Consider the following 72,089-nt stretch of genomic DNA (forward strand, 5'->3'; position numbering starts at 1 on the left):
CGTCCGATTGGACTTTTTCACTCGGAAGACAATCTTTCACTCGGATGACTATATTTCCACTTGGATGACTATATTTCCACTCGGATGACTATATTTCCACTCGGAAGGCACTATCTTATTCAATCGGCAAGTTTTCGTCCCAATGGTAATCTTTTCACTCGGAATATTTTCACCTGGACGACAATTTCACTCGGATGATCATATTTCCACTCGGACGACTATATTTCCACTTGGATAATAATAAGTTCATCCGGTCAGCAAACTTTAACTCGACCGGTAAATTTTCACTCGACCGTAAACTTTCACTCGGATGGTAAACTTTCACTCGGATTTCCGACTGAAAACATAGCCCGATCTTGATTTGTCTCTCCAGGCCTCATACGATCCCGGATTGAGACGAGTTATATATGAACATCGATCGGCTCGATGATATGAAACTTTTCTGTGTTGAAGGTTTTTCAATTCAAGGCCGTATTGATGGCCGAATTACTCGCGCAACCTATCAGACAAGTGTCTGGCACCTCGCGCCATATTTCCGTTGAGGTTCGGTCTGCAGTGTATTGCCTCTAACTTTTGCATATGAACTCGGATTGAGATGATTTATGTATCGAAATCGATTGCCTCGACGAGACGAAGGCAATTCGTTAAGAGTGCTCCTTCATCTGAGGTCATCTTGAAGACGTGATTGGCGAAAAACCACTTGGAACATTGAATTATGCCACTCGGAGTATAGTTTCGGTCCGTAAGATAAAGTCTAATAAATATAACTGAAACATCAAAGTGGTTCCACTCGGCGACGTGAATCTTTCCATGCTAAAAACCCGTTCACTCGAGACCATCTTCATTGCAATCTGTATCTTGCCAAAATCAGGTGTCAATAGGACCAAGGGTTGAACTTTGGGGCGACTGGCTCCAACGCATATATGTCCCTGAGCGCACGCTTCCGCTCCCTCTTGGGGATGTGGGTTGCGTATATCATGTTCACCGTTCGCACTTGCGGGGGAAACCTCTTCTGTCCTCCAAGTGTGCGGCTGCCGGGGTTCCTCCTCGTCATGGCTATGCAGCCCCTTGTCCTTGTTTTCGGCAATTAACTTGTCAGCCTGCTTGAACACCCAACAATCCTTGTTGGTGTGATTGGCTAGCTTGTCTAGGGTGCCGTGTATTTGACACGAGCGATCAAGTATACGGTCCAAGCTGGACGGACCCGGCGTACTTTGTTTGAATGGCTTTTTCCGCTGACCGGGTTTAGAGCCTTTGAATCCGGCATTGACTGCCGTATCCTCAGTATTTTCACTGTTAATGCGGCGCTTATGCTTATTGCGATGTGACCTACTATTGTCGTCCTTGGTATCTAAGGTACCATGGTTTTTTGAGGGGTTATTACTGCGAGCCAGCTAGCTGTCTTCTCCCGCACAAAAGCGGGTCATGAGCGTCGTGAGAGCTGCCATAGATTTCGGCTTTTCCTGACCAAGGTGCCGGGCTTGCCACTCGTCTCAGATGTTGTGCTTGAAAGCCGCTAAGGCCTGCTCATTCGGACAGTCGACGATTTGATTTTTCTTTGTAAGGAACCGAGTCCAGAATTGCCTGGCCGACTCTTCTGGCTGCTGAATTATGTGGCTCAAATCATCGGCGTCTGGTGGTCGCACATAAGTGCCCTGAAAGTTGTCGAGGAATGCGGCTTCCAGATCTTCCCAACAGCTAATGGAGTCCGCTGGCAAGCTGTTAAGCCAATGCCGCGCTGGTCCTTTGAGCTTTAGTGGGAGGTATTTGATGGAGTGTAAGTCATCACCGCGGGCCATGTGGATGTGGAGGAGGAAGTCCTCAATCCATACTACGGGATCTGTTGTGCCGTCGTATGATTCAATGTTTACAGGTTTGAAACCTTCTGGGAATTGATGTTCCATTACATCGTCTGTGAAGCATAAGGGGTGTGCGGTGCCTCTGTATTGGGCTATATCTCGACGCAGCTCGAATGGGTCTTGCCCGCTGTGTTCGGCCCGGCCGGGTTTGCTTTTACTGTATCCGGTGTGACGTTTGTCGTCTCGCAGAGTGGTGCGCCCTCGTGATCCGTAGATCGATCTTGAATGCTTTGCCTTGTCCTCCAACATGTCTCGCGGGTCTAGCGTATCTCCCCATGTCTTTTTATTTGAATGGCGTTGGGGTGGAGACTGAGTATTTGGCTGGAATGCCTCTCTATCGCGGCCACGAGGTGGCCGATCAGCCGTGTCATACGCTTCTTCCCCTAGTCGGGGTAGTAACCTGTGCCTTGGGTAACTCTTGGAGGGGCGCTCGAGTTTATATTTCTCAGCCGCGAGGACTTCAGTCCATTTGTCAGCTAGCAGATCTTGATCAGCTTGAAGCTGCTGCTGCTTTTTTTCAGGCTATTTGCCGTTGCCATAAGCCGGCGCTTGAAGCGCTCTTGTTCGACAGGATCCTCTGGGATGGTGAATTCATCGTCGCCGAGGCTTGCCTTGTCTTCGGAGGGGGGGATGTAATTGTCATCCTCCTCCTCTCCATCTGCCGATCTCTCAGGAGAGCTGGCTCCTTCATTCTCCTGCTCTAAGTCTTGCTGGAGGGGATTGTTGTTGTCTTCGGCACTGTCTGGAGTATTATTATCTCCTGTGCCGGTATCACCACTTTTGCTTTGGCGAGACTTAGAGTGGCACCGCTGACTTCGGTGCTTGGGTTGCTTCTTGGAGGGGTCATCCTCCGCTATCTCGTCGCCATTGCCATCATTGGGTGTATCCACCATGTATATGTCATATGACGAGGTGGCTTTCCAGTGCCCTATAGGTGCTGGTTCATGTTCGTCTCCTACATCATCGTCCATACCGTCGATGTCTTCGGAGTCGAAGTCGAGCATGTCGGTTAAATCATCGACAGTGGCTACATAGTGGGTGGTGGGTGGGCGTCGAATTTCTTCGTCGTCCGCATCCCAATCCTGTTGGCCATAATCCGGCCAGGGCTCTCCTGACAAAGAGAGAGACCTTAGTGAATTCAGAATGTCGCCAAAGGGCGAGTGCTGAAAGATATCTGCGGCGGTCAATTCCATAATCGGCGCCCAATCGGATTCGATTGGCAGGGGCGCGGGTGGTTCGGAGTCAGAAAAATGGTCTGGCACCTTGGTGTCACGGGCTGCGCAGAGGATTATGCTGGTGTTTGGCTCGATCGCCGTTGAGACTGCAGCCCCTGAGGCGGTATCTAACCACCCGTCCTCGATTGGCGCAGTTAGCTCCGAGCTAAGAGTCGGAGCTGATGCGGGCGCAGCCTCTGGGGTACTGTTCGGCGGCAGAGCTAGGTCATACCCATCGCGACAGTGCGGCGTGCCCGGCTGTGGCTCAAATCCGTCGAAGATCAAGTCTCCGCGGATGTCGGCCATGTAGTTCAAACTTCCAAATCTGACCTAAATGTAAAAGGAACTCTTCTTTCGAAGAACATCATTGATAACTTTTAGAAACTCATGTTGTTGCTCTAAATTTAGCTTCTGGAAGCGTAGCTTCTCATGAGTTCTTAGGATCTCTCAATGATCTTCTTGATGCAGAGCATCCTTCGGACATTTCCATGTACACATCATTATCACCCAAGGCACCAAGTGGACCGATAACTAGGGCTCGTGCTAGAGCTATCAAAACCGAGGCGAACTCCCCCCTCGCTCAACTCCCTTTCGAATCACACGGGACATGGCTACTACCTCAAACAAAGACACTTTGCATACTCAGGTACCAAGGAACCAACCATGGAGAAGCTAAGGAGCAAGGCCAAAGGATGGAGGAAGGAGAATGTGAAGACGGAGAACAAATGGAGCAAGTCGGTGCTCACCAGGATGATCCGGATCAAGCCCGGACGATCCGGACCTCCTCCCAGACAATCCGGCTAATGTGCCAAAAGACAACAGCATGATCCTTGATGAAGCCGGATCATCCGGACGAAGTCGGATGCTCGGACCAGGTCTCGAACATCCGGGCCAGCCAAGTCCACCGCGACCCATCCGTATCATCCGGGTGACCACTCGGATCATCCGTGCCGCCACCCAGATCATTCGGCCTTTTCCTACGTGCACGCCTCGGGCTGAGGCCCATGTAACCCTTACCTCACCTAGACTATTATACTCATCCCTACCTCCGTTTTAGGGTTAGCAAAGTATATGATATTATCTAGAGAGAGATTTCCTCATCTACCCCTCCTCTTGGATATTAAGACCTCTTAGGAGAAGATCCCCAAGTGGATATCAGGACCTCTCTTGGATAAGACTATCATTAAGACCTCCTCTCCTTTGGATTTGGTAAGAACCTTACCTTTGTGCTTTTTTCCCTTGATTGTTCATGTTATACTTGTGGATCTCATGTATGCTATTCTACTGGATGTGTGATTTGGGTGTTGTTTGAGTGATTCATCTTGTTGTTCTTCACCTTTTCCCTCTCCATGTGTGAAAAGATCATCAATTAGGGTTCCACCCTACATCATTTTGGATTAGAGCAAGGTTGATTCACATCTTGGAGTCCCTGCGCCCCTTTCTAGCCTAACTTTGTTTGTTTTTGCCTAGTTTCAAAATCCCCCACAAAAAGAGCCATACCAATTTTTTTGTCATTTGTTGGTTCTAATGATGTTTTGTCAATTTTTGATCCATGGATCCGAAGTGTTGCACGTGGATCTAGCTTCCCCACACCATCTCCCACTATCTCCAACATGAAATCTCCCCCAAAATCATCCAAAATTTTCTTTCTCCCCAAATTTCTGTGTTCATCCCGAGCAAATTTTTTCCACGATTAACCTGCACGGACAATCCGGACATTGCCCGGATGATCGGGAACTTCATACGTCCATTTTGCATCATGTTTTCCTACTATTATTTATAATGTTATTTATCATTATAACACTTTTTTGGTGCAATTCCAATGCCTTTCCTCTTAATTTGCAAGATTTACATGAAGAGGGACATTGCCGACAGCTCGAGTTCTGGACCTGAAAAAGCTATATCAGAGATACCTACTCTGCACAACTACAAATGAGCTAAAATTTTACAAAGAATTTTTAGGAATATACAAAAAAATACTGGAGCCAAGAAGTTCCAGAGGGGGCCCACCAGTTTCCCATAAGGCACTAGGGCATGACAACCCCTCCTGGGCACGCCCTAGTACCTTGTGGGGCCCCTAGCCGGCCTCTGAGGCCCATCTTCTGCTGTATGAAGGGTTTTGACCTATAAAATATCAAGAAAGGACATTTGGGATGAAGCGCCGCCGTCTCGAGGTGGAACCTAGGCAGGAGCACTTTTACTCTCCAGCAAAGCGATTCCACTAGGGACACTTCCCTCCGGGAGGGGGAATTCGAAGCCATCGACATCACCAACAACCCTCTCATCGTGGGAGGACCAATATTCATCAACATATTCACTAGCACCATCTCATCTCAAACCCTAGTTCATATCTTGTATCCAATCTCTATCGTCAAACCTCAGATTGGTACCTATGGGTTGCTAGTAGTGTTGATTACATCTGGTAGTTGATGCTAGTTGGTTTATTTGGTGGAAGACCATATGTTCATATCCTTGATGATATTCAATACCCCTCTAATCTAGAACATGAATATGATTTGGGAGTAGTTACTTTTGTTCTTAAGGACATGGGATAAGTCTTGTCATTGGTAATCATGTCAATTTCGTATTCGTTCGATATTTTGATGATATGTATGTCACTACTAGAATCAGGGAAATTTGCCATCAGCCAGTTCTTTGTCGTCTACTAGTGGACAACAAAGAAGGTCTTTGCCTTCATCTTACAAAAAATAGACGACAAAAAACTGGCGGGCGACAAAGATACTATTTGCCATCAGCCAGTTCTTTGTTGTCTGCTAGAGGGCGTCATAGAGGTTAGTACCTAACATTCAACTAGCGCCCCCCCACGCCTCCTCTCTCTTCCCCCGTGCCATCTCTCTCTCCTCCCCCGAACCCACCGCAGCCGCCGACCACCCCCGCCGCCTTGGCCCATCGCCTCGCCGCCCTACCCAGGTCGCCTGCCTGCCTGCTGCCACGGCCACCCTGCCCCAGGCCGCCTCACCCCCTGATCCCCCACCGCAGCCGCCGGCCACCCCACCGCCCCTAACCGCCCGCCGCCCCGGCCCGTCGCCTCGCCGCCCTGCCCAGGCCGTCCTCCGGCTGCCGCGGCCACCCTGTCCCAGGCTGCCCCACCCCTTCCCCTGCGGAGGCCTCCGAAGCCCCGCCCTGAGGCAGGCCGCGGCGCCGCCCCCCTCCACTTCATCAGGCTCCTCCTCCACCGGCCCCCTCCTCCACCAGGCCCCCTCCCAAGGTGTGCTTGAGGCGTTCTCTTTTTCTATTTTTTTCTTCTGTTTTTTAGAATTAGTTTAGGATTAATTTAGGTTTAGTTTAGTTTAGATTTACTTTAGTTTAGGTTTAGTTTAAGTTTTTTTAAGGTTTACGTTTAGATTTAGTTTACGTTTACATTTAGTTTACTTTAGATTAATAAGAAAGAAGAAAGTTGAAAGTTGAAAATAATAATAATAATAGTAATAATAATAGTAATAATAATAATAATAATAATAATAATAAGAATAATAATAATAATAAGAAGAAGAAGAAGAAGAAGAAGAAGAAGAACAAGAACAAGAAGAACAAGAAGAACAAGAAGAACAAGAAGAAGAATAAGAAGAAGAAGAAGAAGAAGAAGAAGAGGAGGAGGAGGAGGAGGAGGAGGAAGAATGTGATGACCAAAGACCGACGCTCTAGAAGCCTTCGAGTTATTTCGCTGTTGTCATGTGTTCTATTTGCTCGTTGCATTTCATCATGTCATCATGCGCATTACATCTGCATGTTTTCATGAAGCTTGCATCCGTTCGTAGTTGTCGCGTCCCCCCCCTTGCCTTCGTTTGCCGTTCCGAGACCAACCGGGTTTGCTTCCCTCTTGTCTGGCCGCATAATCTCTCTGCATAGTGCACATACCTCCCCTCGCGCTGGTCTGAAAACTTCCCCGAACCCGAATTGCACGGTCATTTCTACCTCTTGAGCACTGCGTTGGATTTCCCCAAAGAGGAGAGTATGATGCAGCAAAGTAGCGTAAGTATTTCCCTCATTTTTTGAGAACCAAGGTATCAATCCAGTAGGAGGCTACGCGCGAGTCCCTCGTACCTACACAAAAACAATAGCTCAACGCAACCAATGCGCTTAGGGGTTTTCAATCCCTTCACGGTCAGTTACGAAGGTGAGATCTGATAGAGATGATAAATAATATTTTTGGTATTTTTGGTATAGAGATGCAAAGTAATAAGTAAAAGCAAAGCAATAATAAAGTAATGGAGATTGATATGATGAGAAAGAGACCCGGGGGCCATAGGTTTCACTAGTGGCTTCTCTCAAGACCATAAGTATTCTACGGTGGGTGAACAAATTACTGTTGAGCAATTGACAGAATTGAGCATAGTTATGAGAATATCTAGGTATGATCATGTATATAGGCATCACGTCCGAGACAAGTAGACCGAAACGATTCTGCATCTACAACTATTACTCCACTCATCGACCGCTATCCAGCATGCATCTAGATTATTAAGTTAATAACAGAGTAACGCCTTAAGCAAGATGACATGATGTAGAGGGATAGTTTCATGCAATATGATAAAAAACCCATCCTATTATCCTCGATGGCAATGATACAATATGTGCCTTGCTGCCCCTTCTTTCACTGGGAAAGGACACCGCAAGATCGAACCCAAAGCTAAGCACTTGTCCCATGGCAAGAACAACCAATCTCGTAGGCCATACCAAACTGATAATTCGAAGAGACTTGCAAAGATAACCAATCATACATAAAAGGATTCAGAGAAGATTCAAATATTATTCATAGATAGTCTTTATCATAAACCCACAATTCATCGATCTCAACAAACACACCGCAAAAAGAAGGTTACATTAAATAGATCTCCACATAGAGGGGGATAACATTGTATTGAGATCCGAAAAGAGAGAAGAAGCCATCTAGCTACTAACTATGGACCCGTAGGTCTGGAGTAAACTACTCACACTTCATCAGAGGGGCTTGGATGATGATGTAGAAGCCCTCCGTGATCGATGCCCCCTCCGGCGGAGCTCCGGAACAGGCCCCAAGATGGGATCTCGTGGATACAGAAAGCTGCGGCGGTGGAATTAGGTTTTTGGCTCCGTCCCCGATCGTTTGAGGGTACGTGGATATATATGGGAGGAAGAAGTACATCGGTGGAACTTCGAGGGGCCCACGAGGCAGGGGGCCGCGCCCTAGGGGGGGCGCCATCCACCCTCGTGGCCGCCTCGTGGCTTTCTTGAGGAGGGTCCAAGTCTCCTAGGTCTTATCTGATGAAAAAATCACGTTTCCGAAGGTTTCATTCCGTTTGGACTCCGTTTGATATTCTGTTTCTCCAAAACACTGAAATAGGCAAAAAAACATCAATTCTGGGCTGGGCCTCCGGTTAATAGGTTAGTCCCAAAAATAATATAAAAGTGGAAAATAAAGCCCAATATAGTCCAAAATAGTAGATAATATAGCATGGAGCAATCAAGAATTATAGATGCGTTGGAGACATATCAAGCATCCCCAAGCTTAATTCCTGCTCGTCCTCGAGTAGGTAAATGATAAAAACAGAATTTTTTGATGCGGAGTGCTACTTGGCATAATTTCAATGTAATTCTTCTTAATTGTGGTATGAATATTCAGATCCGAAAGATTCAAGACAAAAGTTCATATTGACATAAAATGATAATACGTCAAGCATACTAACTTAGCAATTATGTCTTCTCAAAATAACATGGCCAAAGAAAGTTCATCCCTACAAAATCATATAGTTTAGTCATGTTTCATTTTTGTCACACAAGAATGCTATCATCATGCACAACCCCGATGACAAGCCAAGCAATTGTTTCATACTTTAGTAATCTCAAACCTATAAACTTTCACGCAATATATGAGCGCGAGCCATGGACATAGCACTATGGGTGGAATAGAATATAATGAGGGGGGTTATGTGGAGAAGAAAAAAGGATAAAGTCTCACATCAATGAGACTAATCAATGGGCTATGGAGATGCCCACCGATTGATGTTAATGTAAGGAGTAGGGATTGCCATGCAACGGATGCACTAGATCTATAAATGTATGAAAACTCAACAAAAGAAACTAGTGGGTGTGCATCCAACTTGCTTGCTCACGAAGACCTAGGGCACTTGAGGAGGCCCATTGTTGGAATATACAAGCGAAGTTCTATAATGAAAAATTCCCACTAGTATAAGAAAGTGATAACATGAGAGACTCTCTACTATGAAGATCATGGTGCTACTTTGAAGCACAAGTGTGGTAAAAGGATAGTAACATTGTCCCTTCTCTCTTTTTCTCTCATTTTTTTGGGCCTTTTTCTTTTTTTATGGCCTTTCTCTTTTTTGGGGACTTCTCTTTTTTTATGGCCTTTCTTTTTTTGGGGCCTTCTCTTTTTCTTTTTCTATATTCCTCACTTGGGACAATGTTCTAATAATGATGATCATCACACTTCTATTTATTTACAACTCGATGATTACAACTCGATACTAGAACAAAAGATGACTCTATATGAATTCCTCCGGCGGTGTACCGGGATATGCAATGAACCAAGAGTGACATGTATGAAAGAATTATGAACGGTGGCTTTGCCACAAATACTATGTCAACTACATGATCATGCTAAGCAATATGACAACGATGAATGTGTCATGATGAACGGAATGATGGAAAGTTGCATGGCAATATATCTCGGAATGGCTATGGAAATGCCATAATAGGTAGGTATGGTGGCTGTTTTGAGTAAGATATAAGGAGGTTTATGTGTGAAAGAGCGTATCATATCACGGGGTTTGGATGCACCGGCAAAGTTTTCGCCAACTCTCAATGTGAGAAAGGGCAATGCACGGTACTGAAGAGGCTAGCAAGGATGGAAGGGTGAGAGTGAGTATAATCCATGGACTCAACATTAGTCTTAAAGAACTCACATACTTACTGCAAAAATCTACAAGTCATAAAAAACCTCGGCACTACGCACATGCTCCTAGGGGGATATATTGGTAGGAAAAGACCATCGCTCGTCCCCGGCCGCCACTCATAAGGAAGACAATCAAATAACACCTCATGTTTCAAATTTGTTGCATAACGTTTACCATACGTGCATGCTACGGGACTTGCAAACCTCAACACAAGTATTTCTCAATTTCACAACTACTCAACTAGCATGACTTTGATATTATTACCTCCATATCTCAAAACAATCATCGAGCATCAAACTTTTCTTAGTATTCAACACACTCATAAGAAAGTTTTATTATTAATCTTGCATACCCAGCATATTAGGATTTTAAGCAAATTACCATGCTATTAAGACTCTCAAAATCATCTAAGTGAAGCATGAGAGATCAATAGTTTCTATAAAACAAATCCACCACCGTGCTCTAAAAGATATAAGTGAAGCACTAGAGCAAAAACTATAAAGCTCAAAAGATATAAGTGAAGCACATAGAGTATTCTATCAAATTCCAAATCATGTATGGCTCTCTCAAAAGGTGTGTACAGCAAGGATGATTGTGGTAAACTAACAAGCAAAGACTCAAAACATAAAAGGCACTCCAAGCAAAACACATATCATGTGGTGAATAAAAATATAGCTCCAAGTAAAGTTACCGATAGAAGTAGACGAAAGAGGGGATGCCTTCTGGAGCATCCCCAAGCTTTGGATTTTAGGTGTCCTTAGATTATCTTGGGGGTGCCATGGGCATACACAAGCTTAGGCTCTTGCCACTCCTTGATCAATAATCCATCAAATCTTTACCCAAAACTTGAAAACTTCACAACACAAAACTTAAAGTAGAAAACTCGTGAGCTCCGTTAGCGAAAGAAAACAAAAGACCACTTCAAGTTACTGTAATGAACTCATTATTTATTTATATTGGTTTTAAACCTACTGTATTAAAACTTCTCTATGGATTATAAACTATTTTACTAGCCATAGATTCATCAAAATAAGCAAACAACACACGAAAAACAGAATCTGTGAAAAACAGAACAGTCTGTAGTAATCCGTAGCTAGAGCACGATCTGGAACTCCAAAAATTCTAAAATAAATTTTGTACGTGAGGAATTTATCTATTAATCATCTGCAAAAAGAATTAACTAAATATCATTTTCCAAATAAAAATGACAGTAGTTCTCGTGAGCGCTAAAGTTTCTGTTTTTCATAGCAAGTTCAACAAGACTTTCCCCAAGTCTTCCCAACGGTTCTACTTGGCACAAACACTAATTAAACACAAAAAACACAACCAAAACAGAGGCTAAATAATTTATTTATTAAATAACTGTAAGGATAAATATTGGTTTGTCTCCCAACAAGCGCTTTTCTTTAAATCCTTAAAGCTAGGCATTGATAATTTTAATGATGCTCACATGAAAGACAAGAATTGAAGCACAAAGAGAGAATCATAAAGGATGTGACAAACACATCTAAGTCTAACATACTTCCTATGCATAGGCATATTATAGGAAAACAAATTATCAAGGCAAGCAAAAACTAGCATATGCAAGGAAGCGGAAAGAAACAATAGCAATCTCAACATAACGAGAGGTAATTTAGTAACATGAAAATTTCGACAACCATATTTTCCTCTCTCATAGTAATTATATGTAGGATCATAAGAAAATTCAACAATAAGCTATCACATAAAATATTCTCAACATGATCCACATGCATGCAAAATTGGCACTTTTCCGAAATAGTGGGATTAACATTAACTAAAGTCATGACCTTTCCAAACGGGCTTTTATCAAAAACTTCATAAGATTGAACATTCTCCAAATATGTGGGATCTAAAGTTGACATTCTTCCAAATCCACTTTCAATATTATTGCAAACATTATAATCAATCTCATATTTATCATGGGGCTTAAATAAATTTTCAATATCATAAGAAGAATCACCCCAATCATGATCATTACAACAAGTAGTAGACATAGCAAAACTAGCATCCCCAAGCTTAGGGTTTTGCATATTATTAGCACAATTGACATCAAAAGAATTTATAGTAAAATAATTGCAATCATGCTTTTTATTCAAACATCTATCGTGAATCGCTTCATAAAGTAATTCATCACACTTTTCAGATTCACGAATTTCAAGCAAAACTTCATAAAGATAATCTAGTGCACAAAACTCACTAGCAATTGGTTCATCATAATTGGATCTCTTAAAAAGATTAGAAAGTGGATGAGGATCCATAGATCTTAGGTTCTCTGTTTAGTAATAAATAAACAACTAATCCAACCATACGAGCAAACAAGAAATGGGCAAAAGAGGCAAATAGAGATTAAGGATAGAGAGAGAGGGCGAATAAAACGGCAAGGGTGAAGTGGGGGAGAGGAAAACGAGAGGCAAATGGCAAATAATGTAATGCGGGAGATAGGGATTGTGATGGGTACTTGGTATGTTGACTTTTGCGTAGACTCCCCGGCAACGGCGCCAGAAATTCTTCTTGCTACCTCTTGAACACTGCGTTGGATTTCCCCAAAGAGGAGAGGATGATGCGGCAAAGTAGCGTAAGTATTTCCCTCAGTTTTTGAGAACCAAGGTATCAATCCAGTAGGAGGCTACGCTCGAGTCCCTCGTACCTACACAAAATCAATAACTCAACGCAACCAACGCGCTTAGGGGTTGTCAATCCCTTCACGGACTTCCAAAAGTGAGATCTGATAGAGATGATAAATAATATTTTTTGGTATTTTTGGTATAGAGATGCAAAGTAAAAAGTAAAAGCAAAGCAATAATAAAGTAATGGAGGTTGATATGATGAGAAAGAGACCCGGGGGCCAAAGGTTTCACTAGTGGCTTCTCTCAAGAGCATAAGTATTCTACGGTGGGTGAACAAATTACCGTTGAGCAATTGACAGAATTGAGCATAGTTATGAGAATATCTAGGTATGATCATGTATATAGGCATCACGTCTGAGACAAGTAGACCAAAACGATTCTGCATCTACTACTATTACTCCACTCATCGACCGCTATCTAGCACGCATCTAGAGTATTAAGTTAAAAATAGAGTAACGCCTTAAGCAAGATGACATGATGTAGAGGGATAGTTTCATGCAATATGATAAAAAAACCATCTTGTTATCCTCGATGGCAATGATACAATGCGTGCCTTGCTGCCCCTTCTGTCACTGGGAAAGGACACCGCAAGATCGAACCCAAAGCTAAGCACTTCTCCCATGGCAAGAACAACCAATCTAGTAGGGCAAACCAAAATGATAATTCGAAGAGACTTGCAAAGATAACCAATCATACATAAAAGAATTCAGAGAAGATTCAAATATTATTCATAGATAGACTTGATCATAAACCCACAATTCATCGGTCTCAACAAACACACCGCAAAAAGAAGGTTACATCGAATAGATCTCCACGAGAGAGGGGGAGAACATTGTATTTGAGATCCAAAAAGAGAGAAGAAGCCATCTAGCTACTAACTATGGACCCGTAGGTCTAAAGTAAACTACTCAAACTTCATCGGAGGGGCTTGGATGATGATGTAGAAGCCCTCCGTGATCGATGCCCCCTCCAGCGGAGCTCCAAAACAGGCCCCAAGATGGGATCTCGTGGATACGGAAATTTGTGGAGGTCGAATTAGGTTTTCGGCTCCGTCCCCGATCGTTTGGGGGTACGTGGACATATATGGGAGGAAGAAGTACGTCGGTGGAGCTTCGAGGGGCCCACAAGGCAGGGGCGCGCCCTCCACCCTCGTGGCCGCCACGTGGCTTTCTTGACGGAGGGACCAAGTCTCCTAGGTCTTATCTGATGAGAAAATCACGTTTCCAAAGGTTTCATTCCGTTTAGACTCTGTTTGATATTCTGTTTCTCCGAAACACTGAAATAGGCAAAAAAACAGCAATTCTGGGCTGGGCCTCCGGTTAATAGGTTAGTCCCAAAAATAATATAAAAGTGGAAAATAAAGCCCAATATAGTCCAAAACAGTAGATAATATAGCATGGAGCAATCAAAAATTATAGATACGTTGGAGACGTATCAGTCATGACCGATGGGTCCGGGTCATCCCCAAACATCCCTAAAATATCTTCGGTTTCTTATTTGGACTCCCAAGCCTATTTTATCTCGGCCGTCTAATTTCGATCGGATGCTAAAAACTTCCCTCTTTTCCATATATATAGTCCACCCTAGTCCATTTTGGACAAACCCTAAAATCTACTCCCACCGTTCCTAATTATTTGTCTTTTAGAGATTTCAAATGGATTATCACATACGGATGTACATAGACATATTTTAGAGTATAGACTCACTCATTTTGCTCCGTATGTAGTCACTTGTTGAAATCTCTAGAAAGACAAATATTTAGGAACAGAGGGAGTCGGACATTTGTCCCGCCGCCGCCGCCACCTTGTCTCATCACCCATCTTCTTCCTCGGGATCCTCCCAGATCCCCTTCTCACCCAACCAGCACTCGAGGCCTCCCCTCGATCAACCTGAGCCAGCCACTGATCCAACCCATCCACCACCTCCCGTGTCTTCCCGGGCTCGACCCCGCCGCCTCACGATGCTCGCCGGAGCAACCAGCGACGACCCTCACCTCCAGGACCTCCTCCTCGCCGCCCCATCTCATCTCCAAAACCGGTCACTAGCCCCCCACCCCTCGTTGCTTCTCCTTCTCCCGTTCCCTCTGGTTCCCTCTCTCACTTGCTCTTTGTCCTCTCCAGGAAACTGTAGGAAGCAAGCACCATGCCATGGCCTCCCCTGCTTGACGACCACATCATTGTCGTCGCCTTCGTGCCCTTGTAGTCCCGGCCTTCTCCGCCGCCTCGTCTACCTCCCCTAGATCACCACCCGTTGCCGAGAGCTTGTGCTAGGTCCGCCGTCGTCCTCTGATTCCCCTGCTTCGAGCACAGTGCCTCAAGAACGAGCGCAACTGGCACATCTGCCTCATTGACCAGCACCTCGCTGGACCTCCACCTCTTCTCCCGTGCACCTTCCGGTGTAGTCGAGACTGCCACGGCACCGCTGCCCTCATCGTTCACCGGGGTGTGTCTCGATCTGGATCGATCCGGTGATCTGCTGACGGGCCCAACCGCCGCCACCCCAAGCTTCTGCAGTCACGCCGCCACCGTCCTGGACCTCCCTGCTTTGCCAAGCCCACAGCCGCGGCCTCTATTGCCTTTGCATCGAGCTCCAGCCAGGGGACGAGCAGCTCGGTCGTTCATTGTTACCCTGCTTCGCGTTGATCGCGCCTCCAGTGCACCAGGCCCGACCCAGCGCACTTCCTCACCCAGCCGGCCTGCCCACCTCCACCGACTAGACTTGGCCCGTGGTGAGCACCCCAGCGCCCAGCCAGTTTCAGCCCTCTTGTGTATTTTCCAGTTATGCGAATTTAGCTATTATCCAGAGAATTTCAGTATTGCAGAAAAAACCCTCATACTTCATGCATATAATAACTCCACAACCGTGCATCGGATTAAAATGATTTAAATATGTAAAATGCTTAGAATTTCATCTAGTTTAATAATTTGCAACTTTCATCCATGTTAAAAATGTTTAAATTGATGTTTGCATTTAATTTGCTAAATGCCATGTTAAAATGATTTATTTCATAACTAATTAACCATAGCTCTGAATTAAATAAACTTTATATCTAACTTGTCTAGAAAAATGCATAGATTAACTTGCTACACTTACTTTGCATGTTTAACAACAATAAATTTGTGTTTAGATCAGAACAGTACCAAATCCAAAATATACACATGGGGATTTTCCGGAACTGTTGTTTGTTGTTCCGGCCTCATTTAAACTTGCCTAGATAGGTAGTTTTTATTATGCTTCACCTCTTGCCATGTTTAACAACATTTAATATTGTTGGGTACATAAACGAGAGCGAACTAAATAATTAGATGTGGTGTTTTGTCAATATGCAACTCGTTGCATATTGAGCTCCACTTAACTTGTAGTATTGTTTGTTGCACTTTGCCATGCCATGACTCATTAAACCGGACATGCATCATACCTGTTTGTGCATCATGCCATGTTTATGTGATGGTTGTTTACCATGTTGTTTGCTTCTTTCTGGTGTTGCTTCTTCTTGCTAGTTCCCGGTTTCGTTGCGATTGTGACGATCCGTTCAACTATGCCCGTTTATCTTCTTCATGGATTTGTTCTTCTTCCTAGCGGGATTTCAGGCAAGATGACCGTCACCTTGGATACCATTACTATATTTTCTACGCTAGTTGTCTCGATGCTATCGCTATGTCGTGCTACCTACCACTTGTTTATCAAGCCTCCCAAATTGCCATGAAACAGTTTCTAACCTTTGCACCCTTCCTAGCAAACCGTTGTTTGACTATGTTATCGCTTTTCTCAGCCCCTCTTATAGCATTGCTAGTTGCAGGTGAAGTTGCAGGTTGTTCCATGTTGGGACATGGATATCTTGGGATATCACAATATATCTTATTTAATTAATGCATCTATATACTTGGTAAAGGGTGGAAGGCTCGGCCTTTTGCCTGGTGTTTTGTTCCACTCTTGCCGCCTTAGCTTCCGTCATACCGGTGCTATGTTCCTTGATTTTGTGTCCCTAACACGATGAGGGTTTATGGGCCCCTCTTGATAGCTTGCTTTGAATAAAACTCTTCCAGCAAGGCCCAACCTTGATTTTACCATTTGCCTAATAACAACTAAAACTTGCATAGGGACTGGCTAGCACCCGAGGATATTTAATCAACCACCCGGGCTAGTGCTACTCTGAGGGTTGGTCCAAACTAGAGCACCGTGCGGGACCGCCCTGCTACCTCTTGAGCACGGCATTGGTTTTCCCCGAAGAGGAAGGGATGATGCAACAAAGTAGCATAAGTATTTGCCTCAGTTTTTGAGACCAAGGTATCAATCCAGTAGGAGGCTAGGCGCAAGTCCCTTGTACCTGCACAAAACAAATAAATCCTCGCAAGCAACGCAAATAGGGGTGGTCAATCCCTATGAGGCCACTTACGAGAGTGAGATCTAATGGATATGATAAAGATAATTTTTTTGGTATTTTTATGATAAATATGCAAAGTAAAATAAAGGCAAAGTAAATAGCAAAGTAGTAGGAGAACAATATGATAAAGATAGACCCGGGGGCCATAGGTTTCACTAGTGGCTTCTCTCGAGAGCATAAGTATTCTACGGTGGGTGAACAAATTACTGTTGAGCAATTGACAGAATTGAGCATAATTATGAGAATATCTAGGCATGATCATGTATATAGGCATCACGCCCGAGACAAGTAGACCGACTCCTGCCTGCATCCATTACTATTACTCCACTCATCGACCGCTATCCAGCATGCATCTAGAGTATTAAGTTAAAAACAGAGTAATGCCTTAAGCAAGATGACATGATGGAGAGGGATAGACTCATGCAATATGAAGAAAACCCCATCTTGTTATCCTCGATGGCAACAATACAATACGTGCCTTGCTACCCTTACTGTCACCGGGAAAGGACACCGCAAGATTGAACCCAAAGCTAAGCACTTCTCCCATTGCAAGAAAATCAATCTAGTAGGCCAAACCAAACTGATAATTCGAAGAGTCTTGCAAAGATAACCAATCATACATAAAAGAATTCAGAGAATATTCAAATATTATTCATAGATAGACTTGATCATAAACCCACAATTCATCGGTCTCAACAAACACACCGCAAAAAGAAGATTACATCGAATAGTTCTCCAGAAGAGAGGGGGAGAACATTGTATTGAGATCCAAAAAGAGAGAAGAAGCCATCTAGCTACTAACTATGGACCCGTAGGTCTGAGATAAACTACTCACACTTCATCGGAGGGGCTATGGTGTTGATGTAGGAGCCCTCCGTGATCAATGCCCCCTCCGGTGGAGCTGCGAAACAGGCCCCAAGATGGGATCTCGTGGATACAGAAAGTTACGGCGGTGGAATTAGGGTTTTTGTTCCTATTCTGAACGTTTGGGGGTACATGGGTATATATAGGAGGAAGAAGTACGTCGGTGGAGCAACAGGGGGCTCACGAGGGTGGGGGCGCGCCTCGTAGGGTAGGGCGCGCCCCCTACCTCGTGGCCTCCTGTTACGTGCCTTGGCATAGGGTCCAAGTCTCCCGGGTCTTATCTGTTGAGAAAATCACGTTCCCGAAGGTTTCATTCCGTTTGGACTTTGTTTGACATTCCTTTTCTTCGAAACCCTAAAACTGGCAAAAAACAGCAATTCTTGGTTGGGCCTCCGGTTAATAGGTTAGTCCCAAAAATAATATAAAAGTGGATAATAAAGCCCAATAATGTTTAAAACGGTATATAATATAGCATGGAGCAATCAAAAATTATAGATACGTTGGAAACGTATCAAGCATCCCCAAGCTTAATTCTTGCTCGTCCTCGAGTAGGTAAATGATAAAAACAAAATTTTTGATGCGGAGTGCTACTTGGCATAATTTTAATGTAATTCTTCTTAATTGTGGTATGAATATTCAGATCCAAAAGATTCAAGATAAAAGTTCATATTGACATAAAAAACTACTTCAAGCATACTAACTAAGCAATTATGTCTTCTCAAAATAACATGGCCAAAGAAAGTTATCCCTACAAAATCATATAGTCTGGCTATGCTCCATCTTCACCACACAAATTATTTAAATCATGCACAACCCCGATGACAAGCCAAGCAATTGTTTCATACTTTTCACATTCTCAAAACTTTTTCAATTTTCACGCAATACATGAGCGTGAGCCATGGATATAGCACTATAGGTGGAATAGAGTGGTGGTTGTGGAGAAGACAAAAAGGGAGAAGATAGTCTCACATCAACTAGGCCTATCAATGGGCTATGGAGATGCCCATCAATAGATATCAATGTGAGTGAGTAGGGATTGCCATGCAACGGATGCACTAGAGCTATAAGTATATGAAAGCTCAAAAAGAAACTAAGTGGGTGTGCATCCAACTTGCTTGCTCATGAAGACCTAGGGCATTTTGAGGAAGCCCATCATTGGAATATACGAGCCAAGTTCTATAATGAAAAATTCCCACTAGTATATGAAAGAGATAACATGAGAGACTCTCTACTATGAAGATCATGGTGCTACTTTGAAGCACAAGTGTGGTAAAAGGATAGTAGCATTGCCCCTTCTCTCTTTTTCTCTCATTTTTTGGGCCTTTTCTCTTTTTTATGGCCTCTTTTTTTCGTCTGGAGTCTCATCCCGACTTGTGGGGGAATCATAGTCTCCATCATCCTTTCCTCACTAGGACAATGCTCTAATAATGATGATCATCACACTTTTATTTTTCTTACAACTCGAGAATTACAACTCGATTCTTAGAACAAAATATGACTCTATATGAATGCCTCCGGTGGTGTACTGGGATATGCAATGATGCATGAGTGACATGTATGAAAGAATTATGAACGGTGGCTTTGCCACAAATACGATGTCAACTACATGATCATGCTAAGCAATATGACAATGATGGAGTGTGTCATAATAAACAGAACGGTGGAAAGTTGCATGGCAATATATCTCGGAATGGGTATGGAATTGTCATAATAGGTAGGTATGGTGGCTGTTTTGAGGAAGGTATATGGTGGGTGTATGACACCGGCGAAAGGTGTGCGGTATTAGAGAGGCTAGCAAAGGTCGAAGGGTGAGAGTGTGTACGATCCATGGACTCAACATTAGTCATAAAGAACTCATATACTTATTGCAAAAATCTACAAGTTATCAAAGCAATGTATTACGCGCATGCTCCTAGGGGGATAGATTGGTAGGAAAAGACCATCGCTCGTCCCCGACCGCCACACATAAGGAAGACAATCAAAAAAATAAATCATGCTCCGACTTCATCACATAACGGTTCACCATACGTGCATGCTACGGGAATCACAAACCTCAACACAAGTATTTCTCAAATTCACAACTACTCAACTAGCACAACTTTAATATCACCATCTTCATATCTCAAAACAATTATCAAGCATCAAACTTATCATAGTATTCAGCACACTCATAAGAAAGTTTTATTATTAATCTTGTATACCAAGAATATTAGGATTTTAAGCAAATTACCATGCTATTAAGACTCTTAAAATAATCTAAGTGAAGCATGAGAGATCAATAGTTTCTATAAAACAAATCCACCACCGTGCTCTAAAAGATATAAGTGAAGCACTAGAGCAAAATTATATGACTGAAAAGATATAAGCGAAGTACATAGAGTATTCTAACATATTCCAAATTATGTATGGCTCTCTCAAAAGGTGTGTACAGCAAGAATGATTGTGGTAAATTAAAAAATAAAGACTCAAATAATACAAGACGCTCCAAGCAAAACACATATCATATGGCGAATAAAAATATAGCTCCAAGTAAAGTTACCAATAGAAGTAGAGGAAAGAGGGGATGCCTTCCGGGGCATCCCCAAGCTTTGTCTTTTAGGTGTCCTTAGATTATTTTGGGGGTGCCATGGGCATCCCCATGCTTAGGCTCTTAGCAGTCCTTGTTCCATAATCCATCAAATCTTTACCCAAAACTTGAAAACTTCACAACACAAAACTTAAAGTAGAAAATCTCGTGAGCTCCGTTAGCGAAAGGAAACAAAAGACCACTTCAAGGTACTATAATGAACTCATTCTTTATTTATATTGGTGTTATATATAATGTATTCCATCTTCTCTATGGTTTATAAACTATTTTACTAGCCATAGATTCATCAAAATAAGCAAACAACACACGAAAAACAGAATCTGTCAAAGACAGAACAGTCTGTGGTAATCTGTAGCTAGCGCAAGATCTGGACCCCAAAAATTCTAAAATAAATTTATGGACGTGAGGAATTTATCTATTAATCATCTTAAAAAAGAATTAACTAAATAGAACTTCCCAAATAAAAATGGCAGCAGTTCTCGTGAGCGCTAATGTTTCTGTTTTTTACATTAAGTTCAACAAGACTTTCCCCAAGTCTTCCCAACGGTTCTACTTGGCACAAACACTAATTAAACACAAAAAAACACAAAAAAACAGAGTCTATATAATTTATTTATTACTAACCAGGAGCAAAAAGCAAGGAATAAAAAGAAAATTGGGTTGCCTCCCAACAAGCGCTATCGTTTAATGCCCCTAGCTAGGCATAACAAGCAAGTATAGATCTAGGTATTGCCATCTTTGGTAGGCAATCCATAAGTGACTCTCATAATAGATTCATAAGGTAATTTAATCTTTTTCTGTTACATGCCTTTCCTTAATGGAAATTGGAATCTAATATTTCCTTCCTTCATATCTATAATTGCACCAATCGTTCTAAGGAAAGGTCTACCAAGAATAATAGGACATGAAGGATTGCAATCTATGTCAAGGACAATAAAATCTACAGGCACATAATTCCTATTTGAAACAATAAGAACATCATTAATTCTTCCCATAGGTTTCTTAATACTGGAATGCGCAAGGTGCAAGTTTAGAGAGCAATCATCAAAATCATGGAAACCTAACAAATCACACAAAGTCTTTGGAATCGTGGAAACACTGGCGCCCAAATCACATAAAGCATAGAATTCATGATCTTTAATGTTAATTTTAATAGTTGGTTCCCACTCATCATAAATTTTTCTAGGGATAGAAACTTCCAATTCAAGTTTTTCTTCATAAGATTGCATCAAGGCATCAACGATATGTTTAGTAAACGCTTTATTTTGACTATAAGCATGAGGAGAATTTAGCACAGATTGCAACAAGGAAATACAATCAATCAAGGAGAAATTTTCATAGTTAAATTCCTTGAAATCCATAATAGTGAGTTAAGCAACATCTAGGTTTTTAATTTCTTCGATCCCACTTTTATCAAATTTAGCATGAATATCAACAAATTCCGAATTCTTAGAACGCCTTCTAGGTAAAGGTGGATCATATTCAGTCCCATCATTATCAAGATTCATATTGCAAAACAAAGATTTAATACGAGACACATCAATAACTTTTAGATCTTCATCATTATTTTCATAGGAACTAGAAGAACACGCTCTTATAAAGGCATCTTTCTTAGCACGCATCCTAGCGGTTCTTTCTTTGCACTTGTCAATGGAAACTCTCATGGCTTTGAGAGACTCATTGATATCATGCTTAGGTGGAATAGATCTAAGTTTCAAAGAATCAACATCAAGTGCAATTCTATCAACGTTCCTAGCCAAATCATAAATCTTAAGCAATTTTTCTTCAATCATAGCATTAAAATTCTTTTGCGAAGTAATAAATTCTTTAATATTAGATTCAAAATCAGAGGGCATCTTATTATAATTTCCATAAGAATTGTTGTAGGAATTACCATAATTATTAGAGGGATTACTAGGATAAGGCCTAGGATTAAAATTTCCTCTATACGCGTTGTTACCAAAATTGTTCCTACCAACAAAATTCACATCCATATATTCATTATTATTCTCAATCAAAGTAGACAAGGGCATATCATTAGGATCAGAAGAAACACTATTATTAGCAAATAATTTCATAAGTTCATCCATCTTTCCACTCAAAACATTAATTTCTTCTATCGCATGCACCTTTTTATTAGTAGATCTTTCAGTGTGCCATTGAGAATAATTAACCATAATATTATCTAGGAGTTTAGTAGCTTCTCCTAAAGTGATTTCCATAAAAGTTTCCTCCCCTGGCCGAATCTAAAATATTTCTAGAAGCAAAATTCAATCCGGCATAAAAATTTTGAACAATCATCCACAAATTTAAACCATGAGTAGGGCAATTATGTATCATTAATTTATTATCTCCCAAGCTTGTGCAACATGTTCATGTGAAAGTTGCTTAAAGTTCATAATATTGTTTCTAAGAGAGATGATCTTAGCGGGAGGAAAATACATAGAGATAAAAGCATCTTTGCACTTGTTCCATGAATCAATACTATTTTTAGGCAAAGACGAAAATCAAGCTTTAGCACGATCTCTAAGCGAAAAAGGAAATAGATTCAATTTAACAATATCATTATCCACATCTTTGTTCTTTTGCATGTCACACTAATCAACGAAGCTATTAAGATGGGTAGCGGCATCTTCACTAGGAAGGCCGGAAAACGGATCTTTCATGACAAGATTCAACAAAGCAGTATTAATTTCACAAGATTCAGCATCGGTAAGAGGAGCAATCGGAGTGCTAATAAAATCATTGTTGTTGGTATTGGTGAAGTCACACAATTTAGTATTATCTTGAGCCATCGTGACAAGCAAACAAACTAACACACAAGCAAACAAAGAGGCAAACGGGGAAAAAGAGGCAAATAGAGAAAGAGAGGGAGGATAGAGAGAGAGGGCGAATAAAACGGCAAGGGTGAAGTGGGGGAGAGGAAAAAGAGAGGCAAATGGCAAATAATGTAATGTGGGACATAAGGGTATGTGATGGATACTTGGTATGTTGACTTTTGCAAGACCTCCCCGGCAACGGCGCCAGAAATCCTTCTTGCTACCTCTTGAGCACTGCGTTGGTTTTCCTCGAAGAGGAAGGGATGATGCAGCAAAGTAGCGTAAGTATTTCCCTCAATTTTTGAGAACTAAGGTATCAATCCAGTAGGAGGCTACGCGCAAGTCCCTCATACCTGCACAAAACAAATAAATCCTCGCAACCAACGCAAATAGGGGTTGTCAATCCCTATGAGGCCACTTACGAGAGTGAGATCTGATAGATATGATAAAGATAATATTTTTGGTATTTAATGATAAAGATGTAAAGTAAAATAAAGGCAAAGTAAATAGCAAAGTAGTAGGAGAACAATATGATAAAGATAGACCCGTGGGCCATAGGTTTCACTAGTGGCTTCTCTCGAGAGCATAAGTATTCTATGGTGGGTGAACAAATTACTGTTGAGCAATTGACAGAATTGAGCATAATTATGAGAATGTCTAGGCATGATCATGTATATAGGCATCACGTCCGAGACAAGTAGGCCGACTCCTGCCTGCATCTACTACTATTACTCCAATCATCGACCGCTATCCAGCATGCATCTAGAGTATTAAGTTAAAAACAGAGTAACGCCTTAAGCAAGATGACATGATGTAGAGGGATAGACTCATGCAATATGAAGAAAACCCCATCTTGTTATCCTCGATGGCAACAATATAATACATGCCTTACTGCCCTTACTGTCACCGGGAAAGGACACCGCAAGATTGAACCCAAAGCTAAGCACTTCTCCCATTGCAAGAAAGATCAATCTAGTAGGGCAAACCAAACTGATAATTTGAAGAGACTTGCAAAGATAACCAATCATACATAAAAGAATTCAGAGAAGATTCAAATATTATTCATAGATAGACTTGATCACAAACCCACAATTCATCAGTCTCAACAAACACACCGCAAAAAGAAGATTACATTGAATAGTTATCCACAAGAGAGGGGGAGAACATTGTATTGAGATCCAAAAAGAGAGAAGAAGCCATCTAGCTACTAACTATGGACCCGTAGGTCTGAGATAAACTACTCACACTTCATCGGAGGGGCTATGGTGTTGATGTAGAAGCCCTCCGTGATCGATGCCCCCTCCGGCGGAGCTCTGGAACAGGCCCCAAGATGGGATCTCGTGGATACAGAAAGTTACGGCGGTGGAATTAGGGTTTTGGCTCCTGTTCTGATTGTTTGGGGGTACGTGGATATATATAGGAGGAAGAAGTACGTCGGTGGAGCAACAGGGGGCCCACGAGGGTGGGGGCGCGCCTGGTAGGGTAGGGTGCGCGCCCCTACCTCGTGGCCTCCTGTTACGTGCCTTGGAGTAGGGTCCAAGTCTCCCGGGTCTTATCTGTTGAGAAAATCACGTTCCCGAAGGTTTCATTCCGTTTGGACTCCGTTTGACATTCCTTTTCTTCGAAACCCTAAAACAGGAAAAAAACAGCAATTCTGGGCTGGGCCTCCGGTTAATAGGTTAGTCCCAAAAATAATATAAAAGTGGATAATAAAGCCCAATAATGTTTAAAATAGTAGATAATATAGCATGGAGCAATCAAAAATTATGGATACGTTGGAGAGGTATCATGCCCGTAGGCAACTTGGGGTATTTGGTTCCTATACGGTTCGCTCATCCAGTGTGCCCTGAGAACTAGATACATGCGGCTCCTATCGGGATTTGTCGGCACATCGGGCAGTCTTGCTAGTTTTGTTTTACCATTGTCGAAATGTCTTGTGCACCGGTATCCCGAGTCTGATTGGATGTGCCGCGATGGAGGATTGTCTCTGCGTATCGTGAGCTTGTCATGGGCTAACTTGGGACATCCCTGCAGTGTTTAAACTTTTGAGAGCGTGCCCGCGGTTATGTGGCAGATGGAAGTTCTTTAATATCCAGTTGTAGAGAACTTGACACCAGATCCAAATTAAAATGCACCAACCGCGTGTGTAACTGTGATCGTCTCTTTTCGACGAAGTTTGGGAAGAGAACACGGTTGGGTTATGTTTTAACGTAAGTAGTTCAAGATCACTTCTTGATCATTACTATTTTGTGACCGTTGCGTAGTTTCTCATCTTATTCTTGTACTAGTAAGTTAGCCACTATACATTGCTTAGCCGCTTACTACAACCTCACCACTTACCCTTTCCTACCCATTAAGCTTTGCTAGTCTTGATACCCATGGTAATGGGATTGCTGAGTCCTCGTGGCTCACAGTTTACTACAACAACAGTTGCAGTATGGGTAATGCGATGACCCGACATGAGAGCGATGCTTGATTGCTTTTGGAGTTCTTCTTTGATCAAGGGATAGGTTTCAGGTAGGGGAGCCTGGGATTAGCAGGGTGGATGTTGTTCTTCTTTTTCGTTTGATTTCATCCGTAGTCAGATCCTGCTCTTCTGTATGATGATTGCTATGTATTCATGATGTAGCTTGTGGCGAGTGTAAGCCTTTATCTTGTATTCTCATCTATTCAGTACATGGTATGTTGTAACACTGGTGCGCGTCAGTCCTAAACAAACGGGTTTTAACCCCTTTCTGCGACGGCATTTGGAACCGTCGCCAAATGAGTGTGTGCGATAGGGTGTCCTTCCCACACGACCCAAAAATCGTCGGGGATAGGCCCTCCTGGGACCCATGCTGGGGCCGTGTGCGATCGGGCGAGGCATTGAAACCCAATCATTTCCGTAGGTATGTACATCTCACATGGTAATCCGAGAAAATCATTTCCGTAGGTATGTACATCCCACGCAGTGAATCCCAGAAAAACATTTCCGTTCGTATGTATATCACACATAGTCAATCCAAGGAATATGTTTCCATTCTTATGTACATCCCACACGGTCAATCCAGGGAAAACGTTTCCGTTCGTATGTACATCCCACACAGTTTTATGTATATGCTCATGTGTGAAAGGTGTAACTATCACACACGCTCTGCCTTGGTTAACTATTTGCTTTCATTAACTACATCACACACAATTTGATGTAGAAAACTGTGTGGCATTGGGCTACCCATCACAAGCGCTTTTACTGCCAGAACCGTTTGCAAAGTTCCATGACCGTCTGTTCTCTTTTTGGTTTTGCTTGTAGTTTATTGTTCTAATTGGAAATTTTGAAACATGAAACGTGTAATTCAAATTCTCAACACAATGGTTCAACAACGAATCCATAAGTAAAATTGCCGGTACAATATGTTCAGTAATTACAAGATTAGGCAGCAATTAACTATGTTGAACCACAGTATTTAAAGGTGGTAAAGGTGAAGAAAAAAGTGTAAACCATTTTGACTGCCGATGGTGTTGAAGCGGAATGCCCATTATGTGCCTTCCTGCATGCCATAGGCACGAACCACTTTTGTCCAACCCCTTGTGACGATCACCCTCCCATCCTTCACCGCCTTCAGGAAGACTTCTAAAGCATTATCATGGTAGCATGAATTATATACTTTAACCTTAGTTGCCTCCACTCCGGCCATATAGTTTGGAAGGTAATCATCAGTAAATAGCTTCGGAAACCACTGAAAAGAGAAAAATATCAGATACTGAGGTCTAATAGAGTAACTTGTTGTGGGCAGGGGAAAAAAGGCAACACAATACTTACCATCCTAAAGTACATTGTTGTCTTCGGCAAAGTGTAAATAAAGAGCTTAATACCAATCATCTGTTTCTTTCACCTAACAATCTTTCTTACTTTTCTCACTTGACACTTGTTCATGAATATCTCATTGCCCCATACGCAAAAGGGATCGAAGCGTGGATCAGTACCGCTCATATATGTACCTACAAGCAACCAGTAAATGTTAGAAGCTAAACTGAGATTGCACAAATGATGTAAAATAAAACTACCTATGTTCCTAGGTACAAGTAATTTTTTTGAGATTTTAATATGAACTACATACAAATGTATATAGAATTATAGATATAGTTTAGATTATAATCTAGATTCACTCATTTTGCTCCTTATGTAGTCTATATTGGAATCTCCAAAAATACTTAGATTTAGGAATAGATGGTGTATAAGACATGGGATGCAGCTAACCTCGACGGCAAACAATAGCATCACCCATTGTAGCCCTGTGTAAGTACATGGAAAGCCAATGTTAACTACAACAGGGTTAACATCCACCAAAAATAGCAAATGGTAATAAAACGACAGCGTCTGTAGTGATATCTTCATTTCCAAAGAGTAGCATGGTAGCAAAGGGACGGATTAAAAAATGGATACAACTGTTAATTGCAACAGGCTTAAGAACATCCTTATTCATGTTTTGTAAGTTTGTAGCCATTGAAATACAACTCTTTAAAAATGGATACATCTGTTAACTGCAACAGGATTAATGGCCATTGAAACCGGTATTGATAAAAATGCAATTGGCAGAGTTAAGTATCACTGGGCAGGTGCTGCCAGAGCAGATAATGTCCCAGTTGTCTATAAAAGGTAGGGAAAATAGCTAAAATGTGTTAGCATGTTTACTACACCATGCTTAATACATCGACCATACAAAACATAGCCATTAATTGCAACTGGTATTGGTAAGAATGAACTGGAGAGTACATACTTGGTAAGTCCTGAGAGGTAGTTGCTGGGGCACTTCATCTTGGCCAGAGCTCGCCAAAGTGAGCGACGGTGGAGGCGAGCTGTTCCTCTGGGTCAAAGCATGGGTCAGTGCCATTGACATGTGTACCTACAGGCAACCGGTAAATGGTAGAAGTTAAACTGTAATTGCACAAATTATGTGAAATACTATAAGACATGGGACGCAGCTCACCTCGATGGCAAACAAAAGCATCGGCCGTTATGACCCTGCGTAAGTACATGGACAGGCAAGTTAAGTACAACAGGGTTAGCATCCACTAGTAATAGCAAATGGGCAGCATCTCTAGTGATATCCTAAGTCATGTATTGTAAGTTTGTTGCTGGTATTGGTGAAATTGAGCTGGACATGGTAATATTTGAACATCACACAGTGTGTAGTACTGAAATAAACAAGCCATGAACATGCTTAATATATCAACCGTACAAATCATAGCCGTTGCAAGTGGTATTGGTAAGATTTAGCTGGTCAGATCTTACTTGTTAAGTCCTGGGGGGGTAGTCGCTGGGGGTCTTTGTCGGTGTCAAAACCGGCAGATCTCGGGTAGGGGGTCCCGAACTGTGCGTTTGAGGATTGATGGTAAAGGGAGACAAGGGACACGATGTTTTACCCAGGTTCGGGACCTCTTGATGGAGATAATACCCTACGTCCTGCTTGATTGACTTTGATGAGTATAGGGGTTACAAGAGTTGATCTACCACGAGATCGTAATGGCGAAACCCTAATTGTCTAGCCTATATGATTATGATTGCCTCTACGGACTAAACCCTCCGGTTTATATAGATATTGGAGGGGGCTAGGGTTGTACAGAGTCGGTTTACAGAGCAAGGAATATTCACATCTGCACGCTAAGCTTGCCTTCCACACCAAGGAGAGTCCCATATAGACACGGGAGGAAGTCTTCTGTCTTGTATATCCCTAGCCCATTAGTCCGGCGCATGTCACATAGCCCGGACGCCTGAGAACCCCTTAATCCAGGACTCCCTCAGACTTCATCTGGGCCAGATTCTATACCATGTCAGCGGCAGCGGCGGAGGTGAGGTGTTCCTCCGGGTCAACACGCACAGCCGCCATCGTGCCATGGACCGCCATCAGCTCCTGGCGGGGGAGATTTGGAGGCATGAGGATGTTTCATAGGCGTCATTTAAGCAATCGGGCCTGTGACATGATAGAGATCGGTGGGTTACCTAACTGGATCCGAGCAGAACGTAGATGTGGTTGAAGCTGTGGTTGCGGCGGCGGCGTTTTGAGATGCCAGTAGGGGGAGGCACGAGCGAGGGGGATACTGAGGGGAAGGGGATGTGAATGGAGGAATAAATTCTGAAATCGCGTGCCTAACGAAAATTTCGGTGCGAAACTTGAAACTTGGGTTGGGGAAACACACAACCCAGACAAAGCGCGTAAAATACTTGTGTGTGAGAAAAAAGAAAGTTGGCAGATCCCGTCTCCAAAAAATTTACACGTGTACTTGATTTTTTCCGGTCAATGGTACGCCTGGTTTATTAGGAAACATCACACATGTAACTGGCTTATGGGTCATTAACGCAAAAAAACGCAGATGAGTACGACATAGAAAGCGTGTGTTTTGTGATCTTCTAATGATTAACGCAAAAAAACGCACACGGGCACACATGCTAATCAACACTCAAAACCCTCTAAGGATGCTATTACCGACATCATACGTTAGTACTAAAAACTTAAAGTACTACAGGTAATTTGCTCTAATACTACAAACTTAAACTACTTCTCACATGTTGCCATCAGGGCCTGCTGGCCAGACACTGGCATTTTCCTTCCCGGCCTTGTAGGCGGCAGCCCACCATGCTTCGATCTCAGCCAAGCTCTCCTCACCACGGCGTGCGGCCTCTTTTTTCTTGCGGCGGCGGGACTCTCTTTTCTTGACTGCTTTCTGCCTTTTCCGCTCCTTCTGTGCGGCTTTGGCCGCCTCAAGATCCACCACCCATTCGGCCATGGCAGCCTCAAAGTCCGCCCATGTAACTATTTGGCCGCCGGCGGCGATGAACTCGGCGCGGCGACATGCCATCGCTTCCTTACCATGTGTGGAGTCGCGGGCGGCGAGGAACGCGGCCGGCGGGATGCCATCGCTTCCTTACCAGTTACTGTGCACCACGGTGCCATGCACGACGCCTGGAGAGAGCTCAGGGACGGAGGGGCCGGGCAGCCGTACAGTGCGGTGGTATTAAAGAGCTCAACGACAAACGACAACAGAAATTTGGCTTCCCTTACAATTGTGCTCGTTCATTATCGCACACGGTTCATCTCCATCGCTTTCAGAAACAGTGTGTGCTGAGCCTATTGTGTGTTGCGTTATGATTGGCCGGAACCCCAGCCACGCGGATCGCACGTGTGCACCGTAGGATGCACCACGATCGAACAACAATCCACGTCCCTCACATCACACCCGTGCACCTGTAGCTAGATTGGATTTATATGCGCTAAATGCCTAGAAAATGCACATAATCCCCTAAATATGGTAAATAAGCCCGGAAAAATGCCAAATTTGAATGAGGTGATTTGCAGGGTGTATGTTCGTCGTAGAAAAAACTCCAGGGCAAAGAACGAAGAAAATTTGGATTCCCTTTCAATCTTGGGGATTTCCCTCTCGAAAGCATGGAACTTCCTAGGTGATGGTTCGATTTATGAATGGCGTGCATGACGACATAAGCCAAACCTTCTCAAATATTTACCAGGGTATGGTGAGGTCATACCATGGCACCAAGCCAGGTGTCATGTTTTTAAGCATTTATTTCATTTTTACTATAGTTGAAAACCCAACAAACAAACATTTGTGGTTGACTATTGCCACACATTTCATCAAAATATTTGTCCATTCCTTGTAAATGGCATGAGAATTTACTAAATGGCACGAGCATGGTTTTCTAGGCCGTTCTTGTGGACCCTTTCATCCTGTGATTGTTTGAACTTGAATTATGCGCATTAATGCCTAGGAAATGCACATAATCCCCAAAATATGGCAAATGAACCCGGAAAAGTGCCAAATTTGAACACGGTGATTTGCAGGTTGTATGTTCATCGTAGAAAACAAAACTCATGGACAAAGGACAAAGGAAATTTGGACCCCCCTTCAATCTTGGTGATTCCCCCCTCGAAACCATGAAACTTCCTCGGTGATGGTTCGATTTATGAAGGGCGCGCATCACGAGATAAGGAAAACATTCTCCAATTTTTACCAGGGCATGGTGAGGCCATACCATGGCACCACACCAGGCGTCATGTTTTCCAACCATGTGTTTCATTTTTTGTATAGTTGTTAACCGAGTAAATGACGCGTTTATGGTTGACTATTGCCACACATTTCCTTCAAATATCTGCCAATTGCTTGTAAAAGGCATGAGAATGTAATAAATAACATGAGCATGGTTTTCCAGACCGTTCTTGTGCACCTTTTCATGCACCGATTGTTCGAATTTGAATTGTGTCCATTAATGTCTTGAAAATGCACATAATCCCCTAAATATGGTAAATGAGCCCTGGAAAATGTCAAATTTGAACACGTTGCATTTGAGGCGGTATGTTGATCAATGGAAAAAAACTGATTGACAAACTAGGACGGAAATTTGTATTCCCCTTCAATCTTGAGGATTTCCCTCTCAAAAGCATGGAACTTCCTCGGTGATGGTTCAATTTATGAAGGGCGTGCATGACGACACATAAGCCAAACCTTCTCAAATTTTTACCAGGGCATGGTGAGGTCATACCATGGCACCATGCCAGGCTTCATATTTTTAAGCATTTATTTCATTTTTTCTATAGTTGAAAACTCAACAAACAAACATTTGTGGTTGACTATTGCCACACATTTCATCGAAATATCTATCCACTATTCCTTGTAAAAGGCATGAGAATTTACTAAATGGCACAAGCATGCATGGTTTTCCAGGACGTTCTTGTGGCCCCTTTCATGCACCGATTGTTTGAACTTGAACTATGTGCATTAATGCCTAGGAAATGCACATAATTCCCTAAATATGGCAAATGAACCCGAAAAAGTGCCAAATTTGAACACGGTTATTTGTAGGTTGTATGTTCATCATAGAAAAAAAACTCGTGGAAAAAGGACAAAGGAAATTTGGACCCCCCTTCAATCTTGGTGATTTCCCCCTCGAAACCATGAAACTTCCTAGGTGATGGTTCGTTTTATGAAAGGCATGCATGCCGACATTTTTACTAGGGTACGGTGAGGTCATACCATGGCACCACACCAGGCGCCATGTTTTTCCAAGCATGTATTTCATTTTTGTATAGTTGTTAACCCAGTAAACAATGTGTTTATGGTTGACTAGTGCCACACATTTCCTTGAAATATCTGGCCATTCCTTGTAAAAGGCATGAGAATGTACTAAATAGCACGAGCATGGTTTTCCAGACCGTTCTTGTGCACCTTTTCATGCACCGATTGTTTGAATTTGAATTATGTGCATAATTAATGCCTAGAAAATGCACATAATACCCTAAATATGGTAAATGAGTTTGGAAAAAATGTCAAATTTGAACACGTTGCATTTGAGGCGGTATGTTGATCGTTGGAACAAAAACCGAATGACAAACTAGGACGGAAATTTGGATTCCCCTTCAATCTTGGTGATTTCCCTCTCGAAAGCATTGAACTTCCTTGGTGATGGTTCGATTTTATGAAGGGCGTGCATGACGATATAAGTCAAACCTTCTCAGCTTTTAACCAGGGCACGGTGAGGCCATACCATGGCACCATGCCAGCCGTCATGTTTTTCAAGCACATATTTCATTGTTCTATAGTTGATAACCAAGTAAATGACGCGTTTGTGGTTGACTATTCCCACACATTCCATTGAAATCTCTGCCCATTCCTTGTAAAAGGCTTGAGAAATTACTAAATACCATGAGTATGGTTTTTCCAGACCGTTCATGTGCACCCTTTCATGCACTGATTGTTTGAATTTGAATTACGTCCGTTAATGCCTACAAAATGCACATAATCCCCTAAATATTGTAAATGAACCCGGAAAAGTGTCAAATTTGAACACGGTGATTAGCAGGGTGATTTTGATGAAGGACAAAGGAAATTTGGATTCCCAATCAATCTCGGTGATTTACTATCGCACATGATTCATCTCCATCGCCTCTGCGAACCGTGTGTGTTCACTCACACATGCAAAATGAAAAGAAAACCCTCGCCCACTTCGTCCCCATTCACTTGCCGCGGAATCCAATGCAACTGTGCACCCTAAGCTCGACGACTATTGGTGGCGGGCGTAGGTCGCGCTCCAAACGGCACCGGATTTCGCCTCGACCGCTTTCCGCCGCCTATCTGCACCGACATTCTAGACTCTGGTCGACTAGGGTTTTCTGCGGGATTGGGCCGGGGATTTTTCTCATGGAGAAGGTAATTAATCAACTTAATTAGCAAAATATTCACTCATCTCTTATCACAGTCCGTCCGTCGCTGTTAATCAACCAGCGGAAATCGCCGTGGAATCATTTTTGTTCTAGTTGATTCATGGGTGTTCATTCATGTGTCCACAGTGCGAGCACAAATCGGGCAACTATGGTCGTGGCCAGTCAGAAACGAAGTTCTCTCTCACCATTCCGGATGACTTCAAGGAGCGCTCGGTATGTTCAATCTCAACCTACCATGGTCGGCATGGCCTAAATTTGTGAACATATACCATTTGTTGCTACATTATCTATATATTTGCATCAAATCTTTGTTACATTATCTATTTTTAATTCTATATTTTTGTACTTTGCTTTCATCTATATATATATGGATCTGTTCTATCAGTTACTCCCATATTTGCATCTTGCTCTGTTATTTCAATATATCTAATTTACGATCTTAATTTTCATTTCAAGAAGTACATCCCTTGCTTTGCAAGAACAGGAGTAGAAGGAAATCTTGGGCTTTACTTTGCCGATGACTCCCAGGATGTCATATTGACAATGCAGCATGGATTTACAGTGTATGGTTAGCGTAAAACTTTATAAAGATGGTCACTCCTATTTTAGTGCGAACCTTTGGAGAAAAATGTGTAAGTGTTATAAACTGGAAGCTGACAATAAAATTCTAGTGCGTGCACCATAGCCTGGTCTAATTAACATGGATGTTTACTTCCCCAACATCATCAGCCAATCAAAGTCTGATCGAGGTTAGTGTCCTTTCAACTTTCTCCTTGCTGTCATATTAGTATTTAAGCAATCAATTGATCACTATTTAAGCAACCAATTGTTCATATTCTGACTCCATTCCTAGGCAGTAACATTCTATTTACCAATTTATGCACACTATATATTCTTCTGCCATGTTATGAATAAATAATACCTTTCCACCTTTTAAGCAGGATATGTTGGATACATAGTGAATGATTTGTATGTTACTAAGCGTACCAAATTTCATTGGAAGGACTTGAAGCATGTCATAAACTTTGTTGATAATCTGACAAAGATAGCACAACGTATGAACGTTGGATTTTGGATGGGATTAATTAGACCTATGGTGCACACACTGAACAAGACCAATTGTGTGCACAAAACACTGGTAAAAAGTCTTATTTTAATGTTTATTCTCATAAACTATATATATCTTCAACGATATGTTACAATTGTTTTTTATTCTACATGTCAATAGAAATTGCCCCCTGTAGCAGTTCCTGGATCGATTTCCCGGGTGGCCGAATTACACTTGTGCCTGCTAATAACGCCAAAGTGATTGCAAGGTACTGCATTTCCCGCGGAAATGGAACCATTCAAGTTAAAAAGTTCTCACTTCTCGTGGCAATGCATCCATATTGGAAAATTGGAGATACTGTTCTACTCATGATGTACCAAGGCACATGAGGGCTCTTCCTTTTCATTGACGAGATGCCGAGTCGCCGTGATCAACCTGCTTCCAGTGGATAGTTGTGGTTGTTGTCCCTCAGCCTCTTAAAATGTGCTAGCTGTGACTATATATGTTAAGTATGTAGATATGTACCATATGGTTGTTGGCCCTTAGCCTCTTAAAATGTGATAGTTGTTACTATGTTAAGTATGTAGATATGGACCATATGGTTGTCAAAACCGTGTTACGAAGATCCTCCTTCTATCGAATAGTGTAACCACTATATATATGTTACTCAAAAGTTGTTACCCAAGCTCATAAATTTTCATGGAAAGTATTAGTATCGTACACGGTTCATTGAGTTTAAGAGTGTGCCCGTTGACCAGAAGGCATTTGCATATTAACTGTCCATATTGCAAATCCACACACATGTTAACATAAGGAAACGTATGTGTAACATACTAATCATCACACCGCGGACGCATCGTGTGCGATACTCCGCCATCGCAAGCAACTAGTTTGCATTTTTCAAAGTTTTTTGTACACACAGAATCGCACATGAAGTAACTGCATTGACCGTCTGTGTTGTAATTTCTCATCGCAAACAGTTCATCCGAGTCGGCAGTTAGCCACGTATCACACACATCTTGTTTACATGACTCGTTTGTGTTCTTTTGGCTCATCGCAAACAATTCATCCATGTGAACTGTATGCCGCATATCACACACATCTTGTTAAGTTGAACCGTTTTTGTTGTGTTCCCTAATCGAAAACAGGTCATCCGAGTTAACCATATGTCATATATCACACACACATTGATATGGCTGCCCGTTTCTGTTGTTCTACCTCATCGCAAACAGTTCAAATGGATTGACAGTGTGTCCTGCATCGCACACACATTGTTACGGCTGCCCGTTTCTATTGTTTTGCCTCATTGTAGATAGTTTGAATGGATTAACCGTGTGTCCTGCATCGCACACGCAACTAAAATCTGAACCGTGTTTGATGGCTCTGCCATTGCAAACGTTTTGCACCTTTTTTGACGGTTTTTTACACCACCGTTTGCGATTATTGCATCGCACACAGTTTCGGCAAAGGGTCTCTGATCGTAGTGTCGCGTTAGCAGTATCCTGCAGTAGTGTAATGATATCCACCTTGCTATGCGCTCAAAATGCGATTGTGCCCCAATTATGAATTCATCACGTGATTGGTATAGAATCGCATCTTGGGCACAAGAGGTTGGTATCAGAGCCTTACTGACCTTAGGAGCCCCCTTGATTGATCGAACCGCTGACGTTGTTGAGTCTAGAGAAAAAAACTATTTGGAGTCTATTTATATCGGAGAGTAGGAATTCTTTTTACTCCTTATCCCCTTCGTCGCTCTGGCGAGGACCTGTGACATAAGTGTTTTCCCACTCTTCTATGCTTTTTCACTCAAAAAAAATTTAGGGTCACGCGGGTATTGTCGGATCATTGCGATATCATTATGACGGGGATTATGTCTTGTTGCCTCCTGACATTTAGGGGTTGTGGCAGTGTCCCCGGGAGTTGAGCTCCAAGGTGTTTTCGTCATAGTGCTTATCATTTCAGTTTCGAAATACCAGAGGTCGCAGACATCGAAAACGCTTCTATACTCTGTGGTGAGAGTAGTTTGATGACACCCAGTACTGGGGAGAGTGATCAGATGTATTGCCACAACTAGTATATCGGATGTTTTTGAAGGTCCGAGTTACATGATTTCCGAGGTTTTCTTGGTTATGTGTTGATGGATGGATACAGTTGGAGTGTAGGATTTGTTAGTTGTGTGAGATATTTGTGCCTCCCTGTATCCCCAACACCAGATTGCATAACCAGAAAGTTTCGGGAGTTATTAGGTGGGAATTCAAGTATCACGTAGGATATCTTTCCAACAGACAAATGATACGATATGGGATCTATCATATGTTTGTTTCCGGCTTATTCTGCAAGTTAAATCCTTTTTGTTTTAAGTTGTGGTATTCGAGTTGCTTCGATGTCAATTGTTTATTCCATACCTGTCCTAAGCGATGTTCTCATATTTCTATGGGAATACTAATCCTTTTGATCATGCAAAATGGTCATGCCAATTCTTTTCCAATCGGCGTGATTCTCTTCAAGTTAAGCTGAACCCTTCCACATTTGCAGGATGAAATATCAGTTTTCTCTATGGTGTTTGTTCCATCTGTCCAAGTTGCCTTTGTTTTCCCACCGTCCCACCCTTTTTCTTCATGGAGCTCAAAGCCATGATCAAGTATCCTTTTATTCATGCAAAATCTTCATCCTTTTCTTTCAAGTTTCAATCCGGTGATTTCGTGCGAAGATGCTCAACAATTTCAAGTTCATCATCCTTCGTTCTTGTTTCTTCTCCAATGGATTCAATTCAAGCTTTGTTGATCATATCCCTTTCCTTGTTGCAAATGCTATCTCATGCCGATGCACCTCTTAATCATTCACCTCTTACCATTCTTTTGCTCCGGAGTGCCGAAGATATCTCAGAAGATCCGTGTTTCCATTCTTAATCCGATCAAGCTATTTTGAGGTTGTTATCTCATTTAAGCCATTTAATTCAACCGGTGCAATCTCTCAAGCAACCAGTTCCAACAATGTTTATTTTGAGTGGGCCCTAACCCACGGGTCTTTTCCCATGATCTTACCTGACTCTTCTAAATTTTCTGGAGTTATTCTCAAATTCGTTTCAAAGTTTGACGTAAGAATGGATCTCCATCAATCTTATGCCTTCTCCAAGACCGCTTTTAAATTATCTTCAACTTTGGCTCAGCCTTTTATGTTTTCATTCATCTGGAGTCTCTCGGCAATTTTTGGTGGTGTTTCTCATCGTCATTCTGATAGATACTTTACTTTAAGGATCTGGCACCTTCGCTAGACGGAGAGTAAGCGACTTCTATTAGCACCCTCAGCAGACCGAAGGAGAACTTCTCCTAAATCTTGGCACATTCTCTAGAAGATTCATGGTTCTAACTTCATGTCATCCTCATAATTGTTTTCGATTGTGAGAATTCTTTTCATACCCATCTGAAGCATTTCAGGAGTTGCTTTCCTTTCTCGATCATCCAAAGGCCATCATTTCTGAATATTACTCATTCTTAGCTTTTAGCTCTCGTTCTCCCAATCTTACCGGTGCATCGATCAAGTATTCTCTACTCAGCTTGTCATCTCTTCATTCTCCTGTATCTAAATTCACTCAAGTATCTTCGTTCGTTCTCTAGTTCTTCCCGATGTTTCGTTCTCTTTTCCTCAATCATATTCAATTCTTACGATGGTTCATTTAACATTCCTATTCCTTTGTTATCAAATAGATTCATTCCATCGTTCCAAAATCCTACCGATGGATCATTGAAGACCTTCCTGAAGTTTGTGCTAAATCAATCTTTTTTCAATGAGAATAAGTAGTATGCCAAATCCGTTGCTTGACGTCAATTTAAATTGATGAAGGATACGCATAACACAATTCTTGTTCTTGTTCATCCAAGTGTTTAATTCCTTCTTTCGAAGTTCATTCGTGATATCTATTTGTCGGTGCTAAGTTGTTCATCTTTTGTTTCCGGAGTTCCAAGCTCTCTCAGTTAACTCACTGCGAGGTTCCATCTAAATCATTGCAATGCTTCAATCCTTGTTCTTTTCAACCTACCGGAGTTCTCATGAAGGCTCAACATGGTGGTTCATCAAGGATTCCTTTCATTCTTCAATTGTTCTTCAAGATTTCTCTCAGAGTTAAGAACTGCCAAGCTATACTCTAAAATAATCATGGTGTTCAACACATGTTTTGTTTTGAGGAGTTCAAGCATTCTTCATCTAGCATTCCGAAGTGCAATTCTTTCTACGTTATCTCTTGATATGGTGTTATGTCATCATTGGCAATTTCTCCTCGTGTTTCATGATTCACAAGTTGTCAGGAATGAGATATTTAAATCCATCATTTTCTCTTCATTCAAGAGATCTTTTCAACCAATCAATCTCTTTGTTGGAGTTATCTTGGGTTATATTTCACCTACAGCCTTCCCTAAGGAATGTTGCTATTGTGGTGCTTATCTATGATCCAAGTTTTCTCCTTAATAGTCACCTCGGTGGAAGGAGCTTTCTATCTTTTCTGGCTCTCAATCAAATTGATTGTTTTCGTTAGTGGTAGAATTTCACCTCAAGTTTTGAGAAATTTTCAATAATCCCACAACAAGCTTGTTCTTTTCGTTGTTGATTTTCCAACAACTCCGTTCAATCATTCTTTTAAGGGTCCTCTCTCAAATTCATTTGAGTTAGAACATGTTGCTTTGTTCTCCCATCTTTTCATTCCATTCTTTCATTTCTACCAGAGGCATTGTGACGTTGCTCTCTTCAACCCTTCATCTCATTTTGTGAATATCATGTTCTTTTCCATGTCTATCCATTCAGCAGGAGTGTTTTGTCCTCTATTCAAGTTCCTTACATCTTATGAAGTCTTGCCTCCCTTTTCAACTGGAGTGTTGCCCGAATTCTTCCTTTCTCATCTCATTTTAACCGGAGAGGTTTCAAAGTCTATCTTGTACCTTAAGCTCTTGGTTCTTGTCGTATTCCTTGCACCTCTTGCTTAACGGAGTGTTTTCAATTTCATTCAACTCTATTGTGTTCTTTATTTCAAGTTTTCAACCTCTTAAGGTTCATGGTTTCACTCGTTTGTCAAAGAAGCAACTTTGTTTTAGCTATTCCTCTTCCGCTTTTCTCCGGTGCCATCCTAGATCTCGGGGAGAGATCTCTTGTAAGTGGAGGAGACTTGTGACGACCCAAGACCGATGCTCCAAGTGCCTTCGAGTTATTTCGTTGTTGTCGTGTGTTTTATTTGCTCGTTGCATTTCATCATGTGATGATGCGCATTGCATCTGCATGTTTTCATAAAGCTTGCATCTGTTCGTAGTTGCCGCGTCCCGCCTTGCCTTCATTGACCATTCCGAGACCAACCGGGTTTGCCTCCCTCTTGTCTGGCCGCATAACCTTTCTGCACAGTGCACATACCTCCCCTCGCGCGTGTAAAAAAACTTCCCGAACCCGAACCACATGGTCATGACCGATGGGTCCGGATCATCCCCAAACATAAAGGAAATACGCCCTAGAGGCAATAATAAAGTCGTTATTTATATTTCCTTATATCATGATAAATGTTCATTATTCATGCTCAAATTGTATTAACCGAAAACTTAGTACATGTGTGAATACATAGACAAACAGAGTGTCCCTAGTATGCCTCTACTTGACTAGCTCATTAATCAAAGATGGTTAAGTTTCCTAGCCATGGACATGTGTTTTCATTTGATGAACGGGATCACATCATTAGAGAATGATGTGATGGACAAGACCCATCTGTTAGCTTAGCACTATGATCGTTTAGTTTATTGCCATTTCTTTCTTCATAACTTATACATGTTCCTATGACAATGAGATTATGCAACTCCGGAATCCCAGAGGAACACTTACTGTGCTAAACGTCACAACATAATAGGGTGATTATAAATATGCTCTATAGGTGTCTCCGATGGTGTTTGTTGAGTTGGCATAGATCGAGATTAGGATTTGTCACTCCATGTATCGGAGAGGTATCTCTAGGCCCTCTCGGTAATGCACATAACTATGAGCCTTGCAAGCAATGTGACTAATGAGTTAGTCACAGGATGATGCATTACGGAATGAGTAAAGAGACTTGCCAGTAACGAGATTGAACTAGGTATGATGATACCATGATGGAATCTCGGGCAAGTAACATACCGATGACAAAGGGAACAATGTATGTTGTTATGTGGTTTGACCGATAAAGATCTCCATAGAATATGTAGGAGCCAATATGAGCATCCAGGTTCTGCTATTGGTTATTGACCGGAGATGTGTCTCGTTCATGTATACATAGTTCTTGAACCCGTAGGGTCCGCATGCTTAACGTTTGACGATGATTTTTATTATGAGTTATGTGATTTGATGTACCGAAGGTTGTTCAGAGTCCCGGATGAGATCACGGACATGACGAGGAGTATCGAAATGGTCAAGACATAAAGATTGATATATTGGAAGGTTATGTTTGGACACCGTAAAGGTTTCGGATAGGTTCGGGAATTTTCCGGAGTACCGGGGGGTTATCGGAACCACCCGGGGGATTAATGGGCCTTCATGGGCCCTAGTGGAAGAGAGGAGGCGGTGGCCAGGTGGAGGCCCCCCCCCAAGCCGAATCTGAATTGGGTTAGGGTTGGGGGGCCCTTTCCTTCTCTCCCTCTTCTCCTTCCTTCTTCTCCTACTTGGACTAGGAAAGGGATGGACCGATTCCTACTTGGAGTAGGATTCCCCCCCTTGGGCATGCCCCTTGTGGCCGGCCGGCCTCCTCCTCCCCTCCTTTATATACGGGGGAGGGGCACTCCATAGACACACAAGTTGATATTTAGTCGTGTGCAGTGCCCCCCTCCACAGTTTTCCACCTTGGTCATATTGTCGTAGTGCTTAGGCGAAGCCCTGCGTCGATAACTTCATCATCACCGTCACCACACCGTCGTGCTGATGAAACTCTCCCTCGGCCTTAGCTAGATCAAGAAGTTTGAGGGACGTCACGAGCTGAACTTGTGCTGATCGTGGAGGTGCCATGCATTCGGTACTTGATCGGTTGGATCGCGAAGACGTTTGACAACATCAACCGCATTACTAAACGCTTCCGCTTTCGGTCTACGAGGGTACGTAGACACACTCTCCCCTTCTTGTTGCTATGCATCTCCTTGATAGATCTTGCATGATCGTAGGAAAATTTTGAAATATTGCGTTCCCCAACAAAACATCCCTAAAATATCTTCGGTTTCTTATTTGGACTTCCCAAGCCTATTTTATCTCGATCGTCTAATTTCGATCGGATGCTCCAAACTTCCCTCTTTTCCATATATATAGTCCACCCCTAGTCCATTTTGGACAAACCCTAAAATATAGGACATTTGTCCCTCCACTGCCGCCGCCCTGTCTCATCACCCATCTTCTTCCTCGGGATCCTCCCAGATCCCCTTCTCGCCCAACCAGCACTCGAGGCCTCCCCTGATCCACCCAAACCAGCCACCGATCTAACCCATCCACCACCTCCCGTGCCTCCCCGGGCTCGACCCCGCCACCTCATGACGCTCGCCGAAGAAACCAGTGACGACCCTCACCTCCAGGACCTCCTCCTCGCCGCCCCATCTCGTCTCCAAAACCGGTCACTGGACATGCACCCCTCGTTGCTTCTCCTTCTCCCGTTCCCTCTGGTTCCCTCTCTCACTTGCTCTCTCTCCTTTCTAGGATACTGTAGGAGGCAAGCACCATGCCATGGCCTCCCCTGCTCAACGACCGCGTTGTTGTCGTCGTCTTCGCGCCCTGGCGGTCCTGGCCTTCCCCACCGCCTCGTCTGCCTCCCCTGCATCACGCCCCATCACCGGGAGATCACGCCAAGTCCGTCGTTGTCCTCTGCTTCCCCTGCTTCGAGAAGTGCCTCGGGATCGAGCATAGCCGGTGCATCCGCCTCGTTGACCAGCCACCTCGCCGGACCTCCACCTCTTCTCACTACAAAAAAAAGACACATCCGTGACATTTTGGGCCGAACAAAAAAATTTCTGTCATACTTATGACACTTCTATGACAATAATTATGACAAAACACGATATCATCATAGATGTGGTGGGGTCCTACTTCTATGACAAATAATCATGACAGAAAATGGGCTTTTCGTCCTGGGCGGGCCGGAGATGCAGCTGCATGACATTCTTTGGGCCGTCCATGATGGAAAAAACCGTGGTAGAAGCGAGGGCGAGGAAAATATCGGGGTGTTCCCAGTTACTGTGGGTGGTCGGGGCCGAGCGATGCGCGTTTCTCTTGTACACGCACGCACGTGGGTGCGAGGTGTTGGGCTCTAACTGAACCCGAGTGAGGCGTTGGGCTCTAACTGAACCCGAGCGAATGCACTGCAGGCTGCGCGTTACTGAACCCGAGCGATCGATCGATGGCTGTTAACTAAACCTGATCGAGCGATTCCTTCGCTACTGCTGCTAACTGAAGCCGATCAATGCTGCCTCTAGATGAACAGTGAGCGTTGCTGCGGGGCTTTGGATGAACAGTTCCCGGTGGGGGTGGATGAATAGGACCTCATGGTGTTTCCTTTGGATGAATAGGACCCCGATCGATCGAGCCGATTGGGGCTGGATGAACAGGACCCCATGGAGGGCAGGATGAACAGGACCACCCCATGGAGTGCTGGATGAACAGGACCCCATGGAGGGCAGGATGAACACTAGCCCGTGGAGGGGTGGTTGAACATGAGCCCGTGGAGAGGGCCGGTTGAACAATAGCCGGTGGAGTAGCGCGCGGTGGAGGCTGGATGAACAGGAGCCAATGGATGAACAGTCACAGGTGGAGGCTGGAGGAGGTCGACGGTGGATGAACAGTAGCCCGCGGGGACTAGAGGGGGTCGACGGTGGAGATGAACAGTATCCCGTGGAGTCCCGTTTTGTGGTACGCCACACCCCTCCCGATGAACAGGACCCCCGTTCCAACCGTAGCGCTCCTACACAAGTCTGTTTCCTTCATTTTGCAGTACGCCACACCCCTCCCGATCAACAGGATCCCCGTTTCGACTGTAGGAGGTCCGTTTCCTCCGTTTTGCGGTACGCCAGACACCTCCCGATGAACAGGATCCCATTTCAAACGTGGTCAGTCGAACACAAGGCCGTTTCCTCCATTATGCGGTACGCCGGGCCTCGTTTCCATCGGTTGTTCCGTCCAAGCCCTCCCGATGAATACGACGACGCATTCCGTTTGGACCCAGCCGGTTGGCTCCCCATGAACACAACGACGATGTTGTTTCTCCGTTCTGACCTAGCCATGTACACGAGCCCTGGCCGTACGTATGCGCGAGTACGCGTTCGAGACCCTGCCCGTATGTACGTACGTGGCCGTATTTTCTTTCTTGCACACTGGCCGCTATACGTACGTGTACATGCTACGTGTGCGCCTCTACATCGACCAGTATGTGCGTACACGTTCGCGACCAGAATGACAACGCTACGTATGCTTCGACCAGCTGGGTCCTGATTGTCAGGCACTTCCTTGCCTGCGAAGATGTAGATGGTGGGTCCCAGCAGTCAGGGGGCGAATCGTTTTTTTTTGCCCGGACACACTTCCTTGCGTGCGAAGATGTAGCTGGTGGGTCCCAGTAGTCAGGGGGAACGTTTTTTTGTGAAATACAATGGCCCGTCTGGTGGGTCCCCGCTGTTAGGTGGAGGAATAATTATTTTGCGCGTAAAAAGGAGGCACTTCCTTGCTGCGGCTGTGGACCCAGTTGTCAGCCTCTCCACGTACAGTCCACGTCCGATGGAAGCCGTTCCTTGACCATGTTGACCACGCCGCGCTGAGAGCACCAGGGCGGTGGACGACAGCGAGGCCTAGGAAGGGGACGACGTGGAGCCGGGGAAGACGCGGCAGTGGATGCCCACACGTAGAGGAGTACGAGGGTTCACTGGTTCGCTGCGGTGTGAGGCTGCCATCGCCGCAGAATAACAGGGGGTGTGAGTGAGTAGAGGGATGACCTGGCCAGCGGTGGGAGTAGTAGGGGGCGGTGAGGCCTCCGCGGCATCGCAGCCAGCCACGGGAGGCAGGAGCACTAGGCACAACCTACGCTGGTTTGGGCGGCTGGAGCAAGAAGACCAGAGGTTGAAGAAGCACTACTACCGTTGGATTGACATCGTACGGTCACTAGAGCTAGAATCGCTCATATTGACTAAGTTGACAAAGCACTCCGTCCCCGTCAACTTAGTATGCCCACAAGTCAGCCTCCCACCAAGGAGGGTCCCAACTAGCAGGGGGAGTATTCATTTTTTTGTGCGTAATAAGGAGGCACTTCCGGTGGGTCTGAGCTGATAGCGGGGGGGTGGGGGCGTTTTTTCGCGAAATACGGTGGCCCGTCCGGTGGGTCCCTGCTGTCAGGTGGAGGAATAATTATTTTCCGCATAATAAGGAGGCACTTCCTTGCGGCTTCCGTGGACCCAGCTGTCAGCCTCTCCACGACAGTACTCTTCCGATGGAAGTCGTTCCTTGACCACTTTGACCACGCCGCGCAGAGAGCACCAGGGTGGTGGACGACAGCAAGGCCTAGGAAGGGGACGATGCGGAGCCGAGGAAGACGCGGCAGTGGATGCCCACGCGGAGAGGAGTATGTGGGTTCACTGGTTCGGCTGCGGTGTGAGGCTGCCATCGCCGCAGAATAACAGGAGGTGTGGGTGAGTATGAGGGATGCCCTGGCCAGCGGTGGGAGTAGTAGGGGGCGGTGAGGACTGCACGGGAGGCGGGAGCAGGCGGTCCCGCCAGTGCTGGATTTGGCGGCTGGAGCAAGAAGATCAGAGATTGAAGAAACACGACGGCCGTTGGATTGACATCCAACGGTTACATCTGCTAGAATCGTTTGTTGACGTATATAATAACTAAAAAAATCTTGCATATGCGTCAACTTAATAGGCCCATAAGTCAGACCATTCCCTCTTTTTTTTAATAATTTATAAATAGCTCATTGCGACTTCTTATGCAATTTATTGCAGTCCGGCTTTTTGGTTGGCCAGGGCCAATTTCACATATTTCCATGGGTTCCAAACTATTTTTAATACCGAAATGTCGAGCCAGATTTAAAGTACTTTGAAGATATATTTAAATTAGGTTAACAACTAGTGAAATAGGAATCTGAAAATGTGAAAAAATTCAGAAATTATAAAGTAATTGCCAATTTGTCATCTGTTTTTATATTTACAACCCATTTCATATTACTTTCAAGATTTGCAGGCGTCTTGAAAGAGTTGCAGCCCATCAGGGCATAGAAAAATAAGTAGGCCTGGATTGGGTATTCTTCAGAAAAAATAAATTGGGCTCATTTTCACAAAGAAAAAATAGCTGGGCTGGTCACATGGTGAACATAAAATATAAACCTGGGCTAGACGGAGCACAGCCCAGTTCAAACCTTGCTCCGTCTCAACAATAACAAAAAAAATACTGCTCGAGCTGCTACGTCCCAGGTGTCAGCCGATCTTGTGTTGTTCTCTTGTCTATTGACTATATACGCTCACAATGTCATGGGTCCCAGATGTTAGGAAAACACTAGGAGGAAGCATTTTATTTTTCCATACGCTAACATGATGGTCCCTAATGTCCTCCTGTCCACGTACTTCTGCCAATTCCTATTGTTTGTTGACCATGTTGACAACGCGAGAGGGCGGCACCGCGGCGAGCGCACCAAAGCGCGCGGAGGACGACGGCGAGGCCTCGGACGTCGGCGTTAACGATTTAGGACATGGTGGGGCGGCGATGTGTGCGCTGAGGCGCAGCCAGCCGTGGGAGGCGAAAGCAGGCGGCCCCGCTGGCGCTGGTTTGGTTTTGGCGGCTGGAGGAAGACAAGACTGAAGAAACACAACATACTGTAAAAGCAGCAGGAGTACTTAACAACCTTAACTGAAACTAGCAGGGGCACTTAACAACCATAGCTGAAAGCAGTATGAGTACTTATACAGGTTCAACCATACAAAGCACGCCTTGAACAGTGCTAGTTTACCTACAGTTAACCAAGGGTGAGGCCGCCAAGCCCCAGGACAAGGTCCATGCGCCACCCCGCGCATCCACAACCTTATGAAAGCGGCTTCATCTCGCAATGTGGTCAATAAAAGGATATTCTCTTTAGATCCATGGAAAAGCAGGAACATAATCTTCTGTCCTATTCTCCAAGATGGACGGGCCTTCATTATTTGAGACCACCCATGAATAAGTAACTTTTCACCTCCAAGGGGAATGGAGTAGGTCGACATAAACATCATGTTGTGACCAAGCACAAGTCTGACCCAACCATGGTCAGGCATCTGTATAGGAACAATAGAACTGGGCAGTTTCTGTTTGAAGAAGATCACAGCTGTAAAACTTTGTATAAGAAATAGTTTATGAACAACATATATAACAGAAAATAGCTCATACCATAAGTTTCTCGACACAGTTGGACCTGTTCAACGAGTGCAGTAGTGGCACACATATCCCACGTGGCCTTCCACCATTGAAACGCCCCACAAGGACCTCAAGACGATCAATAAAGTGTAGGAACTTGTGGATGTCGTCCCAGTCAACTTCAGTGCCATCAGTAAGAGCCGAGTTGTTACAGAATAACAAACGAGCAGCCTGCTTAACTCTGAAAAAACCTACACATGCCACCAATTATAAGAAAAAATTAGTTAGAAGTAACATCTTCGTGAGAGATTCGTTGCTACTTCTAAACTTAAATTGTGATCAGTTAGACAGAATAGGTGGATTAAGAAGTAATCGAGGCAACAAGCAAGAACCAGATACAAAACTAACATGGATGAACAATTGGAATGACGACGGGGTGGAAGATCGCAGTGAAGATGAGACCAGGTTCTGCTATTTCCATCAACATTCATGCGCCAACTTTTAGTCCGTAACACTTGAGAAAGTTTATCCAAGTTCGGCCATAAAAAAAGCAGCAATCTTCTTGGTTCATGAACCCAACTCAAAACATATATTCATGGCTTGTCTTCACTGTTACCATTAAACTGGTGTATTCAGTGATGGCATGTAACATCCCAAAATTCTAAATTTTGGAATGTTATATTAAATAAATAATTATGATTGTTTTTTTGATTGTTGTGTCATTGATTGTGTGAAATTGAGTGGAAATTGAAACTTTTGAAAGTTGCATGAGAGGGAATAAAAGTACTTTCCCAAAACTTTTCATCTTGCATTTTGATCTCCCTGAATTCGAATTCATTTCATCACAAAACCCTAGAGTGGAGATAATATGACTTCTTCCATTTAAATAAATGAAAAGGGGTTTGAAAATGATTTGAATTCCATTTGAGAATATTTCAAATCAGAAACATTATGCCACTCAAGGATTGTCATGAGAGAAGATGACAGGACTCCTTCAAAATATATGAAATAGAGTGGAGAGTGATGAGGAGCACTTTTGAATTTCATTTGGTTCACTTTTAGAAAAATTTCGGTTTTCAGTTTCAAAAACATTTCCATTCATTCAAATAAAATAAAGAGAGAAGGAAATATGACTCCTTCAAATATCAGAAAGAAAATATGGAAATGGATTATAAAACCAATAGAAGTTATTTTAACAATATTTGAAATCATTTGCATCTCATGATTTATTGCATTTTGGAGTTTTCTGGGATATTCAAATATTATTTTCCACTCAAGAGAGATAAAGGAGAGAGGATAGAATGACTTCTCAAACAAAAAGGAGTTGGAGAATTCATTATGATATTATTTAGGTTTTTTGGAGTTTATTTGGTATTTATTTTCTTGGCAAAAAGTGCATTTACTGCATTAAATATTTTTTTCAAAATTCTATGTGCTTGGATTAATGTTCATTATTCTATATATTATCAATAGTGATATTAGGAATTACTATGTTTTTTATGAATTCGTTGGAGTTGTTTTTGACCTCACAACGTTTTCTGTAAACAAAAAACGCACACAAGCGCGCCAGCCGGCCCATGGCCTTCGGCCCAGGAGCCAGCCGGCACACCAAGCCGGCCCAGGTAAGCACCCCAGCGCCGCACGCATGAGTCGCTCGCTCCTCCTCCCCCTCTTGCACGTACGCTGCTCCCGCTGTCAGGTGGGCCCCGCCCTGTCGTCCCCAACCTCCCGCTCCTCCCGTTCAGATAGAGCATGCACCCGTGCCCCGAACCCGTCTGCCGCATCCCTCTCGGGATAAGCATCATCCCCATGACTCCGCAGCCCCTCCTCGCGCCTATAAATGCCCCCGACGCCCATTGTTCGATTCTGCCATTTCGCTCCTCCTCACGCCGCTCACATCGCTCGCCCCATTTGTTTGGATCTCGCCGGCCGGAGCTACCTTGCTGCTTCGTTCTGCCATCCGTAAGGCCACCTCGACCACGTTCTTCTTCACCAAGATATTGCCCGAGTACGTGCGCATCCGGTTGACATCTCTTTTGACCCTAGGGACCGCCGGACACACCGCCTTGACGAAGCCCGAGTTCGTCGGAGCACCGGAGCTCTGCCGCCTCCCTCTGCCCCATCCGGTGCATGCCAACGCCCGCCGTCACCACCATCCGGTTGCCCGCGCCACGACGGTCCCCTTCGCCTTCTTCCCCGCCGCCGGAGACCACCGCAGCCGCCGCCTCGTCACCGCCCGACGCCGATGCCGCCATCTCATGCTCGTCGACGTCGCCTCTGTAAGACGACCCTCTCCTCCCGTTCGTTTAGTTTCATTTTTTTAGATTGAATCGGTACGGGTTAACCGCGGTTTAGTAAACCGTTTGGTTTAGTTGAACCGATCTCGGTTTTTTTCTTTGTAATAAGCTGCGGTAGCTGTTTTGCTTAGATAGCGGCCGTTCGCCGAATAGCTTCCGCGGCGAACGCTGCTCGGCAAGTAGGAGTCTGCCACATGGCTGAGGACCTGTTTGCAGTTTTAGTTTATTTTTCTGTTTCACCATCTAGTCCCTGGAATTAGCAGATTAGTCCCTGATTTTAGTTTAGCCAGAACTTTTTAACTGTAAGTCCAAATTCGACGAAACTAGTGGCAAAATGTTCGCCTCGAATAGATTTATCGAGAGAACCAACTTTGAAAACATTTGGTCAATTTCAAATCTGAATTTATTCAGATTTGAATTCAAACTTCAACTGACCACAACTCCTAAATTGTAGCCCAGATTGAGTTGATTCTTTTTGCATTTTGTCATCGTAGCCAAACCCTATCACCTAGACCTTTCCCAAAATATTTTCACACAATTAGGATCTGCCCATGATAGTTTTACTTCCATGCCTTACATGCACTATGCTTCAGATCACAAATTTTGAACCCCATGTCACATGTTGTTTTGCACTTAGTGTTTTTTTAATAGTTAAGTGTGTTTTGTTTTCATTTGGATTTTCCGAGTCTTTTCATGTTGCATGTTATTTGGTTCTCCAAAATGATTGCTTATGTGAATGCAATGTTTGACTTTATAGATTTTCATCGGAGAGTGACGAATAGTTCTATTAAGTAAATTTCTAAGAGCGATATAATCTTCATCAACTGTTACCAGGCAAGTTCGCATTTGACCATTCTTCCAATTACCTATATTTATATTATGCACTTAGTCCTTTTATGGTAGGATTTCATGGTAGGATTTATTGTTGCCAGATGGCTATGCCGTTACCTATTCATTTGAGGTAGGTCTGATCTATACATCCTTGTCACCACCGTGTAAGTTTATTTCTGCCTCGCAAATTTAGACGTGGTTTGGGAAGCGAACATGGTGAGACATAGGTGACAAAGTAGTAAGCAGGACCAAGACTTGTAAATGAACTACCTAGGCGGTATTTGGTTTGAATGGTGGTGAAGTACAGTGGGAGCATGCATGGTTAATCCATGGTGGTGCACCACTAGTGGTCGGCCGCCCAGGCTCAAAGAGATCAATCATATTCTCATGTCTAGAAGCTTACGTGTGCAGCCACAAGCCAATATGGGCTCTGGATTAGTTGAGTAGTTAGTGTGACCCCTTCTGGGATGGGCTAGCAGATGTAGAATGAATAGGTGTACCGGCCTATCCGTGGGTTAAGGGGGGATACTTTTGAAAGACTATGTCTCGGTCATCCTGTTCTCAAACGCCAGGCAGTGCGAGAACTTCAAGGGAGGCGATCGAGTCTTGTGGGGAAAAGTGCGCAAACCTTTGTAGAGTGTTAAAACCTAATCGATTAGCCATGTCCCTAGTTACGGACAACTTGAGCATCTAGTAGTGGAAACATCGAGAGATCTCATCACTCTTAATTAAACAGTTGGGTTTTAAATGAAACTTTGGGAATGGATTGAGTTGGGTTTACCAACTCATCCTATGCTATACAGTAGTGGTAGAATAATATCTTTTATTCTAGGGAAAAACTAGCTTTATGCAAAAAAACTAAACTTAGAGCTTTCCACCAGCCAAATTGCATGTACAAATAGGTTCATTATTCTTATGATGTGACTTGCCAGTACATTCAATGTACTGACCTACAGGGCTGCAACGTCTTATGTTGCAGGAATTTTCTACGGTGAGTAAGAGTTACGTTGTAGGGTTACGATCTACACTCAACTTGTTGTTGGTGTTGATGAGACTCCCCACCCATTCGATTGTTTCCGCTGAGATTTATGAGGTATATATATATATATATATATATATATATATCAGTTTTACGTTATTTATACATGTGATTGCACTTTGATATATATATTGATGTACCGTGTGTGACAGCATACCGATCCAGGGATGGCACGGATGCACAGAGGCTTGACCGTTTGAGGTTGGGTCGCTACATGGCAAGGCCGGGCATCTTGAGTACATATGTTCTGGCAGAGCAAGGAATGCACTGCAGGAAAAATAATATGAGAACACAATGTATTCCCTATATCCAAATCTAGAAATACTTTCCTCCTTCACGTCAGTGTTGACCATGGTACTAGTACATTTTATCCAAATATAGCAATCCAAATTTCCAAATTAGTCAACATCATGTTCAAAAAACCCCACCCTCCCGGATAGAAAAGAGGATTCTAGGAACATATTGTGCGCGTTTTAAAATCCTGTGTTAGGATGAGAAGGAACAAGTGTGGCGTCTCACCGAGGGTGCAAAAACCTATAGGGTCCTTGCACTTTGGGCACTACAAATGAAACATACTAGATTCAGTAGGAATAAAAATGCATCAACGGCGGCGGATGCCATCCTAGGAGTACTCGCGACCAAGGGACTTGGATTTATCGGGGATGGGTGAAGAATTCGTACCAGGTTCTCCATGAGAAAACCCTATGCAATCGTCGAGCGGGGGTTTTCTCTGAACAAGCAGACAAGGGAGAAGCGATTCAGGCCGAGTGAAATATTGCCGCTTCGTCCGTCCAGCTTACTGCTAAAGTTGGAAAGGTGGGTTTTTTTGTGATTTGACGGCTCATTGGGCATTAATGTGGCGCTATGACTGGGTTGTGTATACCGTGTAGTTGTGCACTCTAATTTGGTGCATATGGCACGGGGACCCCGTTGCCGGATGCCCCACATATCAGCGCAAGGAAGTAGAAAGACAGGAGTAACTAGTTATTACACATAAATATATTTTTGACAGAGAGATATTCCCTCTGTAAAGAAATATAATGATCTTTTATATCACAGTTTTATACATAAGAAAAATCAAGGGGGATATATATAGCATATACAATTATAAAAAACAGAGTTTTTAACACGATATAGACGAGTGGGTGATGATGGTGTGCCTATCATCCTGCAATATAGGTCGTCCGATTTATATCTGGCAGATAGGAAGGAAACTGTGGCAATTTTGCAAAAAGGTACCCACACACCTCTCCGCATTTGCAAATAAGGCCTTCCCTCGTTCATCATTTTCTCTCACAAGATAAAATACTCATACAAATGCATATTGATGTTACGTGCAACGCACGGGCATTATGGGCGTTCAGCTAAGAAATACTCAAACAGGCTCACGGTTCTGGACTTTGGGCCACAGGCTGGTGGGCCTACATGTCTGGGGGGCCATGTATTCTACCTCAGCGCTTTTCATATTGCAAGCGGTCGGTACGACACTGGTTTTAGATGATGTCGCAAGGTGAATACACAAAATTGAATAAAGCACATCAGCTGTTGGAATGAAATCAAACGACAGTTCCTAACCAGCAATCAAAGTTGCAATTCTATCAATGATACTGTCATACTACTTATACACACAGGGCACTTGTTTCACCATGCCAGAGTATTACATCAAAATCTCTCGGCGGATAGATCAGTTCGGCAGTACTGAAGAATTTCAAAGTTGATTTGGACCAGCTCTCCTTGCCGAGAAAGTTCGATTTTGACATCATCCCCTACCGCAAGATATGATTTAGATTTGAACCTTGACCATCCTTTAGCATCAATCATCATGCGACCATCCTTTGTACTTACGGTATATTGAGCAGGTTCATTCACACCAAGGCTACGCATGGTAAGAGAAACTTGGCCGTTGTCACCCGGATTGTTGAACGACGCCCTCATTGCTCTAGGAATTCTCTGTTTGCAAACAAGAAGACATACCCAAACAGTTACATCAACACAGTGAATCATGCAAAACAACATGGAAATGAAAAAGAACGAAAAACTTGGGCGGCCAATGCTTACCAAGAAGGTGGACATGTTGGTTTTTGTAAGGACTTTGGTATATGAAGTGCGAACTGCAGCCCAGTCTGTTGCCAGTGCAACTGCTCGTTCGGTTGCCGCTGCACGGGCCGGAGTAGATGCAAGTGCAAGTGTTAGTGCAGGTGCCGAAGCCGCTGCTACTGCCGGAGATAGTGCTCCTTGTAGAGCTGGTGCCGATGTCGGAGCAGGTGCCGGTGTCGATGCCCGATCCTCCGGTAGATCAGCCTGATCCGCTGACGCGGTCGGTGCCCAATCCTCAGCTGGATCAGACTGAGCTACTGCCGCTGTCAGTGCTAGAGCAACTGTCGGTGCTCAATCCGTTGCTGAAGGTGGTACCGATGTGCGAGACAGCGGCGATCGTGTCTGGTCTGCTATGATCAGCTTTCTAACTTGACTAGGCTTCGTGACCGTGATCCAGTTTTTTTCTTCATTTCTTTTAAACGCGAGAAGGACTAATTGTCGTGTTTTTGTTAAACCAAACTGCAGTTCATCATAGGGATTCAGCTTGTACTCAGACAATAGAGTGATCCAATTTTTTCCAGTAATATAAGTGATGGACAGTGCCTTCGTTACTGACACGACATAAGAAGTGAAACCTGCAAAAATAGCCATCGTAGAGCAAACCAAATGGTTTATTCCGTGATGAATGTCACATGGCAAAACCTGCATCGTAAAATTGCAGGAAAAGAAAGAAAAATGTAGATAAATCAATAAGATTTAGATAGTAAATCAATAAGATTTACTTGATGTGACACAAGTGAATCCTTACCAGGAAATCACTATGTTGAAGTACTAAACAGAAGATTGATCATCCAACTACGGGTGGCATGTAGGGGCCCCGCTTACTCCCACAAGCAGGACGGTCCAAAGGTCGTGACAAATCGTATCGACCGAACATCCATGGGACTGGAAATCCTGGTGGGTGTGATAAACCCTGCAATGCATACAGATATTGGAGCGTAACCATAATTGATAAACCGTCCTCACAGAAAAGATGATCTGGATACTTCAAAATATACAGACTGAATTGAGTGGACAGACATTAACATAGACCATTCTCAGGACTGACCACACACCAAAAGCGGCAGTACTAATAAACAATACAGGGTTCACAAACACAAATCAAGTACTTAATAATAGTACTTACTACAGACAAGAAAAGTTGCACTAATTAAACCATGCAGACTATTTCTTGCCACCGACCTACGGGATGAACCCCGCATAACTGACTAGGCCATGGGCTTCGTGAGAGATGTCTACATGCACCATCACCATCTTGTTAACCTTGGAGAACCTAACAGAGTGGTCTTTCCACTCATAAACACGATCATGAACATAGGCCGCATCAGATTTGTTGGGAAGCTTTACAAGAACCACACCCTTCGTAATCGAAGGCACATCCAGGAAATTGTTGTGGTCAAGTACAGCCTCGAGAACATGCCTGACAACAATGCTACGGGAAAACACTAGTTCAGGACACGTGGCGACAAGGACACAGCAGCTGGATAGTTTAGCAGTAAAACTCATCCTCAGGTCTTCCAGTTCACATGGCATGACTTTGAGAACTTCATGTCCACCGCGGACCTGGTTCTAATTCAAACAGAAACCATATTTTATTACTACCTCCGTTCAGAAATATAAGATGATTTTTGATATTATATCCATATATGACTACATATATGCACAGAAATGAGTGAACAAAGACACTAGAACATGTCTTCAAAGGCATGAGAGCAGAGGGATTACTTGCAATATCCATAACACAAGTTACTGAGGCAAATATACCCTCTTCAAAGGTAGCATTGATGTTCATAAAGTACTCCCTCCGTCCCAAAATTCTTGTCTTAGATTTGTCTAGATACGGATGTATCAAGTCACATTTTAGTATTAGATAGATCCGTATCTAGAAAAATCTAAGACAAGAAATTTGGGACAGAGGGAGTAGTTGAAAGTAATCTATAAGAAATCAGTGTCAACCTCTCGCATGTTTTGGTCAAAAGAGGAATTTAGAACCGTCATTTGGCACACAAAAATCACATGCAAGATCACCCAGAAAGTTGTACTACTAGTACTAGTACTGCGTGTTAGATGAAAAAACATGATCAAGATCAAGAAAAAGATCGTGAAGAAGAGATATTACCTGGACTTGCTTAATGAGGGATCCTGGAGAGGGGGGCTTGGACAGGGAGATGGCTTTGAGCTTGTTTGTGGTAGTCTCGGCGGGGTGCTTGCGATTCTTCGTACCATGAGCGTCGACGGTTTTCGCCAGAGCCATAGACATTACTTCGGCCGGTGCTCCAGCATCCATCAAGAAACTGTCATATAGAAATAAAAGAAAAGAAACCAGAATCACAAACCCAAAAGAAGAAAAGAGAGGGAGTTATAGGATCAGTCTCGGGGTTGCAAGACCGGGCCTTGGCCAGAATCAACACCATTGATGCGCTCACCTTTCCTTATTTGGGAGAGAAGAACAATGGCAGAAGCAGGTCGGGTTTTTCTTGAAGAAATGAGGAACAATATGTGGGAGAAGCGAGGGTTGGGTAGAGAGGAAGCTGAGAGAAAAGAGTGAAATGATGGTTGCTTCGTCCGTCCAACTTACTGCTGGAAAGGAGAGGGTTTTGTGATTTGACGGCTCATTGGGCATTACTGCGGCGCTTCGATCGGGGTAGTCTACCGTCACTCTACTACCGAGTAATTTAGTGCATGGCTGGTGGACCCCAATGCTGGTTGTCCCACACGTCGGCGAAAGTGAGTAATTTAGTGCATGGCTGGAGGAGGATCCGCATGGTAGAGCGTGTCCACTGTTTTTCTGAAGAAAAAAATGATTACAGCAAGCGTTTCCACTCTTATGACGAAGGAGTGCGAAACACGACAGCCACTTGAACATACACAGTGCTCCTACTACTAGGCATGTGCAGTGGTTCATACGTCAGTACTACATAATCTTGTTGCTAGTGTAGTAAGATATGACGACAACAAATGATGTTGTGCGCATGTCAACTATATGAACAGTAATGTAGTAACATAGTACCGCTTTCTCGACTGTCCGGTCGAGAATGAACGGTGAGACCAATGTTAACAGAACTAGGTCTATAGCGCACGGAGAGTACGGTGCTACAGTACTCCACGAAACATGAACCATATGAAGCACGAATCGTGTTAGGTAGGGTGTATGAAGGGTGCACGGGATGGGAGAAAAAGTTCACTTCTCGACCCACTTTTGGGTGTTTGGCAGAGTGCATGAAGGGTGCATGAGTCCACACTACTAGGTTAACACAAATACACGAAGAGGAAACAACTACTTCGTCTAGGTGTGTAAGTCATCTTACATTGTGCACTGCAACCAAGGCGGAGAGGAAAACGAGAAAACTTAATGTCTTTTTGCTAACTAATAGCATTGCATGCAATGAACTAACCACTGCATGTCATGTTTATTAGTCTCAAGTCATTGAAAGCATGCACGGCCCACGTCTCTTATTGGTTGATATGTCACAAAACAAGAAACGGGGAGGGAGTTAATGTACCATGCCTAAGTGTTTTGGGATTATTTGGTTTTCGTAAGGTGACTTACACACTATATTGAGATGAGAATGCAACCAAACACACCCACACGCTTTGTGCTACAGCGACTGATCTGCACCGTCTGAGTTTGATCCAACGGTCATGTTGCACCGAGACATGGACATGCCCATGCAGAGGGCGCCTAAACACCACCGAAGTCCCTCTGCTTCTCGAGGCGCATGACGTTGGTGATGCAGGGGGCGAAACGGTTGAAAGGCAATGCAGTCTACGGGAAGGTGGGGGGAGCCAACCGAGGAGTGGGGAATCTTTTGGTTTTCACCATGGTAAAACACCATTCGACGACTTCTCACATCAAGGAGCAGTGGGTTTTACAGGCGGAGTCATCGTGACTAATTGCTGACGCGCCTGCTCCCGCCAATCAAAAAATTAAAAATCCTATCGCGCCTTCTCCCGTCAATCAAAAAATTAAAAATCCTGCCGCACTCAAACACCAGAGCAATGCCGCGGTGGATGTTTAAATTTACCTGCCGGAAAGTAGATAAAAAAAGGGGTGAAAAAACAAATGTGGCAGCGGCCTAGCTAATCGGTCGAACTAGCCCAACTAGCTAGCCACCGTGCTTCACTGATGTACTCGGCGGGAAAAGTGGTCTTTCGTGATTTGACGACTCATTTATTTACTTGTTTCGACGAAAATGCGCGGTAGGGCGTCCCATGTCAGGAAGAATATATGCGTGCACCACCTGGGAGGACCCCGAAACCACGCGGTAGGGTGTGCCATGTCTCGGCACGGAGCAAAAATGTGCGTGTAATAATTTACTATATCAAACGTAGTACCTATGGTTCGACCTCGGGACCCAGCCAGTCGGTCGAAAACACCCCACTAGCCACACAGCTTCATCATGCTAACATGGCACGGAGGATAGGTGTGTTTAGCTCCGTCTCGACCAGCCACAACGTCTCTTGTTCTAGGCGATCCTTCTATTTTACAAGCTTTTTTTTAGTTGTAATAACACCACGGCAAGCTAGTTCCGCCCTTCGTGTGTGCCCATGCAAAGGTTAGACGATGGAGAGAAAAGAGAGATCGCAGACTTGGGACCCACCAGTAAGTGAGTCAACGGTCATGCACGTGTAGACGAGGCACTCCCTCTACTCTTCTCAACGTAATACTGTATAAAATCAAGTTATGGGACAAAGCCAACAACCGTTGTTGTTTCAAGCTATCGACTTACGCTTTGTAGTCCAAGTTGCCAGTTCGAATCTCGTCTTTCAGATTTGTTAGTTTTAGGTCCAAATTTGATTAATGACAAGTGGGACGCCCGTGTGTTGTTCCGATATTTCAGTGTAGGAAGGTTTTTTTGAACAAACACTTTGCACGGTTAGATAAGTAATGGCACAAGTTACACGTATTTTGCAAGTTTACGAACAAAATGACAGCGGCATAGAATATCACATCCACCCCGCAGCTTAGATGCTATGGTGATATGGGTTTTTACACCGTTGAAAGGGAGATCCAATGGCTTGGGAGTAGTCTTTGTAATTATGCGCAATTTCCAAACTCTCCAAAGGTTTTTTTGAAAATAAAACATTCAGGCCTCGTGTGTGCCACTGCATCTTGGATCCAACGGCTCCCCATTGCTCATATTAGGTGCTCCCCGTAGCTTAATTACCCGCTACGGTGATATGAGCATCTAGGTCGTATGATCAGTGATCAGATGGCACATGCGTAGTACTTGTACTTTCTGCGCAATTCCCAAACCCTCTCAGCCATATATTGCAAAAACATTCAAACCTCCTATTGTGGGCCGTTAGATTTCCATGAACTCGTATCACCATAGAATCTACGGTGCGGGAGCACCTCATATTCTCCCGTGCGAGATAACATAAGGTGCTCTCGCAGCTTGGATGCTACGGTGATACGAGCTTCGAGGTCGTTTGATCTGAGATCCAATGGCATCTGAGCAGTCTTTGTGCTTGTAAGCAGTGGCCGAACTCTTTGGGGGCTTTTCTGCAAAAAAACCATTCGAACCACCGAGGAGGCGTTGGGTCACAAATCCAACGGCTCCAAAGAGCTTGTATCACCAAAGCATCTAAGGTGTGGTAGCACATGATATTCTTACATACAGGAGAATATGATGTCCTCCTTCATCTTAGATGCTACGGTGATACGAGCTTCGAGGTCGTTGGATATGGGATCCAAGGGCATCTGAGTAGTTTTTGTACAAATTGTGTGCAATTCTCAAACTCATCAAGGATTCCTGTAAAAATATTAAGACATCATGTGAGCTGCTATATCTCAGATCTACAAGCTCCAAGCAACTTGTATCGGCATATAGCATCTAAGGTATGGGGGCACATGATATTCTCCCGGGGAGGAGGGGTGGGGTGCACAACCAATCGGTGGTTGGGAGGGTGGGGACAAATATAATCTAAACAACCCTAAACAGAGCTTCATAATTTTATCTAATGTCGAGGGGGTGACCCCCGACAATCATAGCTCCGCCTAATTAAACACAACATTTGCATGTATTGTAGTACTAGACTTAATATTCATGTTTCAGTTTCATGTTCGTTTTAAATATTGAATTGAGGACCATGCATGTCTTACATTTTACTCCATTCGTTCCTAAATATTAGTCTTTTTAGAGATTTCAAGTGGACTGGCACATACGGATGTATATAGACATATTTTAGAGTGTAGATTCACTCATTTTGCTCCGTATGTAGTCACTTGTTGAAATCTCTAAAAGACTAATATTTAGGAACAGAAGGAGTATTTTTGAATTCGTGTCATACATGCATGGTTTGGAAAAATAAACGCACTATACTTATTGGATTGTTGTTGTGTTCATGTGTGTGTGTGTGTGGTCATATGCTTGATACATACAAAATTTTCTCACCTCCATATTGTTCATCTTTTAAACTTGAATTTGCATTGAAAAACTTAGCAGGATACCATGAAATGTGCAATCCACGTTGAGATCACTATATCACAAACTCACTCTGATTCAACAACTCGTCATAAATCAATTACCACGTTGAGATTAGTATTTGCAAGGAAAATACGGGCATTGTAATGCACATAGATTCGTTCGGCAACTTAAAAGGTTCCTTTCGTATTCTCGAATGGTAGGACCCAACGGCGTACCAGCCAGACCTTGGCTCGTGTTGATCGTAAAAAAAACCGGGCTCGTATCCTTCTGGTGGCGTGCGTGGTACGCACATTAGGAAACCCCAACCAGTCGAGCCTCCACGTTTCGAGTTGAAATATATGGCGGCCAGAATTCCAGCCCTAGGAAATTCCCCTCATGTCCCCGGTCCATAATGACTACTTATGAACAACAGAGGGATGCTTTAGTAACTAGACAACGTTGTCCTCAAAAAAAGTAACTAGACAATGTTACCTATAGTGCCGAGCACTGTTCAATTCCCTCGGTCGTCGCTCGCCAAGGTTACCCGTCAACTGCATTTGCTAGTACTACTACTACTACTAGACCAGGATGAGCACAGAATTGAGCCCTTTTTCCATTCGTTCGTGCCTAGTACTTGAGTTAATATATCAGGCAATGCACTGGTACGGAGGGATTATCCTTTTGCTCTGCATATATAACTTGTCTGAAGTCTAAGTAAGGAAAATGTTTGACCAAATCCTTTTTTAAGAAATACAACAGGACCTATGTATGGCTTGAAAAATTATTGCATGATGCAGGTTATGATATTGTTTCGAATCCTGGATGTTAAATTTCAGAAAATCCAAAAGTGACCATAAATTCTTGAAACTGAGCATGGTCACATGATATGGCACAAATATTACTTCATAATTTTTTTCTTCAATTTGAGATAAGCTCCTTATGACAAGTTGCACAAATGAAGAGCCAATGTATTTTGGAACAAAGACCTGTCACGTTAAGGTGAATGATGACCCACAAGTATAGGGGATCTATCGTAGTCCTTTCGATAAGTAAGAGTGTCAAACCCAACGAGGAGCAGAAGGAAATGATAAGCGGTTTTCAGCAAGGTATTCTCTGCAAGTACTGAAATAAGTGGTAATAGATAGTTTTGTGATAAGATAATTTGTAACGAGCAACAAGTAACAAAAGTAAATAAAGTGCAGCAAGGTGGCCTAATCCTTTTTGTAGCAAAGGACAATCCTGGACAAACTCTTATATAAGGAAAAGCACTCCCGAGGACACATGGAATATCGTCAAGCTAGTTTTCATCACGTTCATATGATTCACGTTCGATACTTTGATAATTTGACATGTGGGTGGACCGGTGCTTGGTTGCTGTTCTTACTTGAACAAGCATCCCACTTATGATTAACCTCTATTGCAAGCATCTACAAGTACAAAAAAAGTATTAAGGTAAACCTAACCATAGCATGAAACATATGGATCCAAATCAGCCCCTTACGAAGCAACGCATAAACTAGGGTTTAAGCTTCTGTCACTCTAGCAACCCATCATCTACTTATTACTTCCCAATGCCTTCCTCTAGGCCCAAATAATGGTGAAGTGTTATGTAGTCGACGTTCACATAACACCACTAGAGGCTAGACAACATACATCTCATCAAAATATCGAACGAATACCTATTTCACATGACTACTAATAGCAAGACTTCTCCCTTGTCCTCAGGAACAAACATAACTACTCACAAAGCATATTCATGTTAATAATCAGAGGGGTAGTAATATGCATAAAGGATCTGAACATATGATCTTCCACCAATTAAACCAACTAGCATCAACTACAAGGAGTAATTAACACTACTAGCAACCTACTAGCACCAATCCCGGACTTGGAGACAAGAATTGGATACAAGAGATGAACTAGGATTTTGAGATGAGATGGTGCTAATGAAGATGTTGATAGAGATTGCCCTCTCCCGATGAGAGGAGCACTGGTGATGATGATGGCGATGATTTCCCCCTCCGGGAGGGAAGTTTCCCCGGCAGAACAGCTCTACCGGAGCCCTAGATTGGTTCTGCCAAGGTTCCGCCTCGTGGCGGCGGAGTTTCGTCCCTAAAGGTTGCTTTTGGTTTTTTTCTCGACAAAACACTTCATATAGCAGAAGATGGTCATCGGAGAGCCACCAGGGGGCCCACGAGGTAGGGGGGCGCGCCCCCACCCTCGTGGACAGGGTGTGGGCCCTCTGGTCTTCATCTTTGGCGAGGATTTTTCATTATTTATTATAAGGTATTCCATGGAGTTTCAGGACTTTTGGAGTTGTGCAGTTCAGGTCTCTAATATTTGCTCCTTTTCCAGCACAGAATTCCAGCTGCCGGCATTCTGCCTCCTTATGTAAACCTTGTAAAATAAGAGAGAATAGCCATAAGTATTGTGACTTAATGTGAAATAACAGCCCATAATGCAATAAATATCGATATAAAAGCATGATGCAAAATGGACGTATCAACTCCCCCAAGCTTATACCTTGCTTGTCCTCAAGCGAAAGCCGATAACAATAAATATGTCCCCATGTTTTAGAGGTAGAGGCATCGATAAAAATAAAATACGGACATGCAGGCATCATGATTATTCTCATAACAGCAACATATATAGATATTGTCATATGATTACTTATGTTCAAGTGATGATCTATTCACAATGCAAAAGTATGAATCAGAAACCTTATTGAGAACCAACAAACTATAACCTCAGTCATTGAAGCAATTTCAATTTATCATAACATCAGAAAGAGTCTATGTCAGAGCTAAAAAGCAAGTCCACATACTCAACTATCATCTAGTCCTTCATAGTTGCTAACACTCACGCAATACTTGTGGTTACGGAGTTTTAATCGGACACAGAGAAAGATAGGGGCTTATAGTTTCGCCCCACAACCTTTTACCTCGAGGGTAATGTCAACAATAATAACTCATGCCCCCCTATATCCAATTAGATATATATATCAGGTTCTTTCCAACATGCTGGGCTTGCCAAAGGATAAATTGAAAAAGGGAGAGGTGAAGATCACCATGACACTTGCATAAGGTAGAAGATAATAATAAAAGATAGGCCCTTCGTAGAGGGAAGCAGAGGTTGCCATGCGCTTTTATGGTTGGATGCACAAAATCTTAATGCGAAAGAACGTCACTTTATATTGCCCCTTGTGATATGAACCTTTATTATGCAGTCCGTCGCTTTTATTACTTCCACATCAAAAGATCGTATAAAGCTTATTTCTCCCACACTAATCATACATATTTAGAGCAATTTTTATTGCTTTGCACCGATGACAACTTACTTGAAGGATCTTACTTAATCCATAGGTAGATATGGTGGACTCTCATGGTAAAACTGGTTTAAGGGTATTTGGAAGCACCAGTAGTATCTCTACTTGGTGCTGAGAATTTGTCTAGCAAAAGGGGGAAAGGCAAGCTCAACATGTTGGAGGATCCATGACAACATACTTTATCTTAGATATAAGAAAACATAACCCATTACGTTGTCTTCCTTGTCCAACATCAACTCTTTAGCATGTCATATTTTGATGAGTGCTCCCAATCATAAAAGATGTCAATAATAGTATATTTATATGTGAAACCTCTCTTTCCTTATTACTTCCTATTAATTGCAACGATGACCAAAGCTATGTCTGCCGACTCCCAACAACTTTTAATCATCACACTCTTTCTATGTGAAGTCATTACTATCAATAAGTTTGATATGATCTCTTTGTTTCTTCTTATTCTTTTTCTCTTTTCTTTTATTCACCCAAGATCGTAGAAAGAAAATCAAGCCCTTGACTCAACACTAATCTTTATTATATAGCTCACGGACTCGATTACATAAAGAGATCATAAGGCAAAACTCAAAACTAGATCATGCCATAAACTTTATTCTACTAGATCAAAATACTACTAATAGGATCGAACTAAGGAAAATACTAAAGATAGGAGTTGTGATTGTGATACGATACCGGGGCACCTCCCCCAAGCTTGGCGGCTTCCAAGGGGAGTGCACATACCCATGTGATTATATCTCCTTGGTTGGTGAAGAAGGAGGTGATGGATAGTCGCACATCGAGCGTAAGAGGTCCTCTAGCTTGCGAATAATGCCCTTGAGTGCAAAGATATGCTCCTTCAACAAAATATTTTCACTTGTGAGATACTTGTTTTGAATACAAGTTAACTCAATCATATGGAAAGCTTCGATCTCAGTTGTGGTAAGAAGGTTGTGATCAAGTTGAAGGATGTCTTCTGTTGCCGGAGCTTGGTTCTCCGTGGCCATCTTGGTCCCTTCGTCCTTGTTGATCTCCATGGGTTCTTCCCTCTTCAGCTCTATCTTCATTAGCCAGGCATCTTTGTCACCGTTGTTGGAGGAGGGGGACGACATGATGCCTGTGAAGGAAATATGCCCTAAAGGCAATAATAAAGTTATTATTTATTTCCTTATATCATGATAAATGTTTATTATTCATGCTAGAATTGTATTAACCGGAAACGTAATACTTGTGTGAATACATAGACAAACAAAGTGTCACTAGTATGCCTCTACTTGACTAGCTCGTTAATCGAAGATGGTTATGTTTCCTAACCATAGACATGAGTTGTCATTTGATTAACGGGATCACATCATTAGGAGAATGATGTGATTGACATGACCCATTCCATTAGCTTAGCACCTGATCGTTTAGTATGTTGCTATTGCTTTCTTCATGACTTATACATGTTCCTATGACTATGAGATTATGCAACTCCCGTTTACCGGAGGAACACTTTGTGTGCTACCAAACATCACAACGTAACTGGGTGATTATAAAGGTGCTCTACAGGTGTCTCCAAAGGTACATGTTGGGTTGGCGTATTTCGAGATTAGGATTTGTCGCTCCGATTGTCGGAGAGGTATCTCTGGGCCCTCTCGGTAATACACATCACTTAAGCCTTGCAAGCAATGCAACTAATAATTTAGTTGCAAGATGATGTATTACGGAACGAGTAAAGAGACTTGCTGGTAACGAGATTGAACTAGGTATTGAGGTACCGACGATCGAATCTCGGGCAAGTAACATACCGATGACAAAGGGAACAACGTATGTTGTTATGCGGTCTGACCGATAAAGATCTTCATAGAATATGTAGGAGCCAATATGAGCATCCAGGTTCCGCTATTGGTTATTGACCGGAGACGTGTCTCGGTCATGTCTACATTGTTCTCGAACCCGTAGGGTCCGCATGCTTAACGTTACGATGACAGTTTCATTATGAGTTTATATATTTTGATGTACCGAAGGTTGTTCGGAGTCCCGGATATGATCACGGACTTGACGAGGAGTCCCGAAATGGTCGAGACATAAAGATCGATATATTGGACGACTATATTTGGACACCGAAATGGTTTCTGGTAAGATTGGGACAATACCGGATCACCGGGAGGTTATCGGAACCCCCCGGGAGGTATATGGGCCTTATTGGGCCTTAGTGGAAAGGAGGGGCAAGGAGAAAGGGAGGGGGCGCCCCCCCCCCAAGCCCAATCCGAATTGGGAGGGGGGTCGGCCCCCCTTTCCTTCCTCCCTCCTTCCTCTTCCTTCCCTCTCCTACTCCTAATAGGCAAAAGGGGAGTCCTACTCCCGGTGGGAGTTGGACTCCCCCCCTTGGGTGCGCCACCCTCCTTGGCCGGCCCCCTCCTCCACTCCTTTATATACGGGGGTAGGGGGCACCCCAGAGACACAACAATTGATCATTGATCGCTTAGCCGTGTGCGGTGCCCCCTCCACCATAATCCTCGATAATATTGTAGCGGTGCTTAGGCGAAGCCCTGCGACGGTAGAACATCAAGATCGTCACCACGCCATTGTGCTGACGGAACTCATCCCCGACACTTAGCTGGATCGGAGTCCGGGGATCGTCATCGAGCTGAACGTGTGCAAAAACTCGGAGGTGCCGTAGTTTCGGTGCTTGATCGGTCGGGCCGTGAAGACGTACGACTACATCAACCGCGTTGTTATAACGCTTCCGCTTCCGGTCTACGAGGGTATGTAGACAACACTCTCCCCTCTCGTTGCTGTGCATCACCATGATCTTGCGTGTGCATAGGAATTTTTTTGAAATTACTACGTTCCCCAATAGTGGCATCCGATCCTAGGTTTTATGTGTTGATGTTATATGCACGAGTAGAACACAAGTGAGTTGTGGGCGATATAAGTCATACTGCTTACCAGCATGTCATACTTTGGTTCGGCGGTATTGTTGGATGAAGCGGCCCGGACCGACATTACGCATACGCTTACGCGACACTGGTTCTACCAACGTGCTTTGCACACATGTGGCTGGCGGGTGTCAGTTTCTCCAACTTTAGTTGAACCGAGTGTGGCTACGCCCAGTCCTTGCGAAGGTTAAAACAACACCAACTTGACAAACTATCGTTGTGGTTTTTGATGCGTAAGTAAGATTGGTTCTTGCTAAGCCCGTAGCAGCCACGTAAAACTTGCAACAAACAAAGTAGAGGACGTCTAACTTGTTTTTCCAGGGCATGTTGTGATGTGATATGGTCAAGGCATGATGCTAAATTTTATTGTATGAGATGATCATGTTTTGTAACCAAGTTATCGGCAACTGGCAGGATCCATATGGTTGTCGCTTTATTGTATGCGATGCAATCGCCCTGTAATGCTTTACTTTATCACTAAGCAGTAGCGATAGTCGTAGAAGCATAAGATTGGCGAGACGACAACGATGCTACGATGGAGATCAAGGTGTCGCACCGGTGACGATGGTGATCATGACGATGCTTCGGAGATGGAGATCACAAGCACAAGATGATGATGGCCATATCATATCACTTATATTGATTGCATGTGATGTTTATCTTTTATGCATCTTATCTTGCTTTGATTGACGGTATCATTATAAGATGATCTCTCACTAAATTTCAAGATAAAAGTGTTCTCCCTGAGTATGCACCGTTGCCAAAGTTCGTCGTGCCCAGACACCACGTGATGATCGGGTGTGATAAGCTCTACGTCCATCTACAACGGGTGCAAGCCAGTTTTGCACATGCAGAATACTCAGGTTAAACTTGACGAGCCTAGCATATGCAGATATGGCCTCGGAACACTGAGACCGAAAGGTCGAGCGTGAATCATATAGTAGATATGATCAACGTAGTGATGTTCACCATTGAAAACTACTCCATTTCACGTGATGATCAGTTATGGTTTAGTTTATTTGGATCACGTGATCACTTAGAAGATTAGAGGGATGTCTTTCTAAGTGGGAGTTCTTAAGTAATATGATTAATTGAACTTAAATTTATCATGAACTTAGTACCTGATAGTATCTTGCTTGTTTATGTTTGATTGTAGATAGATAGCCCGTGCTGTTGTTCCGTTGAATTTTAATGCGTTCCTTGAGAAAGAAAAGTTGAAAGATGATGGTAGCAATTATACGGACTGGGTCCGTAACTTGAGGATTATCCTCATTGCTGCACAGAAGAATTATGTCCTAGAAGCACCGCTGGGTGCCAGGCCTGCTGCTGATGCAACTGATGACGTTAAGAACGTCTGGTGGGGCAAAGCTGATGACTACTCGGTAGTTCAATGTGCCATGCTTTACGGCTTAGAACCAGGTCTTCAACGACGTTTTGAACGTCATGGAGCATATGGGATGTTCCAGGAGTTGAAGCTAATATTTCAAGCAAATGCCCGAATTAAGAGATATGAAGTCTCCAATAAGTTCTATAGCTGCAAGATGGAGGAGAACAGTTCTGTCAGTGAGCATATACTCAAAATGTCTGGGTATAATAATCACTTGATTCAACTGGGAGTAAATCTTCCCGATGATTGCGTCATTGACAGAATTCTCCAATCACTTCCACCTAGCTACAAGAGCTTCGTGATGAACTATAATATGCAAGGGATGGATAAGACAATTCCCGAGCTCTTCGCAATGCTAAAAGCTGCGGAGGTAGAAATCAAGAAGGAGCATCAAGTGTTGATGGTCAACAAGACCACTTGTTTCAAGAAAAATGGCAAGGGGAAGAAGAAGGGGAACTTCAAGAAGAACAGCAAGCAAGTTGCTGCTCAAGAGAAGAAACCCAAGTCTGGACCTAAGCCTGAAACTGAGTGCATCTACTACAAGCAGACTGGTCACTGGAAGCGGAACTGACCCAAGTATTTGGCGGATAAGAAGGATGGCAAGGTGAACAAAGGTATATGTGATATACATGTTATTGATGTGTACCTTACTAGAGCTCGTAGTAGCACCTGGGTATTTGATACTGGTTCTGTTGCTAATATTTGCAACTCAAAATAGGGACTACGGATTAAGCGAACACTGGCGAAGGACGAGGTGACGATGCGCGTGGGAAATGGTTCCAAAGTCAATGTGATCGCGGTCGGCACGCTACCTCTACATCTACCATGGGGATTAGTATTAGACCTAAATAATTGTTATTTGGTGCCAGCGTTGAGCATGAACATTATATCTGGATCTTGTTTGATGCGAGACGGTTAATCATTTAAATCAGAGAATAATGGTTGTTCTATTTATATGAGTAATATCTTTTATGGTCATGCACCCTTGAAGAGTGGTCTATTTTTGATGAATCTCGATAGTAGTGATACACATATTCATAATGTTGAAGCCAAAAGATGCAGAGTTGATAATGATAGTGCAACTTATTTGTGGCACTGCCGTTTAGGTCATATCAGTGTAAAGCGCATGAAGAAACTCCATACTGATGGACTTTTGGAACCACTTGATTATGAATCACTTGGTACTTGTGAACCGTGCCTCATGGGCAAGATGACTAAAACGCCATTCTCCGGTACTATGGAGAGAGCAACAGATTTGTTGGAAATCATACATACAGATGTATGTGGTCCAATGAATGTTGAAGCTCATGGCGGATATCGTTATTTTCTCACCTTCACAGATGATTTAAGAAGATATGGGTATATCTACTTAATGAAACATAAGTCTGAAACATTTGAAAAGTTCAAAGAATTTCATAGTGAAGTTGAAAATCATCGTAACAAGAAAATAAAGTTCCTACGATCTGATCGTGGAGGAGAATATTTGAGTTACGAGTTTGGTTTACATTTGAAACAACGCGGAATAGTTTCGCAACTAACGCCACCCGGAACACCACATCGCAATGGTGTGTCCGAACGTCGTAATCGTACTTTACTTGATATGGTGCGATCTGTGATGTCTCTTACAGATTTACCGCTATCGTTTTGGGGTTATGCTTTAGAGACGGCCGCATTCACGTTAAATAGGGCACCATCAAAATCCGTTGAGACGATGCCTTATGAACTATGGTTTGGCAAGAAACCAAAGTTGTCGTTTCTGAAAGTTCGGGGCTGCGATGCTTATGTGAAAAAGCTTCAACCTGATAAGCTCGAACCCAAATCGGAGAAATGTGTCTTCATAGGATACCCGAAGGAGACGGTTGGGTACACCTTCTATCACAAATCCGAAGGCAAGACATTTGTTGCTAAGAATGTATCCTTTCTAGAGAAGGAGTTTCTCTCGAAAGAAGTGAGTGGGAGCAAAGTAGAACTTGATGAGGTAACTGTACCTGCTCCCTTATTGGAAAGTAGTACATCACAGAAACCGGTTTCTGTGACACCTACACCAATTAGTGAGGAAGCTAATGATGATGATCATGAAACTTCAGAACAAGTTACTACTGAACCTCGTAGATCAACCAGAGTAAGATCCGCACTAGAGTGGTACGGTAATCCTGTTCTGGAAGTCATGCTACTAGATCATGATGAACCTACGAACTATGAAGAAGCAATGGTGAGCCCAGATTCCGCAAAATGGCTTGAAGCCATGAAATCTGAGATGGGATCCATTTATGAGAACAAAGTGTGGACTTTGGTTGACTTGCCCAATGATCGGCAAGCAATTGAAAATAAATGGATCTTCAAGAAGAAGACTGACGCTGACGGTAATGTTACTGTCTACAAAGCTCGACTTGTCGCAAAAGGTTTTCGACAAGTTCAAGGAATTGACTACGATGAGACCTTATCACCCGTAGCGATGCTTAAGTCTGTCTGAATCATGTTAGCAATTGCCGCATTTTATGATTATGAAATTTGGAAGATGGATGTCAAAACTGCATTCCTGAATGGATTTCTAGAAGAAGAGTTGTATATGATGCAGCCAGAAGGTTTTGTTGATCCAAAAGGAGCTAACAAAGTGTGCAAGCTCCAGCGATCCATTTATGGACTGGTGCAAGCATCTCGGAGTTGGAATAAACGCTTTGATAGTGTGATTAAAGCATTTGGTTTTGTACAGACTTTTGGAGAAGCATGTATTTACAAGAAAGTGAGTGGGAGCTCTGTAGCATTTCTGATATTATATGTGGATGACATATTGCTAATCGGAAATGATATAGAATTTCTGGATAGCATAAAGGGATACTTGAATAAGAGTTTTTCAATGAAAGACCTCGGTGAAGCTGCTTACATATTGGGCATTAGGATCTATAGAGATAGATCAAGACGCTTAATTGGACTTTCACAAAGCACATACCTTGACAAAGTTTTGAAGAAGTTCAAAATGGATCAAGCAAAGAAAGGATTCTTGCCTGTGTTACAAGGTGTGAAGTTGAGTAAGACTCAATGCCCGACCACTGAAGAAGATCGAGAGAAAATGAAAGATGTTCCCTATGCTTCAGCCATAGGCTCTATCATGTATGCGATGCTGTGTACCAGACCTGATGTGTGCCTTGCTATAAGTCTAGCAGGGAGGTACCAAAGTAATCCAGGAGTGGATCACTGGACAGCGGTCAAGAACATCCTGAAATACCTGAAAAGGACTAAGGATATGTTTCTCGTATATGGAGGTGACAAAGAGCTCATCGTAAATGGTTACGTTGATGCAAGCTTTGACACTGATCCGGACAATTCTAAATCGCAAACCGGATACGTATTTACATTAAACGGTGGAGCTGTCAGTTGGTGCAGTTCTAAACAAAGCGTCATGGCGGGATCTACATGTGAAGCGGAGTACATAGCTGCTTCGGAAGCAGCAAACGAAGGAGTTTGGATGAAGGAGTTCATATCCGATCTAGGTGTCATACCTAGTGCATCGGGTCCAATGAAAATCTTTTGTGAAAATACGTGTGCAATTGCCTTGGCAAAGGAATCCAGATTTCACAAGAGAACCAAGCACATCAAGAGACGCTTCAATTCCATCCGGGATCTAGTCCAGGTGGGAGACATAGAGATTTGCAAGATATATACGGATCTGAATGTAGCAGACCCAATGACTAAGCCTCTTCCACGAGCAAAACATGATCAACACCAAGGCTCCATGGGTGTTAGAATCATTACTGTGTAATCTAGATTATTGACTCTAGTGCAAGTGGGAGACTGAAGGAAATATGCCCTAGAGGAAATAATAAAGTTATTATTTATTTCATTATATCATGATAAATTTTTATTATTCATGCTAGAATTGTATTAACTGGAAACATAATACTTGTGTGAATACATAGACAAACAAAGTGTCACTAGTATGCCTCTACTTGACTAGCTCGTTAATCGGAGATGGTTATGTTTCCTAACCATAGACATGAGTTGTCATTTGATTAACAGGATCACATCATTAGGAGAATGATGTGATTGACATGACCCATTCCATTAGCTTAGCACCCGATCGTTTAGTATGTTGCTATTGCTTTCTTCATGACTTATACATGTTCCTATGACTATGAGATTATGCAACTCCCGTTTACCGGAGGAACACTTTGTGTGCTACCAAACGTCACAACATAACTGGGTGATTATAAAGGTGCTCTACAGGTGTCTCCAAAGGTACATGTTGGGTTGGCGCATTTCGAGATTAGGATTTGTCGCTCCGATTGTCGGAGAGGTATCTCTGGGCCCTCACGGTAATACACATCACTTAAGCCTTGCAAGCAATGCAACTAATAAGTTAGTTGCAAGATGATGTATTATGGAACGAGTAAAGAGACTTGCCGGTAACGAGATTGAACTAGGTATTGAGATACCGACGATCGAATCTCGGGCAAGTAACATACCGATGACAAAGGGAACAACGTATGTTGTTATGCGGTCTGACCGATAAAGATCTTCATAGAATATTTAGGAGCCAATTTGAGCATCCAGGTTCCGCTATTGGTTATTGACTGTAGACGTGTCTCGGTCATGTCTACATTGTTCTCGAACCCGTAGGGTCCGCAAGCTTAACGTTACGATGATAGTTTCATTATGAGTTTATATATTTTGATGTATCGAAGGTTGTTCGGAGTCCCGGATGTGATCACGGACTTGACGAGGAGTCTCGAAATGGTCGAGACATAAAGATCGATATATTGGACGACTATATTTGGACACCGGAAAGGTTTTGGGTAAGATTGGGACAATACCGGATCACCGGGAGGTTATCGGAACCCCCCGGGAGGTATATGGGCCTTATTGGGCCTTAGTGGAAAGGAGGGGAAAGGAGCAAGGGA

The sequence above is a fragment of the Triticum urartu genome, chromosome 3, assembly GCF_003073215.2.
Source record: "Triticum urartu cultivar G1812 chromosome 3, Tu2.1, whole genome shotgun sequence".
NCBI lineage: Eukaryota > Viridiplantae > Streptophyta > Magnoliopsida > Poales > Poaceae > Triticum > Triticum urartu.